This window comes from Oncorhynchus clarkii, chromosome 27 (genome assembly GCF_045791955.1).
Source record: "Oncorhynchus clarkii lewisi isolate Uvic-CL-2024 chromosome 27, UVic_Ocla_1.0, whole genome shotgun sequence".
Lineage (NCBI taxonomy): Eukaryota > Metazoa > Chordata > Actinopteri > Salmoniformes > Salmonidae > Oncorhynchus > Oncorhynchus clarkii.
In genome coordinates this window covers 24,562,076-24,623,023 of record NC_092173.1, presented here as the reverse complement: position 1 = coordinate 24,623,023, position 60,948 = coordinate 24,562,076, and the positions used below count along the sequence as shown (strand labels likewise).

Here is a 60,948-nt window from a genome sequence, read left to right as displayed (position 1 = left end):
ACGCTCTCCTCTCAGCTGGGTTCCTGTTCCCCGTCTGTTGATGTTTCTACTAGTAAACACATGATAATGAGATGCCCAAAGGGAGTGGGAGGAAAGGAAGGAGAGTGGGAGGGAGGGACAGAGGAGGAGGAGGAGAGCGCTAGGAGGTAAAGAAGGGGGGATCAGGCAAATAATTATATATCAACGCTGGAGATAGTGTGACTTAACATGTTCAGCCCTGAATATTGAAAAATCTGCCTCATATAAATGTCCAAATATGGAGACACACTAGCAACTGAATTCATTATAATCTTGACTGGGATGTTGTCGGCTAGAATTTAGTATCTGTTATTGCATTGTTGTCCATGCTAATTTATTATTTTATTTTTTTGCTCATGCAAAGAGGAGGAAATTATGAAGTTGTTATTCATTAAAGATCCTCTATTTCTAAACCCATTTCCATCAAGTGATTATGTAATTTAAAGTCAACATTGCAAAAAGGAAGAATTATCGCAATGTTGTTTGGGATGTCTGCATTAGATGTTACACAGGGCAGTGTGGGGTGGTGCCACTCTGTAGAACTGTGGTGACAGCTTATTGTAGTCACACACACAGTGTAAACAGTGTGTGATTGATAGGGGCCCCGCCTCGGCTGTTTGTATGCTGATCCCTTCCACAGGCCTGCTGCTCCATCCAGACCCCAGGATGAGTTACTACATGGATCCAGTTTCCTCCTACTCGACCCTTCACCCCTGTGACCGTCTGGGCGCGATGGTAAGACCCCGACCACCATAAATCACACTCCTGTTACAGCCTGTGGACGGGCTAGCTACCTACCACATGCCACGGTGTAGGAGGAGTATGCAAGTGTGTGTTAGCAATGCACCTCTGGATTCCATCAACCTTCTGCAACACTGGAGTGTTGTTAAGTTTACTATAAAAAATCGGCACTTTATTTGTCGTTAAAAAAATGCTACTATCAGTTATTCATTCTAGACCACTATGGACCAGAGGTGAATGTAAGGTTAACATTGTCTTGGGAGGCTGCAGTGGAATAAGAGATGGACGACGAAGACCAAGTTCTGAAACCAATAGTTTCAATCAACTCTGCTCTGCAAAACAATTATTACCTCCTAACCATATTGGCAGTAAATACTTAGAAGTGTGGGGCCCAACCATCACTGAGTCTATTTGGAGTCATGCAGAGCACCCTCACAGGAAAACACTTTACCATGTAATACCATATTGATGTGCTATAGAGCAGGTTATTTAGGCTATTTGTAAACACAGTCTTTTTAACACCATCCAAATGAAAGGACCATATGAATACAGCCTGTCAGATCACAGGAATCAGGGACATTGGGATTCCTGTCAGGTGAGCTCTGAAAGGTGAAGGCCGAGAAGCGCTGGCAGAAATGTTCCCATTTGTATGCAGAATGTAGCCCTGTTAGACAAAGAGGACGAGGTCACATGCAAATATCAACCCAACCTGGCTCTGGTACAAAACTTGGAGGGATAAAGCTCCCTCGCCCCTAATTGGCTCAGGTGGTTCTGCATGCCTTTGAAATTGAGATTACTGTACCCGGGGCCAGATGTGGTCAAAAGGTGAACCTAGGTTGCCACAGATTTTCCTATGAATTGACATGTATTAGTAGAGAAAGGTCCTCTGATTTCCCTGCCCTCTGCTTTTGTGATTTTCCATGTTATTCTGGATGCAAAGAGGTTGTTTATGTGAAAGAAATGGCCAAGGTTTCCATGTTGTGTGACCATGTCCTGTAAAATGAGACTGTGGAAGAGGCTGTAGTTGAATTGCCCCTGACTCTCCTACTTTCACATATCAGATGTGTGGCATCAAATGTTCATCCACACAAGGGATGGAGGACTCATGGCAATCTACTTTTGCTGGTCCTCCAATATCACTTTAAAGCAGTGGAGGCTGCTGAGGGGAGGATGGCTCATAATAATGGCTGCAACAGAGCAAATGAAATGATATCAAACAAATGGAAACCATGTGTTTGATGTATTTGATACCATTCCACTTATTCCGCTCCAGCCTTTACCATGAGTCCGTCCTCCACAATTAAGGTGCCACCAACCTCCTGTGCTTAACAGTGCCGATACGACTGCCCTCTTCCCCTGGCTATCGCTCCCCTCTCCCTGCCAGACTGGACTGATAGTGCCGTCATCGGTCCACGTATCCCCTAGAGACTTCACTAGATTAGACTCCATAGTCCCCTCTCACTATTAGCTGGCTGTAAAGCTGACAGCCTACTGATAAACCCTGCATCACTTTAACAAGAGTCCTTATCAGATGGGCAGTCAGTCAGGTACCCTGATCTGAGGTCTCTACTCCTAGCCATGCCTGTTGTGAAGCCCGACCAGGCGGTAGTCAGTTAAGTGGTGAGGTTACAGGAGCCACCACTATTGTCCCTATGGTGAGCTGATAGAGCTGATAGATGGAAACTGCTACTGTAGAGGCTCCTATGCTTCTTGCTACTGGTCATCACATCCCTACCAGGTATGCATCAGATATCATTTTCAGAGTGTCACCAGAGTATGATCACCCATTTCTTGAAGTAGTGCATCAGAATTGCATCATGTTCCATGTGCTTGCTTAGTGTGATTTTGAGTCAATGGAAAATGTTCTCAGAATAGTCCTGACCCGTTATCTACTCTCCTGCTATTTCTTGTATCCACATACGTGCAGTATTCCTATATGGTCCTCCTCCCAACTACTCATTCACTTTGGACTTCCCCTCAGTCCAATCTGAGGGGACAACAGATTGAAACAAAGATAAACCTATTGAATCCAATTTAGCCTTCATTTTATCTGTACTGAAAGCGTAAAACAAAACCATCTCCACTCCAAAATAGTATTTTTAAAACTCTAGCTTGGTCTCTTCCCCCTTACAATCGAGCTCATTGACATTCTTACAGTATGTCCGTAAACCTTTTACTCACATGTACAGTAAGCAAACACAGTTTAAAAGTAAACAAAATGTGAGGTTGAGATATACTGCATCTGTGCCTTGCTGTTGCTGTGCAGTAGGAACCAGGTTAGGGTTGGGCGATATATCATCTTTTAAGGTATGGGATCCACATACCGGTATGGATTTTTACAGTACTAAATATAAAGGTAATTTAATACAGTGTTAAATAAATGAAAAGTTCTACAAATTGGACTACTTCACTGTCAGGTTTGTCCTAGTTTGGTTCATTATAAAACTATCATGATGGAGAAAGCCCATTAAAACTACTTAGAATGAATTTGTTGCCATCCTAGGGTCATGCACTACTCATAAAACATTTAAAACATGTTATTCAGAAACATAAAATACCACCAAATACCACCATACTGTCAAAAATAAGAAACATATTGTGATATAATATTTTGGGCCAAATTGCCAAGCCCTAGACCATTTCCAGGCTCAGTTAGTTAACCCCCTGTTTGTGTTGCCTTTACAGAGGCAGAGTGGAGGGGTGGCTATGGGACCACTGACCCAGCTCTCTGGTATGGTGGTTCACCCCCAGCAGCAGCAGCACTACCCCCCACCCAGAACCCTTTACCCCCAGGACATCACCCTTCAGGAGGTCCCCAATGGACACGACCTCATACCCACAGGTAGGAGCCAAAGTAAGCCTCTGACTAAGAACAAATCCTACAGAACACAGTTGTTTGCCTGTTTGTTCAGGTCACTGCACTTAATACAGCAAAGTGAAATCTGCCTTTTAAATTTCTCAAAAGAACACATGGATAGCCTCATATAAACAGAAACTATATTGGGGTAAAATGGAACTGAGATTGGGGATGAAAGAGATTGTTCATTGTGGATTAAGTGTTCACTGCAAACAAATTACTTTGTGTGGAGAGGTGTGGCAAATTAACTGTGACTCACATACAGGCACACACACACACACCTCATCCCCACATCTTACACACACACACACACACACACACACACACACACACACACACACACACACACACACACACACACACACACACACACACACACACACACACACACACACACACACACACACACACACACACACACACACACACACACACACACACACACACACACACACACACACCAGTCCAGGCAGTCTGTCTTGCTCCAGAGTGCTGCATTCAGAGCGGCCGGCTGAGCAGCCCCGAGGCCCCCTGTGGGTCTCCTCCTCCCTGGGGACCATGGTGACGTTGACCCCAGGGCCGAATGCCTTTACCAGATGCCTCCTCCTCTCCTCCTCTGGGGACCTCCACATGCCCCGCATTTTTCTGCCTGCACTCTGTTTTTTTCTGCCGTTTATTTTAAACTGGAACATTCCTCCCAGTGCATTGCCTCTGTTTGACTCTGGCCTCCCTCTTTCTTAAGAGTGATTTATTCAGGGGACTGGGACACACGCCATGGGGGATTGGGGGGGTGGTGCTTAGGCCAGGCACCAGCTTTCTTCCGTCTCCTCCCAGGCTGGATGCAGGGGCACAGGGGAAAGGAGGACAAAAGGACAGCCGTCTTTTTCCCAAGCCTCTGGTTCCCCCCGGGGGATAAGGTCGGGGCTGGATCTGATGGGATTTGCTGATGTTTGTTGCTGGAGACACACTCCTTTGGAGCCTCCAGTGGTTCCAGCGCTAAACCGTTGACATAAACATTATCACATGGAAAAAAACGACCTCCAGTTGACCTCCTCTCCCTCGTGATGGTGATCAAGCCGTTCATTCGTCCGCGCAATGCAACCACCTGTAGACGCAATTAGAGTAATTTGGTGACCCCATAGTGTCATATACATGTTGTTGCTGTCATTGAAGTGTAGCCTCCCAGTGTATGGAGCTGAAACCTCCTAACTGGTAACCCTTGACATACTCCACTTCCTAAAACCGTTGATCTGACCTATATGTTTCTCAAACTAAAATATTTTGACTTAACCACAGTCGTTCGATGTCATCTCAATAACCTGTTGAGAAAACCAACTATATAGTAAGGATAGAAGTGAAGAACCTTCTTTGGCTGTCTGTGCCACCAGCAAACATGCTCTTCCTTTCCTGAAGCCATGCTCTACCGTGTGTGTGAGTTTGGCTTGAGACCACTTCTACACCTTGCTTAGCTTTGAACACATTTGCGTGTGCTTCCCTTTCATATTTTACAGCCCAAGTCACTGCGCACAATTAATTGGTGACATATTTCTGCTAATGAATATTTTGCCAGCTATTACATGTTTCCTTTCGTGGAACCAATGCAATTAAACACAGATACCACCTCAACTGCTGTTGAGTCACGCTAACATTATGACGTTTATGACATTAACCTCTACGATGACTGCCTGTGTGTCAGTATCCACCTAGAATGTCCAATACAGTATACAACTTGTGAAGAACCTTTTTGTGTTTCACTATGTATACGGCCAATACAAACTGCCCTGGTTCTCTTTCATAGAAATGACAGCTAGGTGCACTGAGTACTGGGGCTGGTAATGAAAATGTTCTCTACTTTTTTTTATAGAGGAACACAACTTAAAGTTTGAAAGACTGAGTTCCTAACACAGTACTGTAACACCCTTTTAGTTTACATCACTGGGATTTATAGCTTGTTGCTACAGTAACTGTGAGAGAGACCTGAGAGCTGATGTGGTGAAGGGATGTTGTATGTTAAAGGGCATTTGCATGTTTGACCCTGAGCCCACTGTCACACACAGCTTCCTGACATCCGCCGTACCATAACCCCCCTCTCACTTTCCTCTCTTTTCCAATCATCTCCTTTCCACTCTTCTCTGCTCCACTCTTCTCTTCTCCACTCCTCTCTTCTCCACTCACAGAAACCTAGCCACTCTCACACCGCTGGGTCTGATCATTAACACCCACTTAGAGATTCATGATGTGTGTGCTGCACAGTCTCACTGAAACACAGAAACACAGACACACACATACACACACACTTTACTTCCGGTAGTCGCTCACACCCCACATAGTCCTTCATTAATTCACACCAGTTCTCTGGCATGTATTGTATTACTGTATCCTCCCATTCAGTAAAAAGCCCACTTCCACACACATCCACTCCCAGGCACTCAGGATCTCACTGTACATTTAAACATCCACTCCCATTTAGAACACAGCTGTGATATGGAACCCAGGGACCATTGGTCTGGGTTTTATTTTATGTGATTTAACAGCTGGATAGTAGGGAGGGGGATGGTCACAGGGCCAGGGCTGGGGGTGGTGGTTTGGAGGGAGGGAGGGAGGAGGAGAGTAAAGGAGTAAAGGAGGGGAGAGGGGAGAGATTGGGGACAGGGGGGGTGGGCGTCTTCGCCTCTGATGAGGGGCACGTCCTCACGGGCGCAGGCCTATTTATTTTTTCTAAGAGTAAACAAGCAGCCTGCGGGGGTCTGGAGGTTATGGGAAAGGAGGAAACAGCGATGCTAATCAGGCCGAAGCACACTTCCCCCAACAATAAAACAAAATGAGGGGAAAAAAGAGAGACAACTCTGAAGCAGAGGGTCGCAAAACAGCCCCACTTCGCTAGGCTATGTTTTTGTGAGGGGTTGTAGTAGTGACATTGACTTTGTTTGTAGGGATAGCTGATAAGCTGGCATTGGGCCGGGGATGGCACAGCAATTAGGCATATGTAAAAATTGTTCTCTAGAGAGCCTCTGTACATAGCTGCATAGACCAGTTCTGGTAAGGGTAAGTGGGGTCAATTCCTCTACGGTGACTAACAAGTGACCACATATACAGAACATTCAGTCTTCAAGGAAATACAGTACCATCATGGGAAGAGGTGATGCAACTAATGCCAGCTCATCGGAAAGGTAGAACATGTGGGTATGATCCAAGAAAAGACCTCTATTGTAAAAATGCTATTATGTGGCTTAGTAATACCTACTGGCATTACACGCTTATGAGTGTGTCAGGACTGAACAATGTGTCAGTGTAGATAATGGGTAATGAGTATATTGTTGTTATCATAATGGTATTATAATCATATCACATTTGGTATATTATGAGCTTTTACAGTCAACCAATGAATCCATCTAGTGATGTTAACACTATATTGTAATGCAGACCAGCTTATAATAAACAGGCTGTAGTCTAACTGGGGAGACGAGGGGCTTTCCTTTAGCTGCGGGTGGTGATTGAGCTTCATCAGTGAGCTCTCTCTCTCTCTTTCTGTGAAAGAGAAGGTCGGAGGGATGGAAAGAAGGAGGGAGACCTGGGAGGCTCAGAGACTCCGGAGGAGGGGGGGGGGGGGGGGGGTAATTGAATTATTTGCACAATGGAGTGATGGGGGGCACGTGGTGGCGCTAATGGAGGAAGATACGTATTTTTTAGAGAAGGCAATTGTTCAGAAAGAGCTTTTGTTCAGGGAGGCCCAGAACCACCCCCAGCATACTCACTCAAACACACACACAGTCGTGCACGTGCACACACAAACACACACACACACACACACACACACACACACACACACACACACACACACACACACACACACACACACACACACACACACACACACACACACACACACACACACACAGCCTGTGGTCCTGTCCCTACTCGAGGCCTATGATCTCAGCAGAACTGCATCCAGTTTATGGCAACCCCTGACGGCTAAGAGACCAGTGTGCTGTGTGTATGTGTGTGTGTGTGTGTGTGTGCGTGTGTGTCAATGAGTGATTGATCAATTACTCGCTAAGTGGTGTCTAAGCACAGGGAGGCCAATCCAGTCATGCCATAACCATTGGCTGGTACCAGCAGCAGGTTATTTCAGCTAGCTAGCTGTCAGTTAACCCCTGGTAGCAGCATCAGGTCCTTTCAGCTAGCCTGGTGTCAGTTAACCCCTGGTAGCAGCATCAGGTCCTTTCAGCTAGCCTGGTTGCAGTTAACCTCTGGTAGCAGCAGCAAGGCCTTTCAGCTAGCTAACTGTCAGTTAACCCCTGGTAGCAGCAGTAGGGCCTTTCAGCTAGCTAACTGTCAGTTAACCCCTGGTAGCAGCAGCAAGGCCTTTCAGCTAGCTAACTGTCAGTTAACCTCTGGTAGCAGCAGCCGGGCCTTTCAGCTAGCTAACTGTCAGTTGACCTCTGGTAGCAACAGTTGGTCCTTTCAGCTAGCTAGCTGTCAATTAACCCCTGGCAGCAGCAGCAGCAGGTGTACCAGTTATATGTCTGGATTAAGGAAAAGCAGGCAGCCATAACAGATGTGCCTGAGGAGCGGATTTAGCTATAGCTGCTAAACTGCAATGCTATTGCATGAACCCCTAACTGTCAAAACCATGGCAACAGCATTTTCCAGGTAAAGAAGCTAGACATTGAAACCCAAGTGCACATGTTGCCTGATCAGTGGGAGATGATGGTGGTGCTGCTGCTCAGTCTCATGAGAGGGCTGTCACTTACACGTACAATGACATGTATAGACTTTTTAATTCCCATAAACATCCGTTCTTCCTGTAACTGTACAATGTATACATTGCAGTACAATGACCAGTGACTAACATATTTGGGAAAGGAATCCTAGTCAGTGGTACAACTGAAATGTGTCTTCTGCATTTAACTCAACCCCTCTGAATCAGAGAGGTGCTGGGTGCTGCCATAATCAACATTAACAGCATCCAGGGAACAGTGGGTTAACTGCCTTGCTCAGGGACAGAACAACATTTTTTTTTTTTTTTTACCTTGGATTCAATCCAGCAACCTTTCAATGACTGGCCCAACACTCTAACCACTAGGCTACCTGACGTAGTAGTATCCAGGAAACTGCATCTTTGGGCAAACAACAATAGCCCTAGTTCTTACAAATGTAGGATCTTCATTTGAGGCAGTTTGCTACAGCAGGAAAATAATCCTGCAGCAACAGGAAATGTGAATGATTATGTGGATTACAATTAATGGACATTTTTGTTGGGGTTGATACATTTTTTTCGTAAATTTCAAACTTCAGAAGACTTCAAACCTCAAATGCACTACACGTTGTACATTTCCTGAATTTCACTCCTGCAAATTAAGATCCTACATCTGTACCTGGCTTTTAGAATGATAATGTTTTATTTATTTTAATATTTGCTCTCAGATTCTGTCTTTAAAGTGTTTTAGTAAAGGGAGACCCAGCTCTTATTCACTCTGTTGTAACGCTCATGGAAATGAGTTTAGCAGGTCAGAAAGATAATACTGAATGAAGACTAGAGTGTATCAACCAAGTAGAAAATGGGTACATCAGTCTGCCTGCACTTATATGTGTCTGTGGAGCTCTCAAAACATTAAACAGAAATGTATATTCAATTTGACCTATTTGCAGAACTGAGTAAGTTTCAAGCTAATATATTAAGTACATAGATAGATTAATACCCACTTTAAATGTTCACCATTAACACATGGATGATACATATAAGGGAGCGAGAGGGGGCATAACGCACCCCCATTGAAAAGGCCACTGCTAGCTCCAGTCCAGATATTAGTCAGCAACGCTATTAGTCTTAATGGCTGTTCTCAGGCACAAAGGATCTGGGCTGTCCTTTTAAGAGTAGATACAAGGAGCTCATTAAGCCAAAACAAAGATGGGCAGTGAAAGGGAGAGAGAGGAGAGTGACTGACGGACTGACTGAAACGAATTGAAAGGTACCCTTAAACCACCCCTCCCACCCTCTTGACGGCCCCTTGTGAGGAGCAGTGAGACCGCAGAGGCCACACGACATCTCTGCCTGGCATTTCCACTACGGTTGATATCTGTCAAGTGAAACATTATCCAGGTTCGCTAATGGAGATGGTGAAAGACCTCTATTTAAAAATCCATACATGATCAATACCCCTGGCTCCCCTAACTCCCAATCCCATTTAGAGGTATACTGTAGCTACTACGTACATGCATAATCATGTTGCCTTGCATATTAGGATGGACCATATTGACTTATCTAGCTAACTATGTTATTTTGTGTATGCAGACCTGTGTAGATTGGATGCTGATACACTGGCTAAATCCAATGTCACTGTATTGTTTGTTTGAGGAATTAATTCCACATCTCACAAACAATGAAACAATTGTACTTTAGCTGTCTACTTCTACCAGTAATCTTGTCTTGGACAGACCGTCTTACTGTTGTCAACATCGCTAGGTTCCACTAAAGAAGCAACGAGACCTGCATGTGACAATTGCAATGACAATCTGTTGCCATGGCAGGTAATTTCCATATGGTTGTCTTTGTTCCAAGTGGAGCACCAGCACCCTTTCACTCTTGCTCATATATTCAGCCATTTTCCTACAAGAGGCAGAACTAAATCTTGATTCAATTTCCGAAATTACACGCTGATTGTCCCTCATCGGAGTAGCCTAAAAAACGGACTAACACATGAAATGGAACTTATAGATAAAACAGTAACCCTTACAAATCAAATTAGCTGTGATGGCCATGATGGCAGTGGCCCCAATTTGATTTGTGTCGATAAAGAGCCAATAGATCCATTTATTTGGAATTTTCTGTGTTCACTGAGCAATGGTGGTTTTAGCATTTAAATCTTGGTGGGGCAAATTCCCCCCAAAATGTTTTTATGTATGCCAGGAAATCCACTACACAACACAACACTAAACAATACATGAATTGCACTATAATGGTGACAAACGGTGCCCACAAAACGGTTGGGGCCTACATAAAGCTGTCCCAACAGCAGAGTCCCAACAGCAGTCCCAACACCTTACCACTGCTACACCTGGATATTAGCAGAGCCTTGTCTGGCAGCGAAACAGTTCATTCAGCCTTGTTGTGCTGTGCTCACTTGAACAGGAAGGTGTCCTTCGTAGGCTAATTTTGTCATCAAACTTCATCATGAAAGTCTGGCATTCTCTGTATTTATGGGGTTTTCAAGACAACTGAGAACTCTGAAAAAAACAAGGTTGAATCATGACGTCAGTGATCTTCAGGTCAAAGCTCTAGAAAGAGGCCCGAGAATCCCGACTTGGAATTCTGAGTTGGATGCTCTTTTTTCCCGGTTCCCGGTTCCAAGTTTCCAGCTGGATTGACAACATGCCCAATGTTAAATGTTTATCCTTTCAAGCTTGTGAAAGAGACCCCTAAACCCAGATTTGGACCACACGCCCACTCCACTGAATAGCAGGCTAGTGATTTGCAGTTAACCAATGGTCGATGAGCACCAATACGTTTTATGTATAATTTCTCTTCATATGAAAAGGATTTGCCAGTAGGTTGTCGATTTGATTCATGATGGTGACTGCTAGCTTGCTAGCTAAGATTTTGAAAGTATGATGTCGACATAATCAGTCCAATCAAAGCTACGGTAGATATAACTTGATTTGACATCATTTTATATGTGGCCAATGACCATGAGCCTTCTTGGATGGGCAATTCTAATGTAACCCTGTCATAGCAGCACCCAAGGAGCTTACATTTTCGAGCTCTCCCCATAGATTTTGCGGTGGCGTAGTGTCCCAATGAGTGATAGAACACTGAGCCAATCACAGGTGCAACTACAGAACATTACCAACCCCTACACTCAATATGTTCCGCTGGCTGCCCAATCACCACAGAAAGCACTGAGCTAGGCTGAAACACCTGTTTGTATGGATGCTTTATTAACTCAATGATAAAACATTTTTACATTGTTTGCAAACTGATATCTGACACATATTAGTGCCAAAATAACATGCAAAACAGGGGCAACATTTAAAAAAAAAAAATCTATATATTTTTTTGGGGGGGGCAAAATATGCTCTGCCCCACCTGCCCTGAATGACGGGTTGCCACTGCCACTGATTGATTTAGGATATGTTTCAAGTTTCAGCAGCATCAAATCCTGTGCATTCTCCCAACACGTCATCCCTTTTCAAAAGCCTGAGAGGCAGTTCTGTAAAAAGACAGGCTTGGTTTTTATTGATCAGTGCAAGGTGAACAGGAAATACTCTGAGGTGTTTATGAGGACGCTTGGACCCTTGGAGTTGGACACAGATGGTCCCCTTAGCCTGACATGCTTGTTACAGTGCCTTCAGAAAGTATTCAGACCTAAGAAATAGCCTAACTAATCAGCTGTCCAAAATAGCCTACTACCAGCCTCCGAATTGGACTAATTTGCGGGAACATGCGGATGATTGATTCTCATAGAAAGACAGCAGGCAAGAATGTAATTGAATTGTGAATCACTGGTGGAGTTCGTTTGCATGGCCCGATGCTCCGGTATGTTGGAGATTTCACTTAAAGACCAATGGAGTGGTGTAAAATGAGAACTATGCCTACCCGGGGAACCGGGCCATGCAAAACGAGTTTGACCACTGGCGGTAGAAACGCCGCCCCTTCAGATGCCGGTGGTACATTTAGGCTCCACGGAGGGAACAACACAACCTCTTTCGTACTGCTCAGTCAGAGCGACAGAAACGCCCTGACGGAGATAGAGGGAGGGAATGAGAGAGAGAGAGAGAGAGAGAGAGAGAGAGAGAGAGAGAGAGAGAGAGAGAGAGAGAGAGAGAGAGAGAGAGAGAGAGAGAGAGAGAGAGAGAGAGAGAGAGAGAGAGAGAGAGAGAGAGAGAGAGAGAGAGAGAGAGAGAGAGAGAGAGAGAGAGAGCGAGAGAGAGAGAGTAGCGGACAGAGAGCGATTGAAAGAGAAGTTTGTAGACTTACTGGATACATTTTGGTGGAGATACATTGAAGCGGGAGGACAGGAAAAACGCAATATTGTTTTTGAGTAAATCAAAACTTTATTGGACGGCAAGGGAAGAAAGCCATTTTTTGTAAATTATCACGGAATTCTTGTGTTAGAGAGAGAGACGAAATTGATCATCCCGTTATCGAACAAATTGATCTGATGATCATGACGGCAGCTGTCGATATGAAACCGACATTAACCATCATAAAGTCTGAAAGAATGGACGGTGAGTACAGCAACTTTTGTTTTTTGACATCTAACATTGTAATTACTGTTGCCTATGCTCGCTCCGTATGTTTCATGTTGTGCGGCGCATAGCGGCTTGCGTTTAAAACTCTGGTCAACTTTTATAAGGAAAATGCCATCCTATGTAGTGCAACATGTATCAGTGGAGGTAATAAGTATTTTTCTATGATAAAGCCATCATTTAGCCTAACGGGATATGTCGGTGTCCTATCGCGTCTTCACAATTGTTGTGCATGCAAAACATTCATTTGTTTATTGTGTAAACGAATAAGACACCATTTTTGGATAAATGTTTGTGGATCCAGACAGTTATGCTGGATAAAATAAGGGACAAGGGGAAATACATTATTACTCTTATGCAATTTAGGCTAAATGGTATTCCCGTTTACATAATTGTATTTCTTAATCGTCCATCTCATGTTCTCAACATGCCGGTCTAATGCTCTGTGTCACACGGCTAGACTGCAGGCTGCAGCAGCAGCTGCTGAACCCTGCATTAGACTGACAATCATATTTCATGGATGAAGAGTTAATTTATGAGGAGGCATGATTTATTACATAAAAAACAGGAGTATGTGACCAACAAAATGTTATTTGATTTGAAGAGTTAATTTATGAGGAGTCATGATTTAACTATTTAACCCATATGAACACTTAGTTCAACTATGGCAAAGAACATGATGAGACTAAAGCAATCAGTATGACATTCTGCCTACTAGTGTTTGAAAAGTTCCTGTGTTTAAAAAATATATATGTTAATTTGACAGTTGACACTTCTACTCAGTCATAAAACGTTTGTTAATTTGAACACATTATTGATGGAGCTGTACAGTAGCCTTGTGCCTTTAGTATGTGCCTTTGGTGTATTTTCTTCCCTTTTCAAATGAGTTCCCTCTCTAGAGAGTCAGCCTTCTCTTTCATGCTGAGTAGATCTTGCCTTGCCGGGCACCTACTATCATAATCCCATCTCCCTCCCTGGCCACCCAGAGTAGCCCCAGTCCAGGGAGGGGGTGTCATATCAGGCATGCTGCTGTCTGCATGGGAAACCACCACTGGTGCCCAGTCATCAGTACTACCCCTCTCCTTTCCCCCTCTCCTCTCCCCCTCTCCTTTCCCCCTCTCCTTCCCCCTCTCCTCTCCCCCTCTCCTTTCCCCCTCTCCTTTCCCCCTCTCCTCTCCTCCTCTCCTTTCCCCCTCTCCCCTTCTCCTTTCCCCCTCTCCTTTCCCCCTCTCCTCTTCTCCTCGTGCTGAGTGGTTTAGCCAGAGTCTCAAGAGAGAACCAGAGGCAGACGGGGTTGATGAGTGTGCAGGCCTGAAGGCTGGATATCCTGCCTGTTGCCCGTAAGGCCAGGTCATGGTTGCACTGGGCTGGGGCATGGAGTGCAAGCCCACACAACACAGTGTTTGAGTTTGTATTTAGAACTCTGTGGTTTAATTCCCTTCAAAGTGACACTGTTCTTTTACATTCAGAGTCAGGCTGATTTCACTCTTTCTTCCTTCATTGAGAGGGCTGACTGGGCTTTAATAGCTAACATTAGGCTAATATTCAAATCTATACATTTATGGCTTCAGAAGTGTGACAGCTGTTAAGGTGGCAAAGGCTTGAGATGCCATAGAAACATGATACATGCACTTCTCCGTAACCCGTTATGCAGAAAAATAAGAAGAAAGTGTAATGACTCCTTGAGGTCAAGCACCGGAGATGTGTTCACCACCTTAACTCAGATTACACCTGCAGGAGGAGAGCACGCACGTACACACACACACACACACACGCGTGTGCGCACATACACACATACGCACACACACTCATGGTAACGCACTCATATCAAAATGTTGCTGACAGCTGCAGTGGGGTTGCCAAAACATACCGCTATCTTGCAAAGCCATTTCGCAATGCTAGCTTTCTCTGCCGACCGTGTGTGCTGGGGTCAGGCTGTAGCTGCCAAGACTCTCTATATCAGACATACACATTACATCTACTCCTTCCCCGTTTCCATGTAGCTAGCTTCTCTCACTGCAAATAGGACAGTAGACCAGTGGCCCACTGATGAAGTGAACCCTTCCTGCCCCTTCTGATCAAAAGTGGAAATTGCTATGTTCCCCCGTGGCTGAGTTATACTGAGTAGGCATGACAGAACATGGCAGGGTCTTTGTGAATGGTGGAAAGGTTTAAGTGAGCCATAGAGTGATGATACCTAGGCAGAGGATTTTGTTATTCTCTATTTATGTGCACACATACACACACACACACACACACACACACACACACACACACACACACACACACACACACACACACACACACACACACACACACACACACACACACACACACACACACACACACACACACACACACACACACACACACACAAACACAAATCAAATGTATTTATAAAGCCCTTTTTACATCAGCAGATGTCACAAAGTGTTATATAGAAACCCAGCCTAAATCCCCAAACAGCAAGCAATGCAGATGTAAAAGCACAGTGGCTAGGAAAAACTCCCTAGAAACACAGGAACGTAGGAAAAAACCTAAAGAAGAATCAGGGTCTGAGGGGTGGCCAGTCCTCTTCTGGCTGTGCCGGGTGGAGATTATAATAGTACATGGCCATTTAGGCCAGATTGTTCTTCAAGATGTTCAAACGTTCATAGATGACCAACAGGGTCAAGTAATAATCACAACGGTTGTAGAGGGTGCAACGCACGCACGCACGCACACACGCACGCACGCACGCACGCACGCACGCACGCACGCACGCACGCACGCACGCACGCACGCACGCACACACACACACACACACACACACACACACACACACACACACACACACACACACACACACACACACACACACACACAGCAAGACAATAGGATTAAGTGGTTGGAGTACATCTCATTGTCTTGTTTATTTTTCTATCTTTGTGAAGGTGCAGTGAGTGTCAGTTTACTGAAGCTTTTTTCACTCTATCCCACTGAGATAATTCATTTTAAGTGCCTACAGACTGTGGAGGTTAGGGGTGATCCCAAACAAAGCTGTTTATATACCAAAAAGCAGGTTCCTGAGTGTTACTGCATAAGTACTGACATAGTAGATCCTTCATTCCCACACAGAAGTCAGATTTGAAATGAGTAGCGTCATTGAGATATTGGGAAATACAAGTGAAAGATTTCTACAAGCAAGTGAATACTTGGCAATAAAGTGCTGCTATATTGAATTAGATTTGACTGTAAGCCCAGTCCAATGTAGAGCATGGTGCAGTAGCTGATTACTCAGTTTATCAAGTAGCCATAACAAAACGATAAAGCTAAGGAGTGGAGCTGCGAATGCTGAGATAAGTCCGATTCCTTCTCAAGATGGGGGGTGCTGGATTGCAAAATAACAGGGGCCCTTTTTCTGATTTCAAAAGAATGTAGCTCATGGCTTCTTTACAGTACTGTACTTACACTATTCCTACCACTCTGTATCGTGTATAAGGACATGTGCTTTCATGTACTGACTGAGTCCTCCCTGCATGGTCTAGGATCCCTCTCTCTCTGTTCTTCAGGTCTGCAGGTCAGGGTTCATTGACTGAGAGGAATGTGTGTGGCAGGCAGGCCTGCTGGGTGCGAGTCTCCCTTTTATCTGGTTAAGACGCGGCTGCTTGTCTTAAATGGCATGCTGCACCACCGGGCCGGGCGGCTACACTCAGGGCCCCCTATGCCACCACACACCCATGTCACATACAGCCAGCCAGGGTCCACAATGGGCCAGGAGCCAGAGGCTGACGCCCGACTGTCCCTCCTCATTTTGGTGCCTGTTGGTATGGTGAGGAGTGTTTTCCTTCTGGGCAGGGTGGCTAAAATAAGCATGTGTCAGCTCAGGGCTGGTTTGACAGTGTCAGCACTCCTCCAGTAGTGCTGTGTAAAATGCAAAATGTGCCCGTGTTTGAGCCCGGCTGGCCGTTTGGCAGCTGTGCAAATAGCGGTGGGGCGATTCAGGCTCCTCTGATGTGGGTTGGTGCTGCTGGACCCAACAGAACAAACAGGTATGCTGAAGTCCATTTCACTTTGCCGAATCAAGTAATGGCCAACCAGGAGGTTCGATCAAAAGCACTTTTTGGTTTCTGGTATTTGGTGCTTTGCCCATAGTAATTAGACAGTGTTTAGCTAAACAATGTCTCCATGATGCCAGGCTGCCGTTGTGCCCAGTGGATACACTGAATGCCCAGTCTCCCGAATGTGCCTCAGACTCATCTCATGTGGGGCAGATGTTTCAAAGGCTGGGCTGTTGGTAGAATGGTTGTCTATGAAGAGGAATACTTTTCTACTGGCCACAATGACCCAGTGTCTCTGCTGTGAATGGGCTATGATGTCACCCTATAATATCATTAAATGGGTATCTCCTCCCTCCTCCTTCTCCTCCTTCGTTCATTCATCTCTCTGACCTTAGTCCTGCCCTGTTAATCTGTGAAACATTATCGTGCGTGGGCAAAATCGGGATGTCTCTCTTGTGACTACACGCATTAATTTAGCCTTTCAGAACTTAGTCATATAAAAGTAGGCGTGCTACCTTGTGATACATCAGTGTGCTAAATAGTAAGCATATGTGGAGAGTGAGCGCAAGAAAGGCATTTGAAGGTGTGGCACATTCTGTAAGATGTGCTGAAAGCATAGGCATGTGTGGAATCGGGTTGAAAAATGAATTTGGTTGTACTAAATCTTTTTGAAGTTCTATAACGGTATGTGAACTTCTTGAAAGATGATTTCTTTAGACCTTGTCAAAAACAGAGTAGATTCATCTCTTGGAGTGTAGCCTTCACCAATAAGCCTTCTCGAGACGCCAACCAAAACAAAGAAACAGCATGTCCACGAGTTAGGAAAGAAGAAGTAACAAGCTTGAAGGTTTTTTACAGCCTCCTCCCTCTCATTCCTCCTCTCCCCCTCTCCTTCCTCTTTTCCATCCCCTCTGTGGGCCACATGAGCATCTCTCAGTCTAACGTCACCTCAGGCCTTGATGTGGCGTCGGCCTGTCTCATCCCAGCCGTCTGTCAGTCTCTGCTAATCACTGAGTCACAGCACCCGCCACACCACCGCGTGCCACCGGCTGCCTCCTGCCGCCACAGGCCCTTCCTCTCCCCATTACTCTACATTACTGTGCTGACTGGGAGAGCTAACTGGTGGGCTCCACGCTGCCTCACCAAACCATAGCTGTGTCTGGAGGTGTGGCCAACCACCTCCCACACGTCCCACCATTCCCTGTGTGTTGCACTACATGTATTTCTGTCCCCATACTGCTGTTTTACAGTTCCTCATCGGGAGGTTGTTTGCCCAGAGTAAACGATGCTTTGTCTGGTATAGACATCAATCTGTGTCCTCTGTGTCCTCTGCGGACGGCCCAGTCGTTTGCTTACGGCCAGTGGCCCAGATTTTCCTAATTCCTTTCGGTAAGCATTTTCAGTTTTCTGCAGACCACCTGTTTTTGGAGTCAGCATGTGGGCTGCTTTTGTAATCAGGCTAGTAGTGAACGTCCCATGAGCCACAGACTGTATGTCAACCCTACTACATCAGAGGGGTATTGACAAGCAGGTCTGCTCTCCTTAGCAGAGAACAATAAGGAAAGCTGTGGCGGGGGAGGAGAGTTCTATGATGTAGGTGAGACTCTGTGGCGCTCTCACGTCGAGTCGAGCCTCAGTGATGCAGGCACAGTCAAATCGGAGGCACATGTGCTCTGCTCTGGCACCCCAAGGAAGGGAGGTTGGGACTGGGGTTGGGGCTCAGGCTGTGGTTGGTTGGGATTTGGGTGTTTGTAACAGCTGGATGCCTTAGCTTTTTTATTTATTAATTTATTTCACCTTTATTTAACCAGGTAGGCCAGTTGAGAACAAGTTCTCATTTACAACTGCAACATGGCTCCTTCTCTCTCTTTCTTCATATCTGCATATTTTGGATGGAGTGAGTGGCCTGGCCTGGCAATCTCCAGACTGAGTGTTGCTAATAACAGTTACTGTGGGCATCTGGAGGAGTCCCAAGGGCCCATCCTATTGAGAACTTGTCTTTGACACCGTTCACTTCTACCACTAAAGAGCTGCTGGGACACAGTCCACTGGCAGTTTCTCATAAAACCACATTAAGAGGTCTCTCTACATGCTCCTGCCTCAACACTCAGACCTCAGACTCCAGTGTGTTTTTATGGGAACCTCTGAGGAATAAATTACAAATAGTGAGTAAATAACAACATTCTTTTAGAAAGCCTAATTTCTTTCGTCATGTTTACTCACGGCAAGAGGAACACAATGTTAAGTCCAGTCATTCTTTGACAGTGTGAGTCACATCTACTCAATGCTTTGCCTATACCTGCATTTGGATGAGTGTGTGAGTGAGTGTAAGGGTATGTACGCTTCCGTGCATATTTTCCATGAGTTGCTGTTATTTGTTACACATCATTTGATCAGCACACACACAGCTATATCTCTCTGAAGTGTTGCATTGCATCAAAAACCACCTCTATTGAGATAGAGGTAAAACAACAAAAAAGAAGTAGTAACCAGACGTTTGATATGTTTTAAAAACACGAATTTCAACTCGAAAACAACAATATTCCATCCAAAATAGAGGGTAATTCAACTACAGTATTTGACCTCCAACCATTTTCTAAGGGGGCCACAGTCATTTTCGGTCACACTAAAGGCACACAAGAAAGCTGTGAGAAACACATTAGTGATTGTAAAACACCAGAGGAATGTATGGCACGCAACAGGAAAACAATGTGGTCTGCAGGGAATTTATCTAGCCACTATCCATCTGTCTCCCATGCTTTAGAATGAACAGAGCGCATTTAGCCGTGTGATGTAGAATTGTATCCATGGCTCATAGTGTTTGTGTGCGTAGAATGTCACAAAGAGAACTGTTGAATGAATGAATATTCCATTAATATGACGGATTCCCCCTACTTTCAGTCGGTATCGCTTCCCGCCATATTTCAGAATGGTGTCAGGAAACTGTACTCACGGAATGTTGCAGTTTAGACGAAAGGGGGCCAGGCATGGTGGGTTTGTTAGAAGAATGCAAGCGAGCGAGTAAACTGTTTGTCAGATATTTTGTGTGTTTGCTTTAACGCCTAAACAGTTCCCCCAGAGCATCCCCTGTGTGTTTACATGCAAGGCTGGGGACAGGGAAAGCTGCTACATGCCGCTAAGCTCACACCACCTGCTCTGCTCTCTAGCATGTACTCTAACAGCTAGCCAGAGCCCTGGTTAACTCACAAACAACATAGAACAGACTTCTCCTGCTTTTATCCCTTGTTCCTTGACTTGGGTGGATTGGAGGGCTGTGAAATGCTGAAATGTGCTGTAGGTGTTTTTCATAGAGAGTTGGGGCATTGCACAATCTGTGTATGTAGTTTTGCAGAGTGAGACATTTTGTAACCAAGTCGTTACTTCTATTTTGAAGACGCATAAAACCATCTGGTCTTTCTCTATGATTGAAACATTGAGTGTATGATCGTGAGCAGCATATATGGTGACCATGAGCCATTTGTAAGAGCTTTGTCTCAGTTTGATCCCTTCTGCAGAAAGCAGGGAATTTCTACCAGCATTCAAGAGAAATACACTCCACCAGGCATAGCCAGCGATCAATCGAAAAAGGAAGCTAATGTCATCACGCAAGAACTAAAACTGGTAAACAATATGGACTTAATGCACTTACCACACATCAGAAACTAATGTGATTTCAAAGATAGAGAAGAGAGAGAAAGAGAGAAGAGCAGCTATGGAGCATTAGTCTCTGTTAGCATCTGAGTGGTGTTCCTTGAGAGCTATGTGCTTGTGTTGTAAAGAGAGACAGACAGACTGAAGAGTAGTTTCAGGTCTGGTCAACAGTAGTAGTAGTTACTGCTCTGGTCAACAGTAATAGTAGTTACAGGTCTGGTCAACAGTAGTAGTAGTTACAGGTCTGGTCAACAGTAGTAGTAGTTACAGGTCTGGTCAACAGTAGTAGTAGTTACAAGTCTGGTCAACAGTAGTAGTAGTTACAAGTCTGGTCAACAGTAATAGTAGTTACAGGTCTGAACAACAGTAGTAGTAGTTACAAGTCTGGTCAACAGTAGTAGTAGTTACAGGTCTGGTCAACAGTAGTAGTAGTTACAAGTCTGGTCAACAGTAATAGTAGTTACAGGTCTGGTCAACAGTAGTAGTATTTACAGGTCTGGTCAACAGTAATAGTAGTTACAGGTCTGGTCAACAGTAGTAGTAGTTACTGGTCTGGTCAACAGTAGTAGTAGTTACAGGTCTGGTCAACAGTAGTAGTAGTTACAGGTCTGGTCAACAGTAGTAGTAGTTACAGGTCTGGTCAACAGTAATAGTAGTTATGGTTCTGGTCAACAGTAGTAGTAGCTATACTCGTAGTTATGGGTCTGGTCAACAATAGTAGTAGTTATGGGTCTGGTCAACAGTAGTAGTAGTTATGGGTCTGGTCAACAGTAGTAGTAGTTACTGGTCTGGTCAACAGTAGTAGTAGTTGCAGGTCTGGTCAACAGTAGTAGTAGTTACAGGTCTGGTCAACAGTAGTAGTAGTAACAGGTCTGGTCAACAGTAGTAGTAGTTGCAGGTCTGGTCAACAGTAGTAGTAGTTACAGGTCTGGTCAACAGTAGTGGTAGTTGCAGGTCTGGTCAACAGTAGTAGTAGTTATAGTAGTAGTTAAGGGTCTGGTCAGCAGTTGTAGTAGTTGCTGGTCTGGTAAACAGTAGTTGTAGTTATAGTAGTAGTTATGGGTCTGGTCAACAGTAGTAGTAGTTATAGTAGTAGTTATGGGTCTGGTCAACAGTAGTAGTAGTTATAGTAGTAGTAATGGGTCTGGTCAACAGTAGTCGTTATAGTAGTAGTAATGGGTCTGGTCAACAGTAGTAGTAGTTATAGTAGTAGTTATGGGTCTGGTCAACAGTAGTAGTAGTTATAGTAGTAGTAATGGGTCTGGTCAACAGTAGTAGTAGTTATAGTAGTAGTAATGGGTCTGGTCAACAGTAGTAGTAGTTATAGTAGTAGTTATGGGTCTGGTCAACAGTAGTAGTAGTTATAGTAGTAGTTATGGGTCTGGTCAACAGTAGTAGTAGTTATAGTAGTAGTTATGGGTCTGGTCAACAGTTGTAGTAGTTACAGGTCTGGTCAACAGTAATAGTAGTCACAGGACTGGTCAACAGTAGTAGTAGTCACAGGACTGGTCAACAGTAGTAGTAGTCACAGGTCTGGTCAACAGTAGTAGTAGTTACAGGTCTGGTCAACAGTAGTAGTAGTTACAGGTCTGGTCAACAGTAGTAGTAGTTACAGGTCTGGTCAACAGTAGTAGTAGTTACAGGTCTGGTCAACAGTAGTAGTAGTTACAGGTCTGGTCAACAGTAGTAGTAGTTACAGGTCTGGTCAACAGTAGTAGTAGTTACAGGTCTGGTCAACAGTTGTAGTAGTTACAGGTCTGGTCAACAGTAGTAGTAGTCACAGGACTGGTCAACAGTAGTAGTAGTTACAGGACTGGTCAACAGTAGTAGTATTTTATTACTTTTATTATTTATTTCACCTTTATTTAACCAGGTAGACTAGTTGAGAACAAGTTCTCATTTGCAGCTGCGACCTGGCCAAGATAAAGCAAAGCAGTTCGACACATAAAACAACACGGAGTTACACATGGAATAAACAAACATATAATCAATAATAAAGTAGTAAAAGTATCTATACAGCATGTGCAAATGAGGTAGGATAAGGGAGGTAAGGCAATAAATAGGCCATGGTGGCAAAGTAATTACAATATAGCAACTAAACACTTGAATGGTAGAATGTGCAGAAGATGAATGTGCAAGTAGAGATACTGGGGTGCAAAGGAGCAAGACAAATAAATAAATACTGTATTGGGATGAGGTAGATGGATGGGCTATTTACAGATGGGCTATGTACAGGTGCAGTGATCTGTGAGCTGCTCTGACAGCTGGTGCTTAAAGCTAGTGAGGTAGATAAGAGTCTCCAGCTTTAGTGATTTTTGAAGTTTGTTGCAGTCATTGGCAGCAGAGAACTGGAAGGAGAGGCGGCCAAAGGAAGAATTGGCTTTGGGGGTGACCAGTGAGATATACCTACTGCAGCGCATGCTACGTGTGGGTGCTGCTATGGTGACCAGTGAGCTGAGATAAGGCAGGGCTTTACCTAGCAGAGACTTGTAGATGGCCTGGAGCCAGTGGGTTTGGCGATGAGTATGAAGCGAGGGCCAGCCAACGAGAGCATACAGGTCGTAGTGGTTGGTAGTATATGGGGCTTTGGTGACAAAACGAATGGCACTGTGATAGACTGCATCCAATTTGCTGAGTAGGGTGTTGGAGGCTATTTTGTAAATGACATCTCCAAAGTTGAGGATCGGTAGGATGGTCAGTTTTACGAGGGTATGTTTGGCAGCATGGGTGAAGGATGCTTGGTTGAAAAATAGGAAGCCAATTCTAGATTTAATTTTGGATTGGAGATGTTTAATGTGAGTCTGGAAGGAGAGTTTACAGTCTAACCAGACACCTAGGTATTTATAGTTGTCCACATATTCTAAGTCAAAACCGTCCAGAGTAGTGATGCTGGACGGGCAGGCAGGTGCGGGCAGCGATGGGGTGAAGAGCATGCATTTAGTTTTACTTGCATTTAAGAGCAGTTGGAGGCCACAGAAGGAGAGTTGTATGGCATTGAAGCTCGTCTGGAGGTTTGTTAACACAGTGTCCAAAGAATGTCCAGAAGTATACAGAATGGTGTCATCTGCGTAGAGGTGGATCAAAGAATCACCAGCAGCAAGAGCGACATCATTGATGTATACAGAGAAGAGAGTCGGCCCAAGAATTGAACCCTGTTGCACCCTCATAGAGACTGCCAGAGGTCCGGACAACAGGTCCTCCGATTTGACACACTGAACTCTATCTGAGAAGCAGTTGGTGAACCAGGCGAGGCAATCATTTGAGAAACCAAGGCTGTTGAGTCTGCCAATAAGAATGTTGTGATTGACAGAGTCGAAAGCCTTAGCCAGGTCGATGAGTATGGCTGCACAACAATGTCTCTTATCGATGGCGGTTATGATATCGTTTAGGACCTTGCGCATGGCTGAGATGCACCCATGACCAGCTCTGAAACCAGATTGCATAGCGGGGAAGGTACGGTGGGATTCGAAATGGTCCGTAATCTGTTTGTTAACTTGGCCTCCGAAGACCTTAGAAAGGCAGTGTAGGATAGATATAGGTCTGTAGCAGTTTGGGTCTAGAGTGTCTCCCCCTTTGAAGAGGGGGATGACCGCGGCAGCTTTCCAATCTATGGGAGTCTCAGACGATACGAAAGAGAGGTTGAACAGCCTGGAAATAGGGGTTGTTAATTTTGGCAGATCATTTTAGAAAGAGAGGGTCCAGAATGTCTAGCTCGGCTGATATGTAGGGGTCCAGATTTTGCAGCTAGTAGTTCCGGGTCTGGTCAACAGTAGTAGTTACAGGTCTGGTCAACAGTAGTAGTTACAGGTCTGGTCAACAGTAGTAGTAGTTACAGGTCTGGTCAACAGTAGTAGTAGTTACAGGTCTGGTCAACAGTAGTAGTAGTTACAGGTCTGGTCAAGAGTAGTAGTTACAGGTCTGGTCAACAGTAGTAGTTACAGGTCTGGTCAACAGTAGTAGTTACAGGTCTGGTCAACAGTAGTAGTAGTTACAGGTCTGGTCAACAGTAGTAGTAGTTACAGGTCTGGTCAACAGTAGTAGTAGTTACAGGTCTGGTCAACAGTAGTAGTAGTTACAGGTCTGGTCAAGAGTAGTAGTTACAGGTCTGGTCAAGAGTAGTAGTTCCGGGTCTGGTCAACAGTAGTAGTTACAGGTCTGGTCAACAGTAGTAGTTACAGGTCTGGTCAACAGTAGTAGTTACAGGTCTGGTCAACAGTAGTAGTTACAGGTCTGGTCAACAGTAGTAGTTACAGGTCTGGTCAACAGTAGTAGTTACAGGTCTGGTCAACAGTAGTATTTACAGGTCTGGTCAACAGTAGTAGTTACAGGTCTGGTCAACAGTAGTAGTTACAGGTCTGGTCAAGAGTAGTAGTTCCGGGTCTGGTCAACAGTAATAGTAGTTACAGGTCTGGTCAACAGTAATAGTAGTTACAGGTCTGGTCAACAGTAGTAGTAGTTACAGGTCTGGTCAAGAGTAGTAGTTACAGGTCTGGTCAACAGTAGTAGTAGTTACAGGTCTGGTCAACAGTAGTAGTAGTTACAGGTCTGGTCAAGAGTAGTAGTTCCGGGTCTGGTCAACAGTAGTAGTTACAGGTCTGGTCAACAGTAGTAGTTACAGGTCTGGTCAACAGTAGTAGTTACAGGTCTGGTCAACAGTAGTAGTTACAGGTCTGGTCAACAGTAGTAGTTACAGGTCTGGTCAACAGTAGTAGTTACAGGTCTGGTCAACAGTAGTAGTAGTTACAGGTCTGGTCAACAGTAGTAGTAGTTACAGGTCTGGTCAACAGTAATAGTAGTTACAGGTCTGGTCAACAGTAGTAGTTACAGGTCTGGTCAACAGTAGTAGTTACAGGTCTGGTCAACAGTAGTAGTTACAGGTCTGGTCAACAGTAGTAGTAGTTCCGGGTCTGGTCAACAGTAGTAGTTTCAGGTCTGGTCAACAGTAATAGTAGTTACAGGTCTGGTCAAGAGTAGTAGTTCCGGGTCTGGTCAACAGTAGTAGTTACAGGTCTGGTCAACAGTAGTAGTTACAGGTCTGGTCAACAGTAGTAGTTACAGGTCTGGTCAACAGTAATAGTATTTACAGGTCTGGTCAACAGTAATAGTAGGTACAGGTCTGGTCAAGAGTAGTAGTTCCGGGTCTGGTCAACAGTAGTAGTTACAGGTCTGGTCAACAGTAGTAGTTACAGGTCTGGTCAACAGTAGTAGTTACAGGTCTGGTCAACAGTAGTAGTTACAGGTCTGGTCAACAGTAATAGTATTTACAGGTCTGGTCAACAGTAATAGTAGTTACAGGTCTGGTCAAGAGTAGTAGTTACAGGTCTGGTCAACAGTAGTAGTAGTTACAGGTCTGGTCAACAGTAGTAGTAGTTACAGGTCTGGTCAACAGTAGTAGTAGTAACTGGTCTGGCCCACTGTCGGTCCTGCTGTAACTCATCTGGCCCTGGCCCACTGTCGGTCCTGCTGTAACTCATCTGGCCCTGGCCCACTGTCGGTCCTGCTGTAACACCACTACTCTACCGGCCCGGCAAGCGGCCACTTCTATTCCTGTCTCTGGCCCTGGCCCTCACATGGAATTCCAAATAGCGACAGAACAAGCGGACCTCTCAGGACTTAGAGTGCCCTCTGACCCCCCCCCAACCCCACAATGGTCTCTCTTTATGTCAGCGGGGTTTATGACCCTGTGCTCCCAGACTGGGACTGATACAAATCTTCATCAAAGCCTCTCTCAGATAGCAGCGTCACCTCTGGACAGGGGGTCCCTGAGTTGGCTGGACCCCCTGGTGGTACCCACAACCGCTGCCTAATAAACCATAAAGCCTCAGAGGGATATTTACGGTAAAAGGGTTAACCTGGGTTGGCCCTGAAAGGCCCAACCAGCTCAACCCACCTCCCACCTCTCTCTCTCTCTCTCTCTGGGAAGTGACACCTTAGCCTCAGGAAGTGGACCCAGTCGCATACATAAATACAGCCGTACCACCCACAAAGTGCTGCAGAGAGAGAGAAAGAGAAAGACAGGTGTATTGTCAAGATGTTAATCTCACATTAGACCGAAATAAATCATCCCTTTATGGCTTTAAATGTGTTTCACTGCTGAAATATCTGACAGTCCACTGAATAGCCCCGTAGACGTCCTCCCTTCTTTGATCTCACACCAACTCTCTTTCTCCCTCACACACAATGACAGACCTAAATGGACACCCACACATTCATACACACTCAGTCTAGGACTATTTATAGCCACATGATAGCACAGTGCTTCTTTCTCCCATTGTGTCAGTAGAAGTTTCCTGCTCCATGCATGTTGTTGCATCATCTGAAGCAGAGGCAGCGTCGTAGCAGGGGGTTTATGAATGAACACAGCAGTCTAAGCCAGAGGCAGGGAGATGGCACCATTCCCACTCTGATGTCAGACAGAGGGAGCACTCTGAGGCCTCCCTTTTCTTCATTCATTCATCTCCCCCCAGTCAGTCCTGTGATCGACTCACATTACAGCTCAATGACTCATCCTTCCACTCTCCCTCCTCTCCACTCCACTCCCCTCACCCACCCTACCCCACCCTGACTTGCCCTGCCCCGCCCCAGCCCCACCACGGTTCCTTAGGGCCATGGCCCCGGCTGCAAAATCCCAATTTCAAAATCTTTGCTCCGGCGCACAAGTGAAGAAGGCTACTAATTTGGTTCACGTGTGTCTCCCTCCTCCTGTTCCCTGCTGCTAATAGACTTGTTGGCCAGAGGTGTGGACTGGAACATTTTTCTGCAGGGAAGGTTAGGAGTGGGGGCAGAGGGATGCTTTTCCAGCAGGCACAGCATCTATTCAGTGGGCTTCTCTGGGGACAGATATCATTGTGGCACTCTGCACACCAACCAGTGACTATCAATATATTTTACAGTAAATCTACAGGACATCGCTCTCCCGCTGTCTGTCAATGATAATATAGTCCTATTTTACATACCACTTCTAATAAAAAATTGAATGATCCATATTTTGCCCTAATTGGTAGGCAATAAGACTATTTAGCATAAGCCACATGCAGGCACGGTCCTCCCTCTCTCCACTGTAATCTAAGTTGTGGGTGTCATAGATCACCAACCTTACCCTCCTTCTGTCATAATCACACTACATATTAAACCCAATCACACTATCAGTCCCTAAATGGATGGGTCTTATCCTATGATAGACTACCACTCTGTGTGTGAAGGTGGCTGGCAGATACTTAACGCTCAGTGATACTGACCCTGCCCAACCTGCCCTAATCAGACTCCCAGGCATTGAAACCATATCAGGGCCTCATAATTTAGCAGAGACTCTATACCCAAGCCAGCCTCCCCAGTTATTAGATGTACAGTACATTAGCTATCTTACAGAGAACTGCATGGGTCGTTTAGAGAGGGAGTGAGTATCATTCATGGAATACTGTATGAAATGGAATCATTTGTAATGTGTAAGACAGAATCAAATTCAGTTCAGTCTATAAGAGCTTCATGCACCAGGAAATATCATGTTGAAGTTAAAACATGAATGTTATGCAGTTCAGACACACTCACAATGGTTAAGCCTGTTTCAGCTGGTGGGCGTCTGTACAATATGAACCCCCACCTGCTCACCCAGAGGGAGCTGTGTGTCTTTGATGGGTTTTAAGACAGCTTTAGGCCTGCGAAGCCCAGCGTGGGGATGACGACAGGGCAGCGCGAGCTGGTTCCAAAGTGCAGACAAACTCGATCCATGTAAAATAAACTTCAACATTCTCTCCGTCTCTGTCTTTGATAGATATCAAAGCCCAGGCACAGTCTGACTGAGCAAGCTCCATCTCATCTCAGCCAGCGAGCGCTCTCCACTAGCGCTATCTAACCCTACGTAGTCAATCAACAACCAGCCGTCACGGTGGAGATGGTTAAGACGACCGTGCAGTCAGGGACATGGACATCAGGTCTCGTTTTATTTTAATTTCAGAATGGGCCTTGTCTGACAATAGCCTCTTCAGTCTTTTGTAATATGATTCTAAAATACCATGATACTGTAGAAATGCGTAACCAAGCCAATAGAGTTGTTACTGTAATATGTAGTATAATCAGGACTTCCAAATGGAGAGAGAGGGAGCATGGAGGCCTAATCGAATCACACACCGGCATTGTTATGGTTCGCTTCCATTTGGGCACTCTGCATAATTTGGCCTGTCAGCTTCCAGCGGTTAGATAGAGAGAGAGAGAGCCTTGGGTTCCAGACGGGCAGCGTTGAGTTACAGTTCCACAGCCCACAGAGGAACGACAGCTGTTGTGCATTCCAGACGAAGTTGGGAACGTCGATGAGCAGTGAAAACACGCATGAACTTCACATCGCCAAGGCCTCCCCTTCGCTGCGCTGGCAGATCAAACCAGGGCAGAGATGCCGGAACATTTATGGCGTCGAGAGACAGCAGAGGGGTGACAAAACATCTCCAGCCTCCCTCCGGGCCTGCTTGTGATCTGGTAGTTTACCTCACACAGCGAGGGGTGATAGAGACAGAGTGACATACAGCCGTGGTAATCATTTATGCCTTTCTTTGTTATGAAATGTGGTGATTTATATATTCATTCACAATAGACTGTCACAGTCGTTGTCTGTCTGTCTGTCTGTCTGTCTGTCTGTCTGTCTGTCTGTCTGTCTGTCTATCTGTCTGTCTGTCTGTCTGTCTGTCTGTCTGTCTGTCTGTCTGTCTGTCTGTGTTTGTCTCTCTCTCTCTCTTTCCATGTCTTAGTTTTTTCTGTTGCTGTCTTGATCCAAGTAAAGTTTTAGCACTCTAGTTTAGCGCTCCTGCCCTGGGGGCTTTCCCTCTCCCCTCCCTCCATCCACCCCTCTGTAGCCTGGTAGAGTCTAATTAGATCAATGCGAGTCATCAGGCACTGTTTAAAGCCATCAAAGAGTGCTCTGTCTCATGCTGGATGCCCACTGGCTGTGAGGGGAGAACAGTGGGCCTGTGTGTCCGGGACCACAGAGACACTCACCCTCCACCCACCCCCCTTGACCCCTTACCCCCACCCCCTCCAGCCTGGCAGGGCCTAGGGTGACATCATCACCTCGTCCCTGACCTCTGGGGGGAAGGGGGCATAAGAGGTCACAGTGATAGGTATCAGCCGCACTCTGTGCGTCCTACCCACTGGGTCCCCAGTGAGAATGGCTTCTACCTTGTCCATATGTGAGGCATTCATGCAATATATTGCCAAACAAACAACCCTTTGCTTTGAGGCACTTGGACAACACGGACAGCGGAAGCTGGAGCATGTGTTGTTGGTGTGCACGTGGATGTGACCAAAGCATTTGCGGCAGCTGCCATAGTATAATTGATTCTCTCCCAAGTCGATACACTGTCTGTCTGGACAGGATGTAATTGTTCAGCCAAGTGCTTCATCACGGCGGCTGTGTGTTTGTGTGTGTGTGTGTGTGTGTGTGTGTGTGTGTGTGTGTGTGTGTGTGTGTGTGTGTGTGTGTGTGTGTGTGTGTGTGTGGCCCTGTGTTCTGTGCGCTGTGAGTCTGACTGCTAGTCTCTCTCTCCTGTGTGACTGACAGATCTGGAGTGTGGAGACGTGCCCCTGCTCACTCCAGGGAGTAAAGAGATGATGTCTCAGGCTCTGAAGGACACGTTCAGCGGCTTCACAAAGGAACAGCAACGACTGGCCATTCCCAAAGGTAAAGCACTTAAACAAGGTCTTACTTTCTCTTTCTGAATCTTTCTCTCTCTTTCTCTTCCTATCTCTCACTTTACATGCATATTGTTTGATTATCCATGTTTCCCTACACACACTCAAAATCTAAACCCCTCCTCTCAGTATGACTAAAGATTGCTGAGTGGTGACATTATATACAAAATGACAGATTGAGTGTATTGGTTGTTAGACAGACTGTAGGATTCAGAGAAAGCCGGGGTAGAGACACAGACAGAAATGATTAATGATGGTTCTTTGATTGAGGCATACCACAGAGCAAATAGCTGGGGTTTCACTGTCAGTCTATTGTTACTATCACCACTTATCTGCACCACCTCACCTCTTACCTCTAATAGCAGAAGCAGCACGTCGAAAATATGACCCACTGAAACTGCTAATGAAAATGAATGTGCTACAGAAATGGCTCTGTGGCCTGATAATACCTCACCTCCATTCTAATTCAGGAGATGGTAGATTAAAACAGAGTGGAGTGGAGGTTTCTTGTCACCATGTATATTACTGTGACCTCAGGTAACCCTTCAGTGACATGTCCCTCCCTCTCCCCCCATGTCCCTCTCAGACCCCAGGCAGTGGACAGAGAACCACGTGGGAGAGTGGCTGACGTGGACGGTGAACGAGTTTAGCCTGAAGAGCGTGGACTTCCACAAGTTCTGTATGAACGGGGCCAGTATGTGTGCCCTGGGGAAGGAACGCTTCCTGGATCTAGCACCTGACTATGTGGGCGACATCCTCTGGGAACATCTAGAGATGCTTCAGAAAGGTAGGCCCAGGCTGTAGCATGATGTACTACACTACGCACAATGCTCTGTACAACATACCATTCGGGGTTGGGCTCAATTAGAATTGAAGGCAGTCAATTCAGGTAGGGATTTTAATAAAACAATCTGAAATTTCCAAAATGTTGATATAAATAGCTTCTACTTTTCAGTTCATTGAGAAATCGCTGAACATAAATGCCCTTTTAAGATTATTGAATTAAAATTTTTGTTTACTTCCTGAAATGACTGCCTTCAATTCAAAATTGAGCCCAACCCTGGTATCAATCATAAGCCTCAGAAATGCCTACTGTACCTATCACATTAGCTGTAGTGTGTGTTGAAGCACAGCATTGGCGCTGTAGTCTCTTTGTGCAACATGGTTTTAAGTGTTAGCGCTGTTAGCATTTACATGGTAATCTGAGATGAAGAGGAAGACCTCCGTTTCCTCCTGGTCATTAATATTTAATCAGCCATACTGGATGCAGTGAGTTTACGACTGTTATAGGATACATTAAATCAATGACAGGGTCAGTGACTGTTGATATCTATTTTTCATGAAGAAGACACAAAGCATTTCCCTGTCAACGGCCTGACCTCCACCTTCCAGGAATCCCACTATACCTCAGACTACTTTGTCAGTAAGTATCACTGAGGAGACTAAATCCTATGTACGTAGTCTGGCTCTAATGCACTAATGGCTTGTTAATATGTAATATGTTACGTCAATCAATGTATATACAGAAAGAATGGGGATATGACTCAGCACAGTAGGTCCAATGATTTTTTGTTGTAGCAGTTACACTGAGCTCTCCATTTTCTCTCTCTCTCTCTCTCTCTCTCTCTCTCTCTCTCTCTCTCTCTCTCGCTCTCTCTCTCTCTTTCTGTCTCTCTCTCTCTCTCGTGCGCTCTCTCCCGCCCCCTCCTTCTCTCTCTCCACCTCTCTCTCTCTATTGCTCACTCTCTTCCCCACTCTCTTTCTCTCACTCTCTCCGCCCCCTCCTTCTCTCTATCCACCTCCTTCTCTGTCTCTATCTCCCACTCTCTTCCCGTCTCTCTCCCTCCCTCCCTCTTTCTCTCTCCTCCTCCTTCTCCTGTGTTTCTCCAGGCTATGGCATTGAGCATGCCCAGTGCGTTCCTCCCTCTGAATACTCAGAGCCGGGCTTCATCACAGAGTCCTACCAGACCCTTCACCCAATCAGCTCCGAGGACCTGCTGTCACTCAAGTACGAGAACGAATACCCAAACGTCATCCTCAGGGACATGCCCCTCAACACACTGCAAGGGGACTACTTCTCAGTCAAGCAGGAGGTGGTTTCCCCCGACAACATGTGTGTGGGCCGCATCAGCAGAGGTGAGGGGTCACAAACAAGATAGTGAAGGAAATGGTTGGAAATAAAGATTTTGTGAAGTGTGGCTATTACAGCTGCTGTGTATTAGGTGCCCTATCTCAAAGAGGAACAAGTTAACTTGGGTAACTTGGGGCCATTACGTGAGTAGGCCTATAGTCCATGTCTTAGTTGTGCATAAGACTGAGACTCTGATTCAGTCCATACAGTATGAATCTATGATAAGTCATTCCACGGTGTTGACTGTAACTTGAGGTCTAGCTTATTGGGTTGTGTTTGTGAACATTACTGTGTGCGTGTGATTTCGCTGACGCCTTCCAATCTTGCCCTGCCACATCACTGGATGTACCACGATAGAAGAAAGGAGGCCCTAAGGCTGGCTTGTGGTTCAAGCAAACCCGCCTCGGGGAGATAATAAGTCAATTGTTTATGTCAGAGTGAGAAGAGAACAAAGCCACACGGTGCGTTAGCGCTGTCTGTCCCTATAGCTTTCATGTAAAACAGCCCAAGCGATGTAACCTTCAAGAACAACCACATTTTTTTCTCTCAATTTTTTTTTCTCTCAACCTTGAGGTGGTTCTCAGCAAGGACATAAAGTGACAGAGAGTGACAGAGAGTGACAGAGAGTGTCATAGCGTGGTTTTTCTTTCTCATGAATCGTTCTGTTTACCTGCCACATGCACCACTGTTTGCTTTCCTACTGATAGTTTGGAGAAGAATTAACAACGTGGTTTACATTAATACCAATAAAGCGAGGATTTTCTTCTCAAATCCCCCGGTTTAACAAATTCGTAAGGGCTGTCAGGGAGTTTACAGTACACAGGCCCGTCCAGTGGACTGACTGGGCATTCGCCTGCAAGGTATGTCCAGGCCTCGTACATAATAAATCCCAGGGTTTTTGGCAGCACATTGTGCTTTCTAAATGTGGGAAAGTATTTGTGGCACCACCGAAAACCACATGTGGCTTCAATTTGTGCAATTGAAGATTTCAGTATCAGTCGAGGCACTGGATTATCTTTCATTCTTTAATAGCTCTCAGTTGAAATGCTCCTTTTATCTTTGCCGAGGCCAGAAATAGCAAGGAAATTTGCATTGATCTTCTTCCAATTAGACAAAACCAAATCGCAGTTGCACATGCTAAACTGAGTGTGAAATGAAGGGACCAGGACCATACCATTACGTTATACAGAACAAAGAAGCTCAGTGAGAGTGTAATTTACTGCCAATGTCTGTGTATTCCTGCCATAAATATTGTCCTCTGTCAAATCGTAATGTCACTGTTCTAAACTATTTACTTTCAGATAATTATATTTTCATTCCTTCTCACACTATGAGGCAATAAATCTAACAGATTCTGCTCTCCACCTCTCTGTCTCTCAGGTAAGCTGGGAGGACAGGACTCGTTTGAGAGCAACGAGAGCTTTGAAAGCTGTGACCGTCTGACCCAGTCCTGGAGCAGCCAGTCCTCCTTCAGCAGTCTGCAGCGCGTCCCATCGTATGACAGCTTCGACTCCGAGGACTACCCCAGCACCCTGCATGGACACAAGCCCAAGGGAACCTTCAAGGACTACGTCAGGGAGTGCTCAGACCTCAGCAAGGACAAACCTGTCATCCCCGCCGCAGCACTGGCAGGATACACAGGTTAGTCGAAATGAATGAAGAAAATACAGGTTACAGTTTGGAAAATGTGCGATCAACTACAATAAATATGGCCAAACGTTCATCCTTCTTACTTCTTACAGGCGTTTTTATGCCACCCAATGGAGCCCTATGTTACATGTTTGCCAGGCAGTTGCAGCTGATGTACATACTGTAGGTGTGCCTCAGTGTAATTGGGTCTCTGTAACTGGCTGCACAGCTTCTGGCTGAGAGCGTTTATATACACACCTCTATAACAGCCTGTGGCACTGCAGCTCCAGAGTCATGCACTCACAGGAAACCAAGACATTTGCTCTCAACCTCTTCTCTCCATCTCGCCTCGTCTTGCACCTCTGACTTTCTCATCTGCACCGTTTTATCTGTGGCCGCATCTCAACCTATTTTCCAGGTCGTCTTGGCAACCTGGGTGCTAACACAAAACAATACCTGCACTTAAAACTAGAGTAGATATATCTGTTCATCTGTTAAGGCCCCTTTCTACCTACAGTGCCTGATGAAAAAGCTACTCTATCTTCTATTCAAACACAAAGAAACACATCTTAGAAGTTTAAAAAAAGATCCAAGGTCTGGCACATTCTATTTTTGTATTCTTTTTATGGCAAGGTTTTCAGTTTGTTTTGTAAAAACGTAGTGATAAAGTTGACATTTTTTCTACTTAAATCCCTATTCAGCATTTTACATTTTGGGACCTATAGCCATTACAGAAAAACTACATAATTGTGGAAAATCACATGACTTCACACACAAATTAATGTGTTCTTTCCGTAAGAGAGTTGAATTCTCCATGTTTCAACATAGAGCACAAGTATATACGGTGCATTCGGAAAGTATTCAGACCCCTTGATTTTTTCCACATTTTGTTATGTTACAGCCTTATTCTAAAATGGATTACATATTTTTCTCCCTCATCAATCTACACACAATATCCCATAATGACAAAGTGAAAACAGGTTTTTGAATTATTTTGCAGAAATAAATGAATACGTATTTACATAAATATTCAGACCCTTTGCTATGAGACTCAGGTGCATCCTGTTTCCATTGATCATCATTGAGATGCTTCAACAACTTGATTGGAGTCTACCTGTGGTAAATTCAATTGATTGGACATGATTTGTTGACATGTTAGAGCAAAAACCAAGCCATGAGGTCAAAGGAATTGTGCGTAGAGCTCCGAGACAGGATTTTGTTGAGGCACAGATCTGGGGAATGGTACCACAACATTTCTGCAGCATTGAAGGTCCCCAAGAACATAGTGACCTAAATCATTCTTAAATGGAAGAAGTTTGGAACCACCAAGACTCTTCCTAGAGCTGGCCACCCAGTCAAACTGAGCAATCGGGGGAGAAGAGCCTTGGTCAGGGAGGTGACTAAGAACCCGATGGTCACTCTGACAGAACTCCAGAGTTCCGCTGTGTAGATGGGAGAACCTTCCAGAAGGACATCCATCTCTGCAGCATTCCACCAATCAGGCCTTTATGGTAGTGGCCAGACGGAAGCCAATCCTCAGTAAAAGGCACATTAGAGTTTGCCAAAAGGCACCTAAAAACTCTCAGACCATGAGAAACAAGATTCTCTGGTCTGATGAAACAATGATTGAATTATTTTGACTGAATGCCAAGAGTCACGTCTGGAGTAAACCTGGCACCATCCCTACAGTGAAGCATTGTGGTGGCAGCATCATGCTGTGGGGATGTTTTTCAGCGGCAGGGACTGGGAGACTAGTCAGGATCGAGAGAAAGATGAACGGAGCAAAGTACAGAGAGATCCTTGATGAAAACCTGCTCCAGAGCGCTCAAGACCTCAGACTTGTGCGAAGCTTCACCTGCCAACAGGACAATGACCCTAAGCACACAGCCAAGACAACACAGGAGTGGCTTCGGGACAAGTCTCTGAATGACCTTGAGTGGCCCAGCCAGAGCCTGGACTTGAACCTGATCGAACATCCCTGGAAAGACCTGAAAATAGCTGTGTGGCGACACTCCCCAGGATCTTCAGAGAAGATTGGGACAGACCAAATACAGGTGTAACAAGCTTGTAGCGTCATACCCAAGGCGACTCGAGGTTGTAATCGCTGCCAAAGGTGCTTCAACAAAGTACTGAGTGAAAGGTCTGAATACTTATGTAAATGTGATATTTCCAAAAATGTCGAAAAATTTGATTTAGCTATGTCATTACAAGGTATTGTGTGTAGACTGTGAGGATTTTTTTTATTTTATTTTTTTACATTTTTGAATAAGGCTGTAACGTAACAAAATGTGGAAAAAGTCAACGGGTCTGAATACTCGAAATCCACTCTATACATCTATGGAGACTGAGAAGCAATGTAAGGGGCAATTGTCTCTCAATATCTTTAATGCACTAGACACACTAGTTACAATGTCTCCTATTTTCTATCTAGTCTTTGGGGACTTTCTCCCCTCTGTGTTAAATTGTTGTCACAAGGTTGCTAGTAGAGGAGAGGGGAAATACCAGAACACACAGTGTTCGTCACTGACAATGTATACTTCAGATTGCATTACTCATGTCCCACAATTGGCATCTCATGGTAATTTGTATTCTGCAAAGTTGTCTGTACTAATCAATTATGTCAATTTCTGCGTTCATCTTTGGATCATAATTGCAGACCTACAGAGACGTACATTAGATGTACATTAGACATTTAAGATCAAATGAAAGACAGATATAAAACATTGGCATGCCCTAATTGAAGGCTTGTACATGGCTACAGTATGCATTTGTAATATAATGCCAGCTAGTGGTACAGATGTAGAATCTTTATTTGATCCAACCTGTTGCAGGATAACTTTCCTGCAATGGTTTAAAAAGTCTTCTGAAGTTTGCAATTGCCACTATGACATTTCAGACTTGATTTTCCCTTGCGAAAAATTGTTTAATAATCCACATAATATTTAACATTTCCTGTTGGTGCAGGATTATTTTCCTGCTGTAGCAAATTGGCTCAAATTAAGATCCTACATATTTATGCTATTTTCTGCATGTCATCATTCATGCATTTCTGCAAAGTAATTCACTTCCCTACTGTATGTGTTTAATGATGTAGCATTGGTTATAAAACTACCATAGACTCATGTTCAGAGGCTAATCCATGTTCCAATATTTTCATTTTAGTCAGAATACTTTATCAGAGCTTTTAGAGTCATGCAGGACTAAAGAGAAGAAAATGAACATAAGTGGTAAAAATACTTCATTATGCTTCAGATATGAAGTGTCTAGCTGGCAACAAGCATTGTTATTAACTGTTATTACCCTGTATGCTGTCCTGCAGCCAAGAGAAAGATCAACCCAATTTGGCCCCCAAACAACAAATGCATTTTATTACTATGTGAAAAACAGAGAGAATCTCCCCAGAAAAGAGTAAAACATTTATGTAATATCTCAAATAGCTTTTGATGAAAACGTGGGTTTTGGCTTCCTTCCCCAGTAGCTGTGCACTGACAGGCACACACACGGTTCCCAGTCACACACAGTGATGAGCTGGTGTGATAAAGAAGGTGTGAGATAAGTGAGGCTCAGTCAGTCGTCAGCTCTCTTTGAGGTTGACTGTGTTTCTCATCTCCAATCACACTTCCGTCACCTCTGGGGATGCAGCAGGCAGTCAGTCACTGTGCCTTGTCTACAGCCTACTCTCTCTCTCTCTCTCTCTCTCTCTCTCTCTCTCTCTCTCTCTCTCTCTCTCTCTCTCGCTCTCTCTCGCTCTCTCTCGCTCTCTCTCGCTCTCTCTCTCTCTCTCTCTCTCTCTCCATCTCTCTGTCCACGCTGCATAGGCTACAGTCTCATCTGTAAAGCCTAAAGGCAGATCCTAAACAGTACTATGAATGCAAGCCCCCCCACCCTTTCTCCACACTATATGCTTTTTCAATGAGGCCCATTGTACATGGGGGCATTTAACATATTTTTGGGAAAACATTTTAGGGTCTCCAAACATTCTCGTGTGAGAGAGCCTGAGGGGGCTGGAATGGGGCACTGTTGTAACACCCTTATGTGGGCCTACGGTTACAATAGCAGGCTTTTTGGAATGTGCCTTCATCTGGAGGAGAGCTACTGTACAGTAGTCAGTTGAATATAGCTGGTTATTATTTTCTGAAATGTGAGTATTGCGTCTTTGCATTCATGTTCATAACTGAGGGAAGCGAGTAGGAGCCTTGGACTGAAAACAACTTATTTTGCTTTCAGGTGTTCAACCCACACTTCAATTTCTCTGAAAGCTTTGATGTGTGTCGTATGATTTTATGAGGCATGTCTGGGAGGTAACAGCTCCGCTCCGCTACAGCTTTACTAAGTAGGCGCTGCATGGCCAGGTGTGATTTGAACTAGGTAGTTCTTTTTTGTTTGTACAGAAAACCACAAGATCAAAGAGTACAGAAGATAATAGAGTGCAGCACAAACCAAACTTAATTTTTCTCTCCTGCTACTATTTATTTTTCTTTTCAACACGATTGTAAGTTCAGGTCGTCACATTTGGTCCATTTGTTTAATCTACAAATATATGTAAAAAATGTCAATCAAATTGTAGGTAAATGCATTCAATTGCTTTTACGGTACATTGCATTATTAATACAGACCTGAAAATTTTTCCTATTTTGTTGCATTACAACCTGTAATATAAATGTATTTTTATTTGGATTTCATGTATTGGACATACACAAAATAGTCGAAATTGGTGAAGTGAAATGAAAAAAAGCCATTGCTTAAAGAAAGAAATAAGCAAACACGTTTTGTGTTCGCCAGAAGGCATATGGGAGACTCCACAAACATATGGAAGGAGGTACTCTGGTCAAATGAGACTAAAATTAAGCTTTTTGTCCATCAAGGAAACTCTATGTCTGGCACAAACCCAACACCTCTCATCACCCCGAGAACACCATCTCCACAGTGAAGCATGGTGTTGGAAGCATCATGACGTGGGGATATTTTTCATCAGCAGGGACTGGGAAACTGGTCAGAATTTAAGTAATGATGCATGGCTCTAAATACAGGAAAATTCTTGAGGGAAACCTGTTTAAGTCTTCCAGAGATTAGAGACTATGACGGAGGTTCACCTTCCAGCAGGACAATGACCCTAAGCATACTTCTAAAGCAACACTCGAGTGGTTTAAGGGGAAACATTTAAATGTCTTGGAATGGCCTAAGACCAGACCTCAATCCAATTGAGAATCTTTAAGTATGACTTAAAGATTGCTGTACACCAGCAGGAACCCATCCAACTGGATCAGTTTTGCCTTGAAGAATAGGTAAAAATCCCAGTGGCTAGATGTGCCAAGCTTATAGAGACATATCCAAAGAGACTTGCAGCTGTAATTGCTGCAAAAGGTGACTCTACAAAGTATTGACTTTTGGGGGGTGTATAGTTATGCACACTCAAGTTTTCTGTTTAAGGGTCTTATTTCCTGTTTGTTTCACAATAAAAAAATATTTTGCATCTTCAAAGTGGTAGGCATGTTTTGTAAATCAAATGATACAAATCCCACAAAAATGTATTTTAATTCCAGGTTGTAAGGCAACAAAATAGGAAAAATGCCAAGGGGGTGGATACTTTCGCAAGGCACTGTACACACACGCACGCACGCACGCACGCACGCACGCACGCACGCACGCACGCACGCACACACACACACACACACACACACACACACACACACACACACACACACACACACACACACACACACACACACACACACACACACACACACACACACACAGCCAAGGCCTCATATGAAGATCCCCTCTTATTTTAAACACTGTGATTTCATTGCCATGAAATTCATACAGAAAGACAAAACCACGCTGTGAAGCCCAGCTCCACAAACTGCAGAGGGAAAAGTGTAGACAAAGGGATTCATGATGAATGGGACCCTTGTCTGTGAAAACACTGTTTTCTCTCCACTATCATGCCTTGTACATGTCTGATTCTGAGTGCAATATTTATATTTTTATAGTCGGAGATGAATGACCCCAAGTCAAGTAGTTAATGAGAAGCATGAGGAGAACAGTCAGTCACAGATATGCTGTGTTTACATGCCGCTGATGATGTCATGTTCAGTAATTCTCATCTGTATTATACTGAAAACAGGGCTCCTCTCTCTCAGTGTTCTAAACTTGTTCTCCTGGTTCTGCTCTGCAGGCAGCGGTCCCATCCAGCTGTGGCAGTTTCTGCTGGAGCTTCTGACGGACAAGTCTTGTCAGTCCTTCATCAGCTGGACGGGAGATGGCTGGGAGTTCAAGCTGTCCGACCCTGACGAGGTGAGAGGTCACCACCTCACATGGCATGGGGGCCCTAAACAGTTAGACAGATTTTTTAATTTTTAATTTATTTAAACTTTATTTAAACTAAATTTAACTAGGCAAGTCAGTTAAGAAAAACATCTTATTTACAATGGCGGTCTACCCTGGCCAAACCTGGACTACACTGGGCCAATTGTGCGCCGCCCTTTGGGATTCCCAATCACGGCCTGATGTGATGCAGCCTGGATATTGAGCTTGATGTCTTTTTAATGTGACGCCAACAACAGTGTTATTTGCCTTACTTAGATTCAGAGAAACCTTAGCGGTATCAGGTACATTTAGCTACATTAAATATTGGTCCATGTCAAGAGAAGACATGTACACGATAATATTGTAATGTGAGGTTAGTGTATAGCTCTGTCTCAAGGTTGGTACATGGTGTAACTGGGTGCCTTTTCCCTCTGTGACTCAGGTGGCTCGGCGGTGGGGGAAGAGGAAAAACAAGCCCAAGATGAACTACGAAAAGCTGAGCCGAGGCCTGCGCTACTACTACGACAAGAACATCATCCACAAGACATCAGGGAAGCGCTATGTCTACCGCTTTGTTTGTGACTTAAAAAGCCTGCTGGGATATACCCCTGAGGAGCTCCACGCCATGCTGGACGTCAAGCCTGATGTGGACGAGTGAAAACAGAGGGATGAGAGAACAGAAATAGTAGAAGAATAGGAGAGTAAAGGAGCCGAGGGGACTAGGGCTCAGAGATTGATGCCGTCCGGTTAAAGAGGGTGCCCATTTTGGGACCAAACCTAAACTGTGGTCTGTATCATTTTGAGCTAAAAAGGAAGCACATGCCAAACGTGAAAATTTATAATATGTTGCATTTGAGATAGTGTGTATGGTAGCTATATGTATATACTGGTATTACTTAGTAGCTCAAGACACATGGAAAGCTATCAGTTAGAATAGAGTGGCCATTTAGCCTAAGTAGCACAAGAAACTGACATTGAGGAAGGGGGCCAAGAGACAGTGAAAGATTCATTATAAGGAAGGACATGAATGGAGATTTCCTGCTATGAAATCTGTTGCCAAATATAAAATGGAAAGTTGTGGAAATAGATCACTGTTTCTCTGCCACACTCCACACAATAGGCATGGGTAGAGTTCTCAGCTTGGACCAAAAAAGTGTTGTTTTTGTTACTATTGTTTCAGAAGCATAATGTTTGTGTCAGTATTATCGTTGAGATTCAACTCCTGGTGTGCTGTTTAGTCTCAGTACGACCAGGGTTCCCCCTTTTTACATTTTTTATTTTTTTATGAAGGTATTATGAAACCAAACGTTGCACCATTTAATGTTAAGTTAGTCCTGTCTCCTCTCTGTGAAAGCCCAATAACTGAAACATGCTGATATGACTATCAGATGACACTAGACACGGGCCTTTTTACTCATTTTCATAGGTTGGATGGAGAGTTACTTACTCATACCAAGAACGGTTGATAGACACCTGAAAGTAACCGTTGCTTTAAAACTGACGCTTTCAGCTCTGCACATTTGCCGCTTCGCTATAGAAATATACTGTCTTACCACAAGTAATACAAATCCTTAGACACCCTTTCTGTGGTGAGTTTTGAAATGATCTGGACATGAAAGAGTCAAATGTGCCCATCACAATCTGTACATTGAGTGGTTTTCCAAACCCCCATTTTAGCATTGCTTTAGAAGAGAGCAGAAACTGAGAGACCTGTTGTCGACAAATTGAATTGCAAGCCATGTACGATGGATGGTTTTTGTAGTCAAAAGAGAAAGCTTAGGAATGTAGAGTGTACTGTATTTGTGTGTGTTACGTGGTGTTCTCTGAATGAAGGGAAGCTGCCATAGCTAGGTAAGGTATATCAAGGTGCATGATGGTAGTAGGGTGAAAAGAGAAGGGTTCAAAGCAAGGAGTGTAAACTTTGGATGACTGTTTGAAAAAGAGGGAGATGAGAGGAGGACTGGGTCGTTTTGGGAGGGAACTGTGGAGTTGTGAAGTTAATCAGTAGTGGCTGAAAGAGAATTATCATCATTATGGCATGAGGATGAGATGAATGCTTGTGCTATTGTACAGCTTGGAGTCTTTTGTTAACTGAAATGTTTGTAAAGATGCTCCATTTCACCAATGAGGAGGTAGAGATCGACAGGAAACAGGACTACCATAAACAGTTGGGCTAAAGGACTACTGGGAGACATGTGGCATTATATGCTATTTTCTTACCATGCTTTGTACATGCTTTTCTATTTCTAAGACATAAGGACACCCAATTCAGTATATGGAAAGGATCAATGAAATTACATGCCCTGAATACTGTATGTACTTATGCAGCTTAACTCAAGAGCAACAGTAGTTGTGCTGGTTGGGTTTTGAGTAATGTCGTCAGTGGGAACATGACTATACGCAGGTCTTATGGGAAAAGCCAAAGTCAAGAAATATCATCTTAAAATACAAATGTTATTGTTTACAGTGGCTGAATGTTACCCATTCTGATGAAAATAGGTTTTGAAATGTTTATTTGTACAGATTAGTTTTTCATAACGCTTTATTAAGACCCAGATGAAACAAATAAGCAAGAGACAAAGCAGGAATAATAACCAAACCCATGTGAGGTCTGGGCGATAGATAGAGCTTTGGGTATGTCCACCATCTTGAAGGACAGAAACTGTTATTCCCTCACATTCAAAGTGTTGTTTCTGCTTTGATCTTTTGATTTGTTGGAAAGCACTCAGTGTTAGGACTCAGTGAAGATATTTGGCTGGACTGACTGAAGTTCCCTCTTGAGATTATAGGAAAGGGATTTCTGTCCATATTAGTTACTTTTTAGTTGGGCAACTGACCACAGGGTTGTTTTTCTAGTGTCAGTCAGCACAAACACACACGCACACACACACACACAGACCACACACCACACACACACGTAATCTTGTGTAGAGAAGATTGAATTCTCTTGAACAAATCAATCCACCCAATCTCTGTGGTTCATTATGCACGCTACATTTCCAGGATTCACATCACTGTTTGATTATTACTTTTCAGATATTTTTCCTCCAAAAAATGTTTTATGTTAGGGCAACTGTTCATGTTTAAATATATGCTTAACTTGTTGTTGATGATGCCTTCCAGCTCCTAGCCAGTCACTATTTTGAGTAGATCAGAATATATTATCTTTGTTTAAATGGAACATATACTGTGTCTGTTTGGACTTCAAGTCAAGTTTGTTTCAGTAAATGTCATATACGTTAAGTTGTGGACACAAGTATTGCACAGATCTTTCTAAATGGACTAAATACATAAATACACAGATACCTTGCGATATTAGCATATCTCAGACTGATCCATTAGGAAACCTTTTTTGTTATGGATGGTGTTGTTTTTTTTGTATATTTTATAGTGTTTCTGTATTTTTGTTAATGAGATCATTTTTTATGTATTTAGTTCACAAACATTTGAATATTTTTCAATAATTTATATTTTATAAAAGAAAAAGACGCAGACAGCTGGTGCTTTCATGGGAAATAAAGGTAGCACAGGAAAAAAATGTAGCGATTTTCTTTCGATATAGAGAATAGACCTACCTGTCTGTTAAGGAAAAAGGCTGATGCTGGCCCATCATTGATTTCTGCTGGAAAGTTTTATAAACTGTTGCTTCTATTTCTTAATGTACTTAAAAAATGTTACTTTATAAAAAAATATATGTGAACAAATATTTCATACTTTGTGTGTATTGTGTGGTTATTTCTTCTAATATTACCAGAGCAAAAACAGCTTTTGAAACATTACATCTATACTGTTGCTTACAGTACATTGGAAACAAGTTAAATATCTATTAAAGAAAGCAGATTCGCAGATTGCAGTCTTACTTGGCTTCCTGGCCTTGACTACATGCCAAAAGAAAGGTTAGTCAGTTAGTCTATCGTTTTGTAAACATAATAGAAGTACCTACACATTATCCTGAAAATAATTCTGCGTACTCATGTTAATAACCACCTGTGCATGTACTGGATGAACACATCTAGGCCTATTCACATCCAAGTCAGTATCTCACTCAATCATGATAACACTAAGACTGTGTAAGGCAGCCCAATTCTGATATTTTTCCCACTAATTGGTCTTTTGACCAGTAAAATCAGATATTTTCACATCAAATCTTTTTCAGAGCTGATCTGATTGGTCTAAAGATCAATTAGTAGAAAAACTATCTGAATTGGGCTACCCAAATACATCTACAATGTGCAGATCAACAGTATGTATTGATTGGTCTCTCGGTCTCAGAACCCAGTTTGGGCCTGGTGGCAGATCCAGGTCCCCTCTGAAAGGCATGCTGGGATGTCGCTGGTGTGTACCTGGCTAACAAGAGTGTCACTTCCACTGCGATGGGTGACGTCAAAGCAGAAACAGGCACGCCGGGCCCATTCATGTGTTTATGGCCCTAGGGTCCTAGTAATTCCACTATAGATTAAAAAAAAACATAGCTGCCGTGACCTCTCCCCAGCCACTTCCCTGGCCGACACAGCACAGCACAGCTGTCTGGCTCCTCTAGAACAGCACATAGGGCAAAAGGCCAAGGACCAGTCCCAATACAGACTAGTGTCTTTATCCCAGAACGGTCTGTAGCAAACTAAACTTGATAAGTTATTGGCATAAAGATTAAATATTTGATTTTCCTTTACTGGGATGATACTGTATATTGGCTTGGTTTGAGATGCCACATCAGGACATAGGCTAGTCCTTGAAATCCATACCATATTTAGAACGATTGTCTAGTACATCATAGCATGCAGTATGTTCTTGGTTCAAATATGCTGCAGTGAATACGTTTAGGTTAGAACAGGAGAACATTGAATGAGACATTGATAGAACATTTGTAGGAAGTGTTAAAACTATAGTCTCAGACTCCTTAACAAAATAAAGTGTATTATTTTTACTAGGACTTGGATGCAACATGACTAAAACTTTCCGTACCTGCAACTTTCTATAAATATAGCAGACAGGATGTAGATACTGACACACTTTCGCATGCACGCATACACTCACATACACACACATACACACACATACATACTGTATTGCTGGCTAATTTCCCCCTGGACAGGATGAATATATATTTAGCAGAGGGTAGCTTAAGTTAGGCAGGTTGTTCTTCTAACATTCAGCATTCCATCCCCCTGGGCCTGTGATCCAGACCAGACACTATAACCAGGCAACATAGTCTTTAAACACTTCACTGGAAGCTCTGGGAGCCCCTTGTGCCAAAGAACCTGGAACATAACCCAACACATTATGATACCATTCACACCTGCTGGTTTCACAACCAAAGAGAGAGACACTCAGACGAGGTGGGGATTTCACATGGTTCTTTTTTGTATCTCACTCAACACACCGACTGCTATAATCACTGGTGTTAAGAGAAAAGAGAGAGAACCGAACAGCGGAATAGAAAATAAACCGTAGCGCCTGGCGGTGTCACCGAGACGGAGATCTCTGCCTCCCTGTCTGAGACCCCATGTCGCTCACAGCTTACTCCGCTCCAGAAACGGAGAGAGACGCATTTGTCAGACTTCAACCCAAATATTTATCTAATGGCCTCGCTTGCGAAGCTTCATCTGTCTCCTACGCCTAGTCTTCCCATGAGTGAGAAAGGATTAGGAGGAGGAGGAAGAGGAGGATGAAGAGGATGAGGAAGAGGAGGAGGAAGAGGAGGAGGATGGTACACACTAAGGTTCAGATAGATAGCTGCGCTATATAGGCTGGTGAAATGTGTTGCTCAACACAGTTAAAGATGACATGGTTAACCTGAAAAGACTGAGATGAAGGGGAAGAAGAGAGTAGGAGGAGGATAGGAGGTTTGTCTGGCTGTGTGGCCATGAGATTCCCATAACCACCTGACCTAAACAGGAAAAACTCCTAGCCCTACTTAGTAAGAATGTTGTGCAGGGCTATTGCATAGTTGGTTAACCAGCTGACAAGGTCAAAATCTGTCCCACTGTTCGTAGCCTGTCATTGAAAATAAAAATTTGTTCTTAACTGACTTGCCTAGTTAAATAAAGGTAAAATAATATAATTGTTCTTCATGGTAGAGTCTCCTTGGTTGGGTTAATATGGACCCAGGGTAGGAGTGGTGTCTGGGGAACACATAAACACATTACCCCATGCCTGTTACAAGAGACCACATATTTTCCAACGGTCTGACTCTTCTCATGGGTCCTGCTGTTACCGAACATCACTCAGAGATGGAGGATTTACACAATCACCACAGTGGTCAGAGACTGAATAAGCACCCATAAAGCAGAATGACGTTTATGGAACGTACATGTAAGTAACAAACTTCATTGACACAAAAAAATACATTTTATTTACTCTAACTTCCCACTCAGGGAAAAGGAGGTAGTCAATCTCCTGTTTTTTTATTTTCTTTCTCATTCAACTGTGTGTATTGTGGTGGAGGAGATGGGTTGACCCACATGTCACTGCAGGTGGAGGACTGTATTATACAGGTTTATGAAGGTCACGGCTGGGGCATCCTCAGCTTGGGCTTCAATTTACATTTTTATTGCTGTTGTCGCATCCCCAGTTAATATGCCATTGACTCCCAGAGGCACCCCTGGTCCTCCTGGTAGCCCTGTTGAAATGAGAGCCAGTCTTGGGGCCGGTGGGCCACCCACCCTGCATTCATGAGGGCTTGGGTACCAGGGAACTGACATTCTGGGCAGGAAATGGACTGGCTTCACATGGTAATGTGGACTTTCCATTAGTAATGGTGATTGATTTACAACCCATGCACTACAGCACCTGTCAGATACAGGGCCACAATGAATGGGGGCTTCTTTGTGAGGAGGTGAAGGAGAAGATGTGTGTCTGAGGACTGGAGTGGTCTTTCCTGGTTAAGGGGAGAGTGAGGAGGGTTGGTGGGGTGAAGGGGTGGTCGTGAAGGTATTGAGCCACTCTCCTGCATTCATTAGAAAATGCATACTCCAGACGTCAACAACAAAGGGGAAAGGTAATACGCCATCATTTATTTTCTTGAATAAAGGTAATTTTCAATTTTGGTCTATATTTATAGGTCTAAATTTATAGGTCTATAGGAAGCGTTTCAGTTGGAAAGAAGAATGTGATAAGAATGTGATTCCATGCATGTGTTCCTCTCTTTGTACAAGTGGATTGTGTGTGTGTGTGTGTGTGTGTGTGTCAGCTTGCCTGTGTGCGTGTGTGTGTGCAGCTGGATTAGAACAGGTTTTGATCACTGTCCAGTTGTAGGACCACATTTTTTTCTCTTCTCTTTTACTGCGGGTCGGCTGGGATTCAGCAACTTTCCCAGGACATCTGCTCAGAGCGCCCACGTTAGAGCCCTTGGCCAATCAGACGGTTTTGAACACCCCTCAGACCAGCGTGTGCCGTGCTGTGATTGGCTTCTGGAGCCAGGGCCCAGAAAGAGAAGGCCTGAGAATTTTCCCCAAAATTTTCTTTTCTGCCTTGGCTCTCGCCAACATCTGTTTCCAATCACAGTCAGCGAGCTGCCCCCCCCCCCCCCCCCAGTCTGGCTTTCACGAACACATACCAGTCCCATGCAGGCCACCCCCTCAACTCCTGCCATTGCCGCCCACCCCTCAAAGGCCCACAGTCCTCTCTCTCACCGCTAAGGAACCTCCATTCCCTCTCCCTTTCTATTCACTTCTCGCTTGTAACAACTCCTTGCATTACATTCATAAGGAGTATGAAACCTTTCAAGCAACCTTCAACAAATAGGGGAAGGGTTAATGGTCTAGCGTTGTCTGAGGGACATTGAGTCTGTCAGCAAATTAAGTTGATTTCATTAAATGTTATAAAGTAATTATTACAATAAATCAAAACAATATCATTCTCTAATATCCTTGGTTAGAATTATAACTGGCTTGAGAGTTAAGATGTTTTCCATTGTGGGTGTGAGAGTTGTGGGTAGTTAAAGAGAGAGTGGATCAGATGTGAATATCTTAAATTAGCTAAAGTGAACATGCAAACACACGCACTCACGCACACAGCTAGATCATGGAATCCCACTCCCACCCTCTCCCTGAGAAAACAGGGCTAGGGTCAACCCTCTTCACCAAAGCCCCTTGACTTCTACTCGCTCTCTTTTCTCTTCATATGTAGCTTGCCTTTCCCCCTTTAACTTCAACTCCCAGCTCCTCCCCCTTAATTAAACTATTTCAGCCTCATGTGTGGTCAGTTGTAGCTCTTCTTGCGTGACTTTCAACCATGCAGATCAAATCAATAAATAGTGAAAACCCTGCTTATCATAGCAGGTACTTTCCATACATATTCAGAAACAAGTATGGTGAATCATTGTAGGCAAACAAAAACACACACGCTAAGGAGGCTGTCTTACTGTATTCTTTCTGCCAGAAACCACTCCGAGGCTTAAAGGCTAAACATGGGAAACAGGTTTTTGGAGAGAAATGTTAGTCAGAGAAAGGATAAGGATTTTTCCAAATCCCACGAAGATGTTCTGTTCAACCTGTACTGTGCAGTGCAAACACAATGGATGTCGTATACATCAATAAATCAAGGACACCGAACACTGTAGCTCGGATGCCAGAAGTGAACCACACACTACCATCATTTCCTGAACAGCCACTGATAAAGGGTACAACAAACATATTAGCTCTAAGGCACAAACACATGTCATTGTTTTCTAGTAAGTGCCAGAGAGTAACCTCAGAAGTAGATGCAGACTGTGCTTGAGTTTCCTTCCCATTGACCTTTGACCCTTAACTTCATTGACTCTCTGGCCTGCTGCTGCTGAAGCTCCTGCTGAAGCTGTTGTGATTTAGTGCCCAGTAGTGCTGACTGCTCTTCCTGGGTAATCTCATGGCTGGCCTGGACTGGCATTAAATCTACTATCTCTGTCAAGAGGGCGCTAGGGTAAAACTACAGACCGGGTTTTTAGGTTGTGTCTTTTTCTGGTCAATCTCATTGATCCAACCTGAACTGAACGCAAATAAAACATTACGAGTATTTTAATTGACCGTCTTCTTTCCTGTAGTTGCTGCACAGGCACTTGTGAAAGTAGAAGAGTTGTGTGTCCCTTTGGTTACCTCTGACTGTGGGAATTGGGGTCTCCCTCTCAGAGGTGGCTGACCAGGATGCCAGAGTGCAAGCGCTGGCAATAACCAAAAATAAAAACATGGACACAGAACAAATATAGATGAATGTGTGTGACTGTAGCCTGTGCTAATTAAGCAGAAGAGGGGAAAAATAAATGAAAGTGATATTCAGCACCTGCTATCCCACATTCCTTAGTGACTCATGGGGAATTGGTGACCTGCTTCTTTCTCGCTTCACAGTAAAGGGCTCTATTCAATCCATGTAATGGAAATTCTGCGCTAAAGTCCAATTACATTTTAAAGGCAATGCTCCCTCATTGGCAAAAACAGCATTCACGGTAAATGTTGCATATGTTGGCTCAATCGCTTCAGCAATAGGGATTATTAGAGCCCTGAGTATTTGTCCATCTTTTTAAGCTGATTAATTATGTTGTCAATTTAAAGTACACCTCTACAGCTGCCAAACAAATGGGTCCTCATCTGAAGCTAAAAGACTTCAGGCCAAACTGGGTGACACTTTAAACTGTAAGCAGTTTAAACAGAAAAAAATGCTAAATGTTCACCGTCTTACTTTGACTGAAAACACCAGAGAGTTACAGCAGATACTGTCCTCAGGAGGAATTCAACCCTCCCTATCTCTTCCAATGGTCACATTGAGTAAAGTAATCTGTGACAACCTTTGGCATCTCAGAGGTTAAAGCTTTGTGGGAAAGGACAAGAGCGTTCAGAGTTTGTGTGAACAAAGACATACACAACATGAATGAACTCATACAACATGAATGAACTCACACAACATGAATTAACTCACACAACATGAATTAACTCACACAACATGAATTAACTCACACAACATGAATTAACTCACACAACATGAATGAACTCACACAACATGAATTAACTCACACAACATGAATTAACTCACACAACATGAATTAACTCACACAACATGAATTAACTCACACAACATGAATGAACTCACACAACATGAATTAACTCACACAACATGAATGAACTCACACAACATGAATGAACTCACACAACATGAATGAACTCACACAACATGAATGAACTCACACAACATGAATGAACTCACACAACATGAATTAACTCACACAACATGAATTAACTCACACAACATGAATGAACTCACACAACATGAATGAACTCACACAACATGAATGAACTCACACAACATGAATGAACTCACACAACATGAATGAACTCACACAACATGAATGAACTCACACAACATGAATGAACTCACACAACATGAATTAACTCACACAACATGAATTAACTCACACAACATGAATGAACTCACACAACATGAATGAACTCACACAACATGAATGAACTCACACAACATGAATGAACTCACACAACATGAATGAACTCACACAACATGAATTAACTCACACAACATGAATTAACTCACACAACATGAATGAACTCACACAACATGAATGAACTCACACAACATTAATTAACTCACACAACATGAATGAACTCACACAACATGAATGAACTCACACAACATGAATTAACTCACACAACATGAATTAACTCACACAACATTAATTAACTCACACAACATGAATTAACTCACACAACATGAATTAACTCATACAACATGAATGAACTCACACAACATGAATTAACTCACACAACATGAATTAACTCACACAACATGAATTAACTCAAACAACATGAATTAACTCACACAACATGAATTAATTCACACAACATGAATTAACTCATACAACATGAATTAACTCACACAACATGAATGAACTAATTTCCTTGCAATAATACAGTAAAATATCTCTCATCTGCCTTGAGCCATAAACTAGGCGGGCAAAAACTTACACAAGAAAACATTCCTGAATTGATTGGTCTGCTGGTCGGTGGCTTTGCCAGTGGTCAGGGCAGCTAGGGCGCCAGGGGAGAAGGCCAATGGGACTTGGTGGGTTTGAGTGGTTTTCTGCCCATGAGTAGGCATCTCAACGGCAGAAGTTGGTCACAGGTGGAGTTCCACATCAATGCTCTTCAGTGCTGCAGTTGCTAATGGAAATACAATGTTCTTCAAGGGAACTAGCAAGAGCTCCTAAAGGTCAGAAATCATAGTCACCCTTACGTTTTCATTTATTCGTTTTCTGTATTTAAAATGTCACAACCTTACTGATGTAATATGGAAAAATCTGAAGGAGTTAATAGACAGGTGATTATGGCTAGATAAGGTTTCAGTTTGTCAAGAACATGGAAACATGTACTCTTTTCACTGTAGTTCGAAGGGTAACACTGTCTATATTTGGAAACAGAGGTTTCTTGAAGTCATTCCCGAAGTTTCTCTAAAGTTAGTCAGTGGCATATTTTTCCTTGTTCACGATCACATTACAAAATCATAATCTCCCCTGTTTATTTTCAGTGGATGGCAACATTCCACACACCCACAGTGAACAATACCTAGAATATTGTTTGGTAAGTACTACTGCATCTCTTCCATGGAAGCTGAAATCATGCAATCAACTACGCCACGTTGCCAGTAGTATTTTTCCACACAATCTTTCTGTATGACTAAGTAGACACATCAGCCTTCTCTCACTGTGTCAGAGAGTGACATCACAAGACACTGTCCAAACTCCCTCCTATGAACTAGCACCCTCCCCCCCCCCTCCCTATACACCCCCAAGGCCCTTAGGCCTACATTGCGTGTATCTCATGAAAGCCAGAGAGAAAAAGTGTAAAAAATAGTGAGGAAAGGTTCCCTGGGCCTGCTTCCCAAGCATGCGTTGCCCAGACTCAGGCAGCAATATAAACAGGGCCCTCCAAGTGACTAAGGCCTACTATAAACCACAGTTAGGCGTCTGTCTGTGCCAGCTGGGTACCACCCCACTGAGTCAATTAAACTTTAAAAGACAAGAGAGAAAATACAATGTAACACATACAATCAATAGTGAGGGAACGTGAGGGGAAGGAAGGAAAGCAGTTTTTCACACACTGCATAGCAGAAAAACTCAGCTCAGGTCACCCACTTTCCCACACAAGGATCCCAGTGACATATGGACATTGAGTTAGTGTTGGAAGAACTTCCCATAACTTTGTGTGACTGCATGTGTGTCTGTGTATATGTGTGTGTGTCTGTGTATATGTGTGTGTGTCTGTGTATATGTGTGTGTGTCTGTGTATATGTGTGTGGGTCTGTGTATTATATCTGTGTGTCTGTGTATGTGTCTGTGTGTGTGTCTTCATGTGTGTATGTGTTTGTGAGTGTGTGTGACTGCCCAAAAGCAGTTATTTTCCAGTCGGAACTGGAATGCTTCTAGGAATGACAGCTTCATGACAAAGGAGGTGTAGGCGAAGGAGGTAGTCCTCTTGATTCTCATAGCACTATAGACTGAACAGGGATGTTGAAACCCCTCACTAAGCCCAGATGAAGGTTGCTGGTCTAAGTTTGGCCCTTAGGTTGCCCCCAGTGTTCTCTTCGGGGGTGTGGCGTCTAGCAGAGATGTGTTGGGATGGAACGAGGGGAGGAGGGGGGTCTGGTTCTCAGGTCTGAGCCAGAGCAGACACTCCTGCTCCTTATCAGTGTAACATGGCGGGGTTAGACTAAAGATTACTCACAAACCACCCTGTAGTCTCTTCAGTTATGATAGTGGTTGTGTAATACATAACACACACTAACAGTCTATTGAGGTAGATGGATCTGAGTCATAACACAATGTAAGTGGTTTCGATACTTGTAATAATTCTGACAGTTGTTTGAAGTAAGAACAAGAGAGGTGATAGCTGAATAAAGAGAAAGTACAGCAACGAGTTGAAAAAGGACAAAGGGCAGAAAGTGTAGTATGCTAGAAAAACACACGAGGAACACAAGGGGGAATAACATTAATTATTAACCCTGGAGTGACCATTTTCTGCAACAATGCTAACATGTTTACACACTGCTCCTAAATGAAGTCAGAAAGAGGTCATAACCCCAGGAGCCACTTGGCCGCAGAGACTCCAGTCCCGACCACTTGTGTGGCACTGTTGTTCGGTCTATGAGGCAAGGCGAAACAACAGAAGAGAAAACACACACAGAGCTAACTATCTTTAACTGTGCGGGCCGGGCTGGGTGCCTCAGTCCACTCAGTGGGTCGACAGCCTCCCTCCCTCCCTCCCTCCCTCCCAGGCGATTCCCATTCCCACATCACAGGGTTGAGCGAGGCGAGGCAAGGCGGACTCGCTCTATGGCAATCTCCTGGGCCGTGGCTGTTGGCTGGGAAAGGCCAGGGCCCACCGTTCTCACATCCTCCCCCTGCAGCACAGCAAGAAGGCTCGGATCAGCCCAAAGGCAGATGTGTAGTTGGGGACTTGGCCCGTGCTCCAGCCTCCAGCCCCAGTGCAGAGGAGAGAGGCAGGGAAGGGGAGAGCCAACCAGTGCAGCAGTGGTGTGAGTAGTTTTAGGTTATATGGAGACTGATTTACAACAGGACAGTCACTGACTGCAGCATACATACTAGTGAGAGAAGTTTTCTCTTGTTACAACGGCTTGTGTGGACAAGAACAAACTCCTCCTGAAATGTTCATGCTGATGAATACGTGCAATTCTATACTCTGATGACAACAAATACCCCAACTTTCCATACTTAGACTGCACTGCCAAAACACTGCCAAAGGACAGATGTGCACCAAAAAGAGTGCTACTCTAGCTTGAACACCCCGTTATCTCTTCCCCCCATGCAGCAAAGTAGATAAGGGAGGAGAGAGAAAAGGTCTGTTTTTTGGGTAAATTAACCTGGCAACCATTAGTGTGTTGTAGAGCTGTCAACAGGGGCTGTTCAAATCGCCACTCCTTCCCTGCAATGGCCAGAGGACGTGCTCCGCTGATCACACACACACACACACACACACACACACACACACACACACACACACACACACACACACACACACACACACACACACACACACACACACACACACACACACAACACACACACACACACACACACACACACAAAAAAAAACACAGTCTCCCAGGTGGCGCAGCGGTCTAAGGCACTGCATCTCAGTGCAAGAGGCGTCACTACAGACCCTGGTTCCATTCCAGGCTGTGTCACAACCAGCTGTGATAGAGAGTCCCATAGGGCGGTGCACAATTGGCCCATCTTTGGCCGGGGTAGGACATCATTGTAAATAAGAATTTGACCTTAACTGACTTGCGTAGTTAAATAAAATAAAAAAAATAACATACACATGTGGGTGCACACACTGGATCTTCCCTTTCAGCTGTGATTGCACTTTTCACTATCTCTCCCAGCTAAGTGGAGCAGTGGCAGGAAACCACCTTTATCAGGCACACATCGCAGCGCGACAACACCCCAGAAGACATCTCTGCAGCGCACCACAACACAGAGCTCTGTGCTGTCACCGCGTTTGAACTAAAACAACACCACTCTCTGGGACCTGCAACCCAACGCTATTCTCAAGTATTTTTGGACCGTAAGAAGCTTCAAGAAAAATGAATGCAACTGTAAACAAAAGTGTCTTGCATCCAAATTAATTTACAGACACACATCTGCATCTCATTACTAAATCTCATATCATTTGAAAACCCATCCTGACCTACACCAGCGTGGTACATTGGTTGTGTAAACACATTGTCTCAAACCAAACTGTTCTCAGCCTAAAGACGTTTGTTTATAGCAGACTCTCTCCAGCGATGGCAGCTGCTTTGAAAGTAAACTCTGGGGCTTGAGGAGCTCCAATGAGACGAGAGTGTGTTGTCATTACTATACTGTAATTGATGACTATCAGCAAGCTACCAGACCAGAGCCAGAGATCCATATCTCCCAACACTGCATTGCTTAGAGAGAACATCTGGAGGGATAAAGAGTGTGTGCAGGTGGGGTACTAAACAGCATGCCTTGCTCATGAGAAAAATATTCAAAACCCACATGGGCTTTTCAATGAACTTGTAACGATGTGTGCTGAGAGTCAGGAAGCAAGTACAGGGAGTGAGTGTTTCAATAAATAAACAAAACAATAAACACGACACACAAACAACGTACCGACATGAAACAGAGTCAATAACACCTGAGGAAAGAACCAAGGGGAGTGACAGATATAGGGAAGATAAATAAGGAGGTGACGGAGTCCAGGTGAGTGTCATGAGGCGCGGGTGCGCTTGACGATGGTGAGAGGTGTGTGGGATAATCAGCAGCCTGATGACCTAGAGGCCGGAGAGCTCTCTTGGATTGTTGAATATTGTTGAATGTTTCAGACCTTGTTAAATGTAATAAGGAAAGCCTCAAAGGGACTCACACAAAAACACAATTATTACAACCCGCAGCTAGTGTTGGATTTACCCAACCAGGGCTAGATTGTTTATGAAGTATAGTTACTAGCAAGGCTTATAGAAGCAGCTTATGAGAATGAAACACCTACTTAGAAAAATGAAATATAGGATATTTTAATTGACTAAAACAATTTCTGTGTACTATCAACTCACTAGCCCACTGGGGTCAACCTGAATAGCTTAAATAGCTGCAACTCTGCTTCAACAGATGTGCATACAGTACATACATGCGCAACACACACCTGTGCTCACACACACACACACACACACACACAGACACACACACACACACACACACACACACACACACACACACACACACACACACACACACACACACACACACACACACACACACACATGCATACAAACACAAACACACACACACACACACTAGCTATGTTCTGGGAGACATTTTGCATCTTGAACATTGCATTTGGTTTAATGGTCTGCAGAGCTCTGTGCTATTGTGGAGATAAAAAATGTATGTTGGGTCTGCATGTAAAAACAGTTTAGAAAATACAGAGCTACTCCGGGGAAGGCCAGGAAGACATTAATGTGGAGCATCTGTGGCACAGCAGACAAGGGATTCATGTATTTTTAACCAGAGACAGGTTTTTTTATTTACCTGCAGATGCATAAAGAAATGATTTATCGATCCACCGTTTGGCTCCCCCTCTCCACAGGGGAATTAATCAGCAGTCAGACACATGGCCCAGGCAGACAGGGAGGCAGACAGAGGGAGGCAGACAGGGAGGCAGACAGGGAGGAGAAGGGAAAGAGGGGAGCCAGGAGGAGAGGTGGGGGAAGAGGAGAGGTGGGGGAGGTGGAGATGTGGGGGAGGAGGAGGGTGGCACGAGTCAAATTGAAAACATATCCTTTCAACATGTCTAATCTAGGCATCTTATCTCTGAACCGGGCGAGGAGAGGCTGATCCTAATGGTTCAAAGCCAAGCTCAATTTGAAGATGAGACCATGCAGACACTCCAGCCCAGCTGAGATGAGTGTTGATGCACACGGCAACCCACTGCCGCCCCTCCTCCCCTGGGGTGGGCGGGGTCTCCTGCTGACGGACTAAGTCTACCCCTTCATCACTAGGCTGCAGTCCCCAGAGAGCAGAGGAACATGGGATTTAAATCATGGACCTTTCTTGGGCTTTTGTGTGTTTTCTCAGTTTGATGAGAAAATAATATAAAGTACTTTCTTCCAGTAATTCTAGACATTGCATTAAATGCGTAATGGGATTGTATTTTTAATGAACAATGACTCAAAGATCTACCTTGGCGGTCTACTCTAAAGCTAAATGACCACTGAGACTTGTTGAGTGGTGAGTTTGCTGCCTTGACCACATAATGGCCCCAGTTTAAGTGTGGGGGTCAAATGGGAGGATCCAGTGTCAGGTCTAAAGTAACTTGGCCCAGGGTTCCAGGGTTAGCCTAACAGGAAGCCTGGAGGATACACCTTATTAGGCCTCCACTTCCTGCTACTTTGAAGCATCCAGAATTGATGACACTGGGGTTGGGTGCTGGGTTGCAGATCTGATGGATTTCCTCGCCTTTTCCAAAATACTCAGCTGATTGTTTTCATGAAAAAGTACATAGAGGGAGAGAGAGAAGAAAAGAAGAGAGAGAAGAAGGTGAATAAAATAACCATCTGCTGGGCCTGGGCACTCCCCAAAGCCCAGCCAAGCAGTCTGGAAAGAATCACACATCTTGGCAGTACTATAAATATCCTGTGATCCTTATAACTCAAATGAAACGTAGGAGGATATTAAATAGATCCCAATGCCTTAAAGCCTCTGTATATCAATGCCAGTAGGTACAGTTCCTCACTAGAAATAGAGGCTCACTGGAAATAACTCTCTCTGAATCTATCACAGATTCACATCTAGCAGCACCTCAAATGGTCTTCAGTTCCTCCAAGCCAATACAATTCAAAAACGGTTCAGAAAATGCCCAGGCTGAACTAGTGACACTGTTAATACCTGAAAGCATGCACACTGGGCCTGTATGTCAGCCATTGTCTTGTCAACAGTCGTCTACCAAACATGATGCATTACCATCAATGTGCAGGAACATTTGGCTGATCATTTGCTTATTTATTTCAGATCTCATATGCAAATAAGTGTAATCAAGCAATGCATATTTGAGCTACCTGAAACATGTGATGTGGTGAGTGAAATCCATGTTATAAATGATGTTGAGCCTGGGGTGGTACAAGCACAAAAACCTCAGTGACAAAACATTGCAAAATCATTACCATATGGGTACATTATAGAACATAAAACTTTAGAGTCAATAACCGCATCTAAGCCTGTCCTGACCCTGTACCCGACCGCCTAACCACTCTGCCTGTCCTGACCCTGTACCCGCCCGCCTAACCACTCTGCCTGTCCTGACCCTGTACCTGCCCGCCTAAAGTCAATAACCGCATCTAAGTCTATCATGGCTGTCTGCCAATATAAGAGCAGATTAACAACCTCAGAGTCACATTCATGACATAACTGTACCCGCCCGCCTAACCACTCTGCCTGTCCTGACCCTGTACCCGCCCGCCTAACCACTCTGCCTGTCCTGACCCTGTACCTGCCCGCCTAAAGTCAATAACCGCATCTAAGTCTATCATGGCTGTCTGCCAACATAAGAGCAGATTAACAACCTCAGAGTCACATTCATAACATAAATGTACCCGCCCGCCTAACCACTCTGCCTGTCCTGACCCTGTACCCGCCCGCCTAACCACTCTGCCTGTCCCGGAACCTGTACCTCCCCACCTAGAGTCAGTAACCGCATCTAAGTCTATCATGGCTGTCTGCCAACATCAGAGCAGATTAACAACCTCAGAGTCACATTCATAACATAACTGTACCCGCCCGCCTAACCACTCTGCCTGTCCTGACCCTGTACCCGCCCGCCTAACCACTCTGCCTGTCCTGACCCTGTACCCGCCCGCCTAACCACTCTGCCCGTCCTGACCCTGTACCCGCCCGCCTAACCAATCTGCCTGTCCCGGAACCTGTACCCGCCCGCCAAACCACTCTGCCTGTCCTGACCCTGTCCCAGCCCGCCTAACCACTCTGCCTGTATTGACCCTGTACCCGCCCGCCTAACCACTCTGCCTGTCCTGACCCTGTACCCGCCCGCCTAACCACTCTGCCTGTCCTGACCCTGTACCTGCCCGCCTAAAGTCAATAACCGCATCTAAGTCTGTCATGGCTGTCTGCCAACATAAGAGCAGATTAACAACCTCAGAGTCACATTCATAACATAACTGTACCCGCCCGCCTAACCACTCTGCCTGTCCTGACCCTGTACCCGCCCGCCTAACCACTCTGCCTGTCCCGGAACCTGTACCTCCCCGCCTAGAGTCAATAACCGCATCTAAGTCTATCATGGCTGTCTGCCAACATCAGAGCTGATTAACAACCTCAGAGTCACACTCATAACATAACTGTACCCGCCCGCCTAACCACTCTGCCTGTCCTGGCCCTGTACCCGCCCGCCTAACAACTCTGCCTGTCCCGGAACCTGTACCCGCCCGCCTAACCACTCTGCCTGTCCCGGAACCTTTACCCGCCCGCCTAACCAATCTGCCTGTCCTGACCCTGTACCCGCCCGCCTAACCACTCTGCCTGTCCCGGAACCTGTACCCGCCCGCCTAACCACTCTGCCTGTCCTGACCCTGTACCCGCCCGCCTAACCACTCTGCCTGTCCTGACCCTGTACCCGCCTGCCTAACCACTCTGCCCGTCCTGACCCTGTACCCGCCCGCCTAACCACTCTGCCTGTCCCGGAACCTGTACCTCCCCGCCTAGAGTCAATAACCGCATCTAAGTCTATCATGGCTGTCTGCCAACATCAGAGCTGATTAACAACCTCAGAGTCACACTCATAACATAACTGTACCCGCCCGCCTAACCACTCTGCCTGTCCTGGCCCTGTACCCGCCCGCCTAACAACTCTGCCTGTCCCGGAACCTGTACCCGCCCGCCTAACCACTCTGCCTGTCCCGGAACCTTTACCCGCCCGCCTAACCAATCTGCCTGTCCTGACCCTGTACCCGCCCGCCTAACCACTCTGCCTGTGCCTGTCCCGCCCGCCTAACCACTCTGCCTGTCCTGACCCTGTACCCGCCCGCCTAACCACTCTGCCTGTCCTGACCCTGTACCCACCCGCCTAACCACTCTGCCTGTCCTGACCCTGTACCCACCCGCCTAACCACTCTGCCTGTCCTGACCCTGTACCCGCCCACCTAACCACTCTGCCTGTCCTGACCCTGTACCTGCCCGCCTAACCACTCTGCCTGTCCTGACCCTGTACCCGCCCGCCTAACCACTCTGCCTGTCCCGGAACCTGTATGCGCCCGCCTAACCACTCTGCCCGTCCTGACCCTGTACACGCCCGCCTAACAACTCTGCCTGTCCTGACACTGTACCTGCCCCCCTAACCACTCTGTCCGTCCTGACCCTGTACCCGCCCGCCTAACCACTCTGCCTGTCCTGACCCTGTACCCGCCCGCCTAACCACTCTGCCTGTCCCGGAACCTGTACCCGCCCGCCTAACCACTCTGCCTGTCCTGACCCTGTACCCGCCCGCCTAACCACTCTGCCTGTCCCGGAACCTGTACCCGCCCGCCTAACCACTCTGTCCGTCCTGACCCTGTACCCGCCCGCCTAACCAATCTGCCTGTCCCGGAACCTGTACCCGCCCGCCTAACCACTCTGCCTGTCCTGACCCTGTACCTGCCCCCCTAACCACTCTGTCCGTCCTGACCCTGTACCCGCCCGCCTAACCACTCTGCCTGTCCTGACCCTGTACCCGCCCGCCTAACCACTCTGCCTGTCCCGGAACCTGTACCCGCCCGCCTAACCACTCTGCCTGTCCTGACCCTGTACCCGCCCGCCTAACCACTCTGCCTGTCCCGGAACCTGTAACCGCCCGCCTAACCACTCTGTCCGTCCTGACCCTGTACCCGCCCGCCTAACCAATCTGCCTGTCCCGGAACCTGTACCCGCCCGCCTAACCACTCTGCCTGTCCTGACCCTGTACCTGCCCACCTAACCACTCTGTCTGTCCTGACCCTGTCCCAGCCCGCCTAACCACTCTGCCTGTCCTGACCCTGTACCCGCCCGCCTAACCACTCTGCCTGTCCTGACCCTGTACCCGCCCGCCTAACCACTCTGCCTGTCCCGGAACCTGTACCTGCCCGCCTAACCACTCTGCCTG

At 44.9% G+C, this 60,948-nt stretch overlaps 1 protein-coding gene across 2 annotated transcripts; it reads left to right on the top strand.

Annotated features, from left to right (window-relative positions):
• Positions 1–684: 684 nt before the first annotated feature.
• On the top strand, positions 685–44,016 carry LOC139385656 (protein C-ets-1-like). 2 transcript variants are annotated; one of them, XM_071130898.1, is made up of 9 exons: positions 685–753; positions 3,445–3,601; positions 30,104–30,223; positions 30,821–31,021; positions 31,580–31,657; positions 32,125–32,370; positions 33,746–34,006; positions 40,173–40,291; positions 40,746–44,016. In XM_071130898.1, the coding sequence occupies exons 1-9, from the start codon at positions 685–687 to the stop codon at positions 40,959–40,961; spliced, it is 1,467 nt and encodes a 488-aa protein (XP_070986999.1). In that variant the 3' UTR covers positions 40,962–44,016. The 2 variants fall into 2 exon arrangements, with proteins under 2 accessions (XP_070986999.1, XP_070986998.1); XM_071130897.1 differs by lacking the exons at positions 685–753; positions 3,445–3,601 and adding an exon at positions 12,494–12,844.
• Positions 44,017–60,948: the final 16,932 nt, after the last annotated feature.

Coding starts and splice junctions, on each gene's coding strand:
- LOC139385656 (XM_071130898.1), top strand. CDS start 685: ATGAGTTACTACATGGATCCAGTTTCCTCCTACTCGACCCTTCACCCC. Junction 31,658..32,124: donor TACCTCAGACTACTTTGTCA/GTAAGTATCACT, acceptor GTGTTTCTCCAG/GCTATGGCATTGAGCATGCC. Junction 32,371..33,745: donor TGTGGGCCGCATCAGCAGAG/GTGAGGGGTCAC, acceptor TCTGTCTCTCAG/GTAAGCTGGGAGGACAGGAC.